Source organism: Urocampus carinirostris, chromosome 11 (genome assembly GCF_059441175.1).
Source record: "Urocampus carinirostris isolate Australia breed hairy pipefish chromosome 11, RoL_Ucar_1.0, whole genome shotgun sequence".
Taxonomy (NCBI): domain Eukaryota; kingdom Metazoa; phylum Chordata; class Actinopteri; order Syngnathiformes; family Syngnathidae; genus Urocampus; species Urocampus carinirostris.
The window spans coordinates 30,966,089-31,038,177 of NC_142359.1; the positions used below are offsets into that span (position 1 = coordinate 30,966,089).

General features: G+C 40.2%; 1 protein-coding gene across 1 annotated transcript; it reads right to left on the reverse strand.

Moving 5' to 3' along the window:
- Window positions 1-20,477: 20,477 nt before the first annotated feature.
- Window positions 20,478-26,200, reverse strand: LOC148357064 (serine/threonine-protein kinase pim-3-like). Its single transcript, XM_088347706.1, has 6 exons — window positions 25,522-26,200; window positions 25,326-25,435; window positions 25,209-25,259; window positions 23,992-24,355; window positions 22,715-22,891; window positions 20,478-22,098 (listed from the first exon to the last, which is right to left on the reverse strand). Exons 1-6 carry the CDS (start codon window positions 25,607-25,609, stop codon window positions 21,893-21,895), a joined length of 996 nt encoding a protein of 331 aa, XP_088203832.1. The 5' UTR covers window positions 25,610-26,200; the 3' UTR covers window positions 20,478-21,892.
- Window positions 26,201-72,089: the final 45,889 nt, after the last annotated feature.

Genomic DNA, 72,089 nt, shown 5'->3' on the forward strand with positions numbered 1-72,089 from the left:
GTTTTCTTCTAATTTCTTCCTCTCGACTGCTCTTATTGACTGACGCCATGATGTGACACTCAGCATAGTCTCCTTTAGTGTCCTTTAGCATGAATTGATCACAACTTGAATTGAAGCACAATGAGATAAAGTCAGTCAGTGAAGACGTCCGACAAAGACAAACACATAGAGAAATCTGTTTTTCCATGGACAAAAGGATGGCATACACTTTCCGGGAAAGTTACGTTATCCAACCTCTTCCGGGAAAAAGACGTCAAAGACGGCATGTTGACTTGAAATACGACTCCAGAATAGACATGGAAGAATGCAAAGGAATTGATCGAAATTATTAGGATTTTGATCCAGAATAGCTAAAGATGCGGATTAAAAAATCTGTAAACCGAATCCGGATTAACTGAGTTCTACTGTATACATAGAGCAATTGCGCAAGTTCCATTTGATCTCCGAGCCATATGTACAGTACTCATGGAAAGAGCCAAATATGCCTCGCGAGCCATAGGTTTCCGACCCCTGACCTAAAGTGTAGTTGGCTGAAAAATGACACCATCAATGAAAAAAGAAACAGCAGTGTGAGTACGAACTATGTTCCGACAATAGAACAAGTTAAACTTTAGTTAACGACACATAGTCAGCACATGGGTCGGTTCATGATTCGTTTCTAGGAATTTCACGCTTGACTGCATTCAAAAGGAAACATTCAAGCATGACCATATTGAATCTGCATATGAGTGACCTATACGCTTGAAGATGCTATCTGGTAGCCTCCAGCTTAAGGTGACCGGTGCTTGCGCTCTGGCCTACCACTCAACTCCATCTCTACATCCTCTTAGATGCTTCCGGCTACAAATCCTTCACATCATCTTAGCATTTACAGCATATGTCTGCAGAGATTTTCAGTTCAAAGAAAGGGGAAATAAAGGATACAGGCGAGGTTGGGTCAATCTAATGTTTCTCAACTTTTATCAAGATAAGTTGGTGCTTCCTCAATAGATTTAAACCTACTAAAGGTGGACTTTGTTCAAAACTGCTTCAAACTGATAACCCTCTAACCATGGAATCAGTGAATATGTCTATATGGAGGCAATAATCTGATTGGAAAAGGAATGAATCCTTTACATCAGTGGTCGTCCACCTTTTCTTCCACAGACCGGTTTAAGGTCTGACTATATTCTCGCGGCTCGGCCCTATAAAAACATGAGTCATGATGATAATAAGCCAAAATCCATTGTGTTATCACCAGACCACTTAGAATCTAGACCACTGATTCTCAACTGTTCTGACTTGAAGGCCCACCAATCCACTCTAATGACAAGCGATGACCCAACATAAAAAAATAAGAAACCAGCAGCGCTTTAGTGACAGACACTCGTACACCATTTTCGTATTTTGCAATCATTTCCTTCTTTGATGCCATTTCCACTTTTCCTTCCCCTTATCACAAACTTTCTTGGGACTGATTATTATAGGCAGAAAAGGGAAATAAAAGGTACAAAATAATATAAAATGTAGTCCCTCTCAAACACAGTTGGGAAAGCACCTATCGACTGAACAGGAAGAAGAGATTAAGCAGGGCATTATCGCCATCTACTGTTAAGGAGTGTAATTGACCCTCCATTTTTTTCGTCTTCTTAGCATTTTAATGCCAAGGCAAAGGCCCTCAACCCACTGAAAACACGTTTGGGTCCCAAACCAGCATTTGAGAAACACTGATCTAAACGACATGGGAAAAGGCATTGGATTTTATTTCATCATCACACTATAGTCACTAACAGTACCACTTTCTACAACTTTGTGTTGGCTGAACACTTTTCTAATAATGCCCCATTAAATGTTGTAAAATGTGGCACCAGGGGTAAAAACAGTGTGATAATATAGTAAAATTTGATGCTTATTCCGTGTCACCTACAATCCTAGTGGGCTATTGGTTGGGATTTGGCACTCTGACTACTGCGATTTGGGTTTGATTACCATTGCATCCAACGCTGAGCAAATGAAGTCAGTGATATTTGTTGATTAACCAATCATTGCTCAATTACAGTGATAAATTACCGTAAAACCTAGGTATAACGTGCACCCCAACCTCGAGATTTGTTACGGGATAAAAAAAAACATATACACACACAAATAAATTTGGCAAATCTATAAAATAAGGCACGGTATACTATGTTTTATATATTGTTGCAAAATCTATTTCAGCTTGGTCATCCTAGAAGGACGATTACCACTTGTGAGGCCTCAAGGTTTTTTATTTTTCTCATGAAATGCAACCCAAATGTTCCCAAATGTCCAAGAGTAATCAAACAATACACATGTGGCTATTTTAGCAAGTGAGACAGAGATTGGGTGTATCCTTTGTCTCTGTACTACAAGTCCCACAATGTTTTTGGGCATAAAGCTATCCCAAATGATAGAAACTGCGGCTGCCCATAAGCAATTGGATTACCGGAACACATGTTAATTCACTCAGAAGGACGAACAAAACTATTGGAATTAGAAAATTTGCACTCGGACTAAGACTCAGATTATTGTGTTTACATGGCTTACCATAATTGTAATACTGGCAATGTTCCATTTCCAATCAGATTATTGCCTGCACGTGAATGTATCGTATGTCATCGATGAGTTGGCCTGCTCAAGTTGCTGGAAACATACATGTCAATTTGGTCCTATGTATGGGGAACTCGGTATATCAAACTCCCCGGGGGGAGTAATATATTTGTCACTGACCAACAAAAAACACAATTTTTCCAATGGTTAATTGTAAGCTAATGGCCCTGACATTCTTTAAAAATACATGTTCCAAAAATGGACACAAATGTCTGTTTTCATAATATGTATAAGTTTCTCATACTTTCAGTTTGTTCAGTTAGGCTATGAGATTTACACAAAGTAAAACGGTTTGGAGGATTGCGGGAGTTTTGTCTGGATGGGCGTGTGAAATAACTTTACACAGAACCTTAGAAACATTGAAGAGAGGTTTCGTATGGATACATTTGGGTTGAAGAAATTTAAAAAGAACTTAGAAAAAAACTATTGTACATTGTAGAAACGCTTGTTTGGATTTATTTGTTGAGAGGAAACCTTTGAGATATTGAGTTTGGGGTAAAAGAAGATAGAAATTATATAAAGGAAAATTTGAATAAAGTCTTAATAAGATGGGTTTGGGTTGAAAGAAATTAGGCAGAACCTTTGAAACATTGCAGAAGTCCTTGTTTGAATGGTTTTGGTGAGAACAAATCGAGAATTATCAAGAACCTAGGAAACATTGAGTTTGGATTTTTAAAACAATCTAAAATGACCAATGAAACACTGAAGAAAGGCTCAATTGGATGAGTTTAGATTGAAAAAACTTCTGAGGAACCAGAAAGAACCTTTAAAACATTGACTTTGGGTTTTAAGAACTTAGGAATAATTTTAAAGGACTGACGAAACACTGATGAAAGGCCCTAATTGGATGAGTTTGGATTGGAAGACCATGGTCAAATTTTGAAACAGTGCAGAAACTTGTTTGGATAGTTTTGGGTTAGAATAAGTTTGGACTTATCAAGAACCTTTAATACATTGAGTTAGGGTTTTGAGAAATTGTGAAGATTATGAAAGAAAATTTGAAACACAAAAGAAAGGCTCAATTGGATAAGCTTCAGTTGAAAGAACTTACGAGGGAGATTTGAAACATTGGTCAAACATATGTTTGAATAATTTTGGTTGCGTACAAGCCTTTTCATTTTAAGAACTTGGAAGAAATTGGGAGAATTTTTGAAACACTAAAGTTGAATTAAGTTGGCAGTACTTGGAAAGAACATTTGTTTGGATGATTTTGGGTGAGAACAAGTTAGGAGTTATTAAGAACTTTTGAAACACTGAGTTATGGGTTTTAAGAACTTGTGAAAAACTTGAGATTAGATTGAAAGAACTTTGAGAGCACTTAGAAAGAACCTCTGAAATATTGCAAAATTCTTTGTTTGGATGATTTTGGTGGAAAAGAACTTGATGGCAACCACACCAAATCGGTCCGAATAAACCAAAAAAAGAGCTAGATTTTCACAAATCCCACTAATTTCGTCCACACAGGTGTTAACACGAAAATTGGCCTCTCCATGATGTCATCAGTGTGTTCAGCAACAGCTGGCTCTTAGCAAATGAAGCTTCAGCTTCTGTTGACCAGAGATGATGTCACTCGTTGAAATGGTCGGTCCACGTGCTAACAAATTAGCTTCCGTTAGAATTCCACAACGGTGAAAGACGCTCTCGCAGGCGGAGGTATGACCTTATCGAATTGTATTGCTTTTAAATGTCAAAACAAACAGCTGCCCTATCGCTCATCTCCCGACTCAAATTGACGAGATTAAGTGCATTGTTTACGCACAATGGAAAAGCCACGACGCCCATGCGCATATGACAACGGTCACCTGATAGTTGGAACCTTCCTGTCGACGTCACCGCCGATAATCCGCCAAGACGCAAACATAAATAAACACACAGCGAACAATAAAGTGGTTCATGCACTCGTGTGTCCCATGCGTACGCAGATAGCTGCACTGACTACAGGAAACCGAGCGTGCCGGGCTGCCTGTGTTGCCGTGCTGCTGTACTCAACGTTGCTGGAGTGGAAGTAATCTCAGCTCACTGAGTGCATTCTTTTAAGCTACTGAGCTAATGGCTTCCTTTTTCTTCCTTGTAAAACAAAACTACAGAGAAAAGAGGGTTAAAGGAGAAATCTAACATGTCCTTCCTTGGCAGCAGCAAGAGAAGAGTCCTTCGGGGACCTTTTGCCGTCTACCTGAGTTCCACGCTACCCACGTTTGGATCGCTGCCATTTGCTTGTGGTTTGGCAAGGAAAAATAATCTCAAAATCTAAGCACATTTGATTGATCCGCTGGCCTCTCGCATGGTCTATTTTAATGTTTCACTGGATATGACTTGTATTCAAAAGGAAAAGGTGAAATAAAGGTGAATTAAACACCATGCGTTGCACCGATCAACTGTGCTGTGGAGGAGAGGGTGAGCAGTACCAAGTTCCTAGTTGTGATTATCAGCGAAGATCTGTCATGGAACCCCAACATCCCCATTCCTGGCCAAAAAAGCCTATCAGCGCCTGTATTTTTTCTGCAAACTAAGGAAAGCAAGTGCCCCAATCCCCATCATGTTCAAATTCCACAGAAGCACCATCAAAAGCATCCTGACCAGCTGCATCACTTTGTGGTATAGTGCATTCACCATGTCCTGTCGAAAGGCCCCGCAGAGCATCGCAAGAACAGCAGAAAAGGTCATTGGTGCCCCCCCTCTGTCTTTCTCGGACCTACAACCCCCACCCAGGAAGCGACCGGGATTGGAGGTGACCCCACCTAAACATCTCACTGCCTCTTTAACCTGATGCCGCCAGGGAAACGACTGAAGTCTCTCAGAGCCAGAACAAGCAGGCTGAAGGACATCTTCTATCAGGCTGTCAGGACTCTGAGCTCTTTCCCTGCCCCCACCTCCTCAGCTTTCTGCCAAATCAATGCAAAACTACTCTCTTTAGATTTCGGCTATAGTTTGCACACTTTTAATTCATAATCTATATATTCTTATATGCATAAGTTTATATAATTTTAGGCATACTATTTGTTTCTTTAAAAAAAAACAAGGTACTGCAACTAGTTTTTCAAGCAGTGCACTGGTGTACATTAGCAATTTTACCTTTGCAAAAAAAAAAGTGTGCCATTGTTCTATATATTTGTTTTCTTCCAGTGATCAGCTGGGTACCTGCAACATTTATCCATGTAGTAGGTGGCAGCAGGCCCTTCTAACACTGTTAACGATAACACTGACATTTGAAATTCATTTGAGATATTTCCTCTATTGACAAGTTTTCCCCTCATTCTCATGGTTCACAAGATGCTTTTAACTACCTGGATTGTCCAAGCACCAATTCCTGTGGTGTCTCTTGGGAAAGTACAGGTTAGCAGTGCCCGTCCCTTTCCAGGCCGTTTTTCTTTTGGGTTAGAGTTTGCTCTCACATGAAGCAAATAGAACTTGGGGATGGAAGATGCGTCTGGCAAAATCTTTGAAATGTGATGTAGAAGGTTGAGTGATGGAGTGTTTGGCCAACAAGAATGCTCACATTTCGGGGTTTCATAGTGCTGGCCAATCAGAAGCATGTTTAATGGCACCAGCCAATAAAGGCAATGCAAAGTTTGCAATACGTGTGTGCACGACTTTGATAGGCTGCTGTAAGCTCCCAATTATTCAAAAATCCCTTGCACAAATGGCCACCAAAACAAACACCGCAGCTTGTAGCTTCAGTGGCTAGTCACATTGAAAACAAATTATTTACGGTAAAATTCCGGCGGCTGGCAGTTGGCTTGGATCTAGTACCAGAGTAATCACGCTGTTTTATGAAAGCAAAACATTGTGAGGGCTGCAGGCTTGTGTCTATGTGATTCCTACTTAGGGCTCGGAATGACAAAAAATCAATGGTGTAGGTAAATGGTGATAGTACCTATGACTCCCTTCGGTAGCCAAATGCCTTCTCATCTAACTAGTGACGCGCATGAATGGATGAAGGGATTCCCACTGTCCCTACTCACCATCTAGGCGAAACCACAGCCAAGGGTAAACTTTTGGCAGAATCAAGGGGGAAATGTCTAGTAAAGAAAAGTAACAAATTGCGCCCCGAGTTAGACCTAATTTCATTCTTACAATCACAAAGCCTGTACACATGCTGAGCCATGCGACTGATCATAAACTCTTACAACCCTTGCGCACATGACAAGGCTATAGTCAACCAAGTATTGTCACTACTACATAAAAACATTATTATACATAAAACCTTGGAATCTTTCTAACAAGTAGTGTTGGCTGATTAAATATTTCACTGTGGCAGCAGGTAATTTTCGCCTACATTTACCTATCGGGACGTAAACTGTGACATCATATTGGGCTGTAATCAGTTTGATAACTGTCAGCCCAACAATTATTGTGTACCCCTCCTTAGTTTAGTAACTCGTACAGTGTTTTCATAAATTCCCTTTGTAGATTGTTGTTAAACGAGCACACAAAACACAAGTTGTAAGTGCAATTACAGTTCAATGTGTCCCTGCTTAGCCTGACACTATTCTGGCGCTACGAATCAGAGTTCGCACACCTTTTTAAAGGCTAAATTCAAGCACTTTTAAAGGACTTTCAAAGCCAACTTTCCAATTTCTCCAGTACCACTGAAAGAAGAAATCCGACGTGAATCATGTATTTTGCAGAGCGACAAATACATCTGTGATTTACATATGCCATTTTTAATCTTGCTTGTGCATTTATTTATTTTAGCTCTTGAGTATATCGCAAATATTTTTGTGGATTTGACCAATATGTGTGTAAATATTTTTGAAATAAAGCTCTCCCCATATAGGTGTTGGGGGAAAAAATTACAGTAATGTGTAGTTTACTTCCCATTACAATATACGACTGGGAAACGTTATCTCGATTTTGCATGGCCCATTATAAATGTCCGTAATTGATGTGTAATCCTTGAACGGATACACATTTCATGTGTATTTCATGGGGACACTTCATGGGACAATAATGACATTTTTACCAGCTCGGTAGCCTAGATGGTAGGGCGCCCGCTCTGAGACTGGGAGGTCGCTGGTTCAAGCCTCGGCCGAGTCATACCTAAGACTTACAACATTGGTACTCATTAACTCCCTGCTTGGCGCTCAGCATTAAGGGTTGGAATTGGGGGGTTTGGTCATCTAATGACTAAAACGGCTGCGCCCTGTTTGGCTGCGGCTGCATCGGCTCGCTACAGTTTAACTGTACGGGTCAGGTGTATCGACATTTCGTTCTGTGTGCATGGTTACAAAGAATGACAATAAAAGTAAATTCTATTCTATTCTATTCTTCTTCTTCTATTCTTCTATACAAACGAATGCCAGGTGCCGTTAATCATGAGGGATAAGGAAGTGCAAGTAGACTGGTTGAGAAACATTGCAACAATTTCAAGAATTTACAAGCATTTCACCAACATTTCAATTACTTTTCAACCCTTGTAGACACGACATAAAAATGTACGCATTTTCAAGGATTTCAAGCACCTGTACGAACCCTGTGTTGTGAGTTTATTTTATTGTATTTCTTCTATAAATTTGGGCATGCGGCTTTTGATCTGGTGGGCTCTGTGGTCGGTAGCTGATTGTGCATTCAATACTTTAACATTGAATAGAATTGGGAGAAATATTTAGACGGTATCTCTCTAGTCCAGTGTTTAGGAACCTATGGCTCGTGAACCATGTATGGCCAGTACAACTGGCTTGGACATAAAATACAACTTGCACAATTATTTCAATTATTGTTATATACAAAGCTGGTTGTAGCACGTGCGAAGCCCAAACAACAACGATGACCAAAAGGGTCCAGACGCTGCCCTACTTACGAACAAGATGATTGTTGCTTGCTTCAATGCTATATTTTGTGTGTTTAAGGTTTATGTAAGTATGTTTAAGGCTTGTATACGTAACCTGAATTGTATTGTACAAAAAAATAAACATTTCATAAAATAATATGCTCTATAACAGGGGTGGCGAACACGTGGCTCTAGAGCCGCATGCGGCTGTTGGCCAATAAGAATGCGGCTCTTTGCCTCATCATATTTTCTGTATACTGTGGCTCTTTGCCTTGTTTCATGTTTATTATTTTGTGTGTATTGAGGGTGGACACTTTCCTTGAAATCAACACAAGAACAATACTTGTATTGTAAGGGGAGGAGTGTGTCATGGGAAATAATATGTTTTTAATTGTGTGTGTTTGTGTGAGTCTGTCTGTTATGGCAGGTCAGGGCATGGTGTGGCTCTTCGACTCTCGCAGTTAAAAATTTTGTCTCTTTGTGTAAAACTTGTTCGCTACCCCTTCTCTATAATGCTTAACAAAGTTGAGTTTAACTTACTTTTGGAAGATGAGCTTCAACAGTTAGGCAACTTCCTCCTCCGTAGTAAAAAGTGGCCGAAAAAAGCATTCCAACCATTTTCTCAACCGCATCAAGATTTCCTATTCCACTTTTGTTTCAAAAGAAACGGCTTGCCTCTTCATTACACTTTAAAACAACCATATTAAATGGTTGCATGAGATGTTGAACAATAAAAATGTCAAAGTTCTCTGCGCGCTGGAGATAGTATAGCCATAGTATAGACAGTATAGAATGTTTACACACGAACCAGGAAGAAGAAGTGGATTTTTTTTCTTCCGGGTGGATGCTGGGTGACCTCCACGCACTGGTAGCTGCGGAAAGAAGCCCTACCCTCTACTCGGAAAAAGGTGCATTTTTGACATCCTGAAAAAATGTTCTACCGACTTTTTATTGTAAGTCAAATGGTCGTAAGTAGGGGAGTGTCTACAGTTTACAGTCAAGGTTTCAAACCAACGGACATCATTTTGGTTGTAAACTGTTAAAGGGTCCTTTATATGGAAGCTCATTAAACAATATATGTTCATTGTTGAGGCACCTTATGATGAAAACCCACGGACCACACTGTAAATACCCAAAAAATCAAGCAAAGCAAAGGGCAATATGATTGGGTGAGCAGTAGGAATGGGCGGAGCTATACACACAGTGCACGCACTCCTTCTCCTCCTCGCCCAGCGCTGTCTGCATTAAAGGTAAATACATTGGTATACTCGTTTGCAGTATTTTGTGACATTTTTGCCAAATAACTTTGCTGGCACCTTGTTTTGAAACCATTATTTAGGGACAAAAATCACCATTTTAAGTGGTATATTGATATTCATATGGGACACAGGCTTTGACATTATTATTATTATTTCATCAAATGTCACACAGTGAAATAAAATGTGATGATGAATCAGTATTTGTCTGTAGAGCAGGTTTGGTGGTTTTGTTGAATTTTTCCTTAAAATATATCCATTTTTCTTTTATGGCTCTTCGGGTCAAAAAGGTTCCCGACCCCCTGCTGTAGTCCCCCGTGTCTTCAATTGCCACTCCAGTTCAATTATTAGCACGTGCTTCCCGATCTTCACAACGGCAAAGTAGGCCGGGAGCAGCGACCTCCTAGCGCAGCGACCTCCTAGCGCAGCGACCCCGTTTGCACTCGCGTGTTACGGTGCCGCGTGTGACCTACTTGTGTCGGAGTTTCGGCACTGCAGGTTGCGCTCGCCTCTTTTCCAGAATCAGAGCTTGCTCGCTCGCACCGCAGGGATTCTCAAAAAAGCTAGCTCTGAGAGAAAACATGTGGGGGGAAAAAACCCCCGCCAGACCTCAAGTCCTGCGGTTACTGTATGTTCTGGCTTTGCGACCCATGTTGTGCCTTTAGCGAACAATGGCGGCTTAGTGTTATCGTCAACAATATCAATGAGAAGGTTTTTCTCATCTGGGAACTGGATGTCCTGGTTGCAACATAATCGCCGTGACGACTATGCCCTTCGCCGTGGATACAGAGACACAGATAAACACTAGAAGAAGGGGGGGCAGTCCCAGGTAGCTACAGGGAGTGATGGGCGAGTTCCTGAAAAAGGGTCATTAGTTACAGGGATTAGTTACTTCATTTAAAAAGTAATTCTTTTAACCTTCAGATTTCACATTCACAGATCCCTTAAGTACCAGGGTGGTCGCGGCACCACTACCTGCGGTGTATCTTGGGCAAGAAAAGCCTGGTGGCGAAAATCCCTCTCTGTTTTTTGGGAGGGTAGGGGTTTTCACTACCACATGAAACAGATACTACAGGTCCCATAGTTACCAGTATGAGGCAAAACCTCCTGATATGACCCTCCACCATCATCATCTGGTCGCCGTTGTTTTTTGGTGTACAGTTTCATCCCGCTCTTTAGACATGTTCCGGATCTCGGCATAGAAGGGCTGCGGGGCGTGACAGTACTAATACTAGATACTATTAGATACTATTATTTACACTTGATGAACTGTTCTTTTGCCTGTCGTTCTTTGGGTTTGTTTGGAGAGGGTTTTTTCTTTCTATTTTTGGTCTAGAAAAACTGTTAAAAACTCAATAGAAATTGTGAATTTAAAAAAAGAGTGCTGATCACTGGAGAAAACCTATTTTCTTTCAAAATTTAAAATATCACATTCAACGATATGCTTTGCATCCCTTTATCTTTTGCTCCGCATTCAGGTTTTTCAGCTTACTCTGATGTTTTATCTTGTAGTGCCATTTTTCATTGAATTCCTTAATCACGGCCAACTTATCTGTTTTCAAATCAACTTTTTTCTCGGCCATTGTGAGGGTTAGCATCCGCGTGATCCACAGCAACAGAAAAATCACCCTGCTTTTCACCATTTAGCCTTCCGTTACATAGTGATAGATAGAAGTTGGTCCCCGGGCAATACGTCTCTGCTTCCTGACATTGAAGACTCACAATTAATGCAAGTCAAGTCAAGTCACATTTATTCTTAGAGCCCTTAATCACAAAAATGTCTCAAAGGACTGGACAGGATTACAACTACACCATCGCCTGATGTTAAACCAACAAGTGGGCAAGGAAAAACTTAAAACCTTGAGAAGGGACCTCACACGTGGTAATCCCCCTTCCAGGATGACCAGGGTGGAATAGATATAGCACTGGGTCACAGTACACAAATATAGTAAACATAAAACATAAAACAGAACACTAGGTAACATGTTGGAATTTGTCTGGAAAGTGCATGCACTTGTTGGCCTTGTTTTTCCACTGGCCGACGTGTTGTCTGTGAATGGATAGTTTTGAAAGTGGCTGCGCTCGTCAGGCTACAGCTAACTAGATTGACGCGGGAACATTTCTCGGAAGTCTTGTGGCGGCAGCAGAAGCGCTGCATTGTGGGATCAGGTAGTTTAAGAGTTATCAGCGTTTATTAGAGTCTGGCCATTATAGTAGATGTAGATAAAAGGATTTCACAGACCGGATATAATCGTACGCAGGGGCCGGATGTGGCCTGCGGGCTGTGAGTTCGACACTTGGGCGTTAGTCAATTCAAGTCATGTTTATCTGTATAGCCCTCAATAACAAGGAGTTTCAAAGGGCTGCACAGACCACAGACTATTGCAAACTACAGACTATTATCACACCATCCCCTGATCTAAAACCTACATGAGGGAAAGAAAAAACTCGAAAACCTCAACATGATGATAATGAAGAAATCTCGAGAAGGGACCGCACGTGAGGTGATCCCCCTTCCAGGAACAACCGTAACCTACACAAAGGTTTACAGTATATTACCGTATTTGAGCAACGACTGATCAATCAATAATCATCGCTGACTCAAATCGCAACACATTGTATGCAAGGGTCGTAGCGGGGAGAGCACACACACTTACCCACTAGTCCACCAGTAACACAGATTACATTCAAAAAGGCATTACATTTGATGTCATTATCACACAACTTCTACTCACAGCGCCAGAGACGAATTTGCATAAAGCATTTGTTTTGCAGGTGACTGTGAGTTTTTTTTAAACCTTTATTAATGAGCCCTCAGTGTTTTGACTGGAGTGAAACAACACAATTGATGTATTTATGTATTACATTGATACACCTGAGGGTGTGAAACCTTCTCACATTTCTTTCAGTTCAAAGACATTGTGGTCAGGCGAAACTGTGGCTGGGTGCAATGCTGTCATCAGATCACAATGTTCCAGCAATTTTTTTTTTAGCTTATTTGTTTTTTTTCTTGGCATGACAAAAGTCCTACGGCTGTTGACGGGCTATATTGCTGCGTCATTCCTCGAGAGCTCAGTAAGCACTCGTGTGGAAATATTGGCTTCTTTCGGTCACATTGTGACACTTTGAAGTAAGACATTTAGTGCTACAATGTGCTAAAGCTGTTACCGAAGACAGCGCTGAAACCAGCAAAACACAAGATAGCATAAGTACTGATAATGAGTTGAGGAGGAGAACTGTGAAATACATAAGAACATAAAAATATATTAGTGCAGAAAAAAACCTTTGGGATACAGTGTGTAACATTCGACCACTAGATGTCTCTGTACGGTGTTGTGCAACCGAAAACTAGTGTTAAATGCACAAGGAAGAAAACTACGGAGACTCAAAGTGACCAAAACACAAAGTTATTTTCTCTAATTTTTTGCCCAGGCCTTTACAAACAACGAACAAAAAGGAAAAATAAAAAAGGACGGAAAGGGGAAAAATGGAAAAGAAAGAATGATATCAAAAGAACTAAGAAAAAGGACAAACAGAAAAAGAGAAAACAAAGAAGAAAAAGGAAAAGGGGGAAAAGGAAGGAAAAATGCTTAAAAAATTAAATGAGAAAAAAGGACAGAAAAAAGGGAGAAAAGACAAAAGAAAGAGGAAAAAGGAAGAACAAGGGATAAAAATAAATAATGGAGAGAAAAACAAGTAATTATGAAAAAGAAAGGAGAAGAGGGGGGAAATAACAAAATAATACATTAAATGAGCAAAAAAAACTTACAGTCGAACTTTTTTTACTACGTTCTAGTTTTGTGTGAAAAAATGAATAATTAAATCTATGTGCAATGAAAGAAAATTTTAAAAAGTGTGTAGCCTTGGCAGCAAGATGGCGGCCAATAATATCAGCTCCTGGCTGACTAACAAGTGTAAAAGTAACATTTTTTAGAAAATCCCTTGATACAATATTTATCGGAGCTCTTTTCCAAGTACAGAAGACCCCCGCGATAATAAGATGTATTTTTGGCCCCTCTCTACAGCATTTCCCACTATACGACAACAATAACAAACTATTATGTGGCTAAAACCTTATAAAATTCATATATTGTGGTGTTAGTGCATATGATGAGTTACATCTTCGAGATGCCTGGCTCCTATTGGTTGATGTTAAATGAAATGATGAAGATGGTCTGCTATTGGTTTACCCCATTGCATCCCACAATGCCTTCCTGTCGCTTCATTCAGTTTAGAATCTTGCGTGCTTTGTAAAGATTTTGCGCCTCGGAAATACAATACTTTGTTTTTTGTACTGTATTCAATCAGCAAGGTTTGTAATGCATGTATCATACACACAAGTAGCACTTACTATAGACTATCCATCCATTTCCTGCACCGCTTATCCTCAGTAGGGTTGCGGGGGTGCTGGAGCCCATCCCAACTATCTCCAGGTAGTGGGCAGGGGACACCCTCAACTGGTTTCCAGCCAGTCGCAGGAGACACAGAAAGAGACAATTTGCTCGCTCATTCACACCCAGGGACGATTTGGAGCAGCCAATTAACCTGACATGCATGTTTTTGGAATGTGTGAGGAAATCGGAGTGCGCGGAGGAAACCCACGCAGGCATGGCGAGAACATGCAAACTCCACACAGGAAGGTTTGACTATAGACTATTTATATTTAATTTAACGGTTTATGGGGTAGCGGGTGTTCAGAAGGCATTAGCGAATTACCATATGGTTCTATCCCCCAGTCTATGGCCATTAACAATTTCCGATCCCCACCTCATAACAAATTATTGTTGTATTCTTGAGGTCTACTTCATGAAAAGTTTCGAACTAATGCAGTCTGTGTGATTTTGCATCAATATCGAAAAACTTGGAACAGAACGGGGTTTGGCGCTACAGTTGCTAGTTACTTCATTTAAAAAGTAATTGATTTACCCCCTAGATTCTTGACACCAAAAAATAGCATGTTACTCTTAAAGTAACTATCCGGTTATATACTGGCATAGAAGTCGACCCCTACACCTGCTTTATATCCATCAATCCATCCATTATCTGCACCGCTTATCCTCAGTAGAGTCGCGGTGGTGCTGGATCCTATCCCAGCTGTCTTCGGGCAGTGGGCAGGGAACACCCTGAACTGGTTGCCAGCCAGTCACCTGCTTTATAATACTCAAAACATAAAACTACTAGAAGATCTCCATTATTGGGTACAGTCCAAGATATTTTCCTTTTTCCCCAGGCATGGTCCATCCAACCATTTCCTGGCGCACTTATATTCACTAGGGTCGCGGGGGTGCTGGAGCCCATCCCAGCTTTGTTGGGTCAGCGGGCAGAGGACAGCCTCAACCGGTCGTACGGCACACAGAGACCTAAAACCATTGGTATAATCACTCATACCTAGAGACAATTTGGCGTCACTAATCAACCTGAAATGCATGTTATTGGAATGTGGGGTAAACCGGAGTGCCTGTAGAAAACCCACGCAGGCACGGCGTGAACATGCAATCTCTGCACAGGGAGGCTTGTAGCTGGATTTAAACCCAGGACCTCCGTACTGAGGGGCTGATGCGCTAATCACTCAGCCGTTGTGAAAATAGAAAGACCAAAATTCATTGACTTGTAGTGTAAATTCTGTGCTTACATTTGCGCCATTCATCCAGTAGGATTGTTGCTCCTGTATAAGCCACTCCCCCCTCCCGACCATGGCCTACCATTCGCTACTGGAGACACACAACCAAATATGGAGTCATAAAATGACCCCCTGATTTGAGTTCAGATTCCCAGGATTCCATTGATCACATATATTTCTATACTCTCGCGTAGAAGGCGTCATTGGCTCTCACGCATTCCTGAGCCGAGCCTCAAGTGCCTCAAGTGTTGCATACCTGTGGCCAAGGCAGGCCTTAATATTCGTCGCCGCAACAGACGTGACTCTTTCAAACCGGGAGGTTTTTCCCAAACTTATATTTTAAGAACAAACTGTCACGTTGCAACCATAAGAGGAAGCAAAACACAAGGAGAGTGTACAGAAAAATAATAAGGTTGAATTTTCTACACTTTATCCACTCTGAAACAGATTTCTGATTTTCTAATAACTCCCTTCAACTGTAAAATCTGTTAACCCTGTATGAACCCAGGCTATCTATCTATCTATCTATCTATCTATCTATCTATCTATCTATCTATCTATCTATCTATCTATCTATCTATCTATCTATCTATCTATCTATCTATCTATCTAGCATTGTCTCACACAGACTGTGGTTAGAAACCACGCTCCAATGGTACCATTGATAAATACCGCACTGTTGGCATTAGGATACATTTGTTCAATGGTCCATGCTGAACTTACACATAGTGACCCATAAAGGAGCTTGCCAAGTTGTCAAATTCTTGAAATCCACAAAGACGTGATATATGTTTTTCAGTTGTTGTTGTAACTTCTCGCATAGGATGCGCGGATTAAAATCTGTTCTGTGGTGCTCCTTCTCTCCCTGAGACCTGCCTCTTCTTCGGCTAGGATGTTTCCAGGCTGTGGTTTCAATCTGTTCAGTAAGACCTTTAGCATAACTTTACTTGCATGACTGAAGAGACTGATGCTCAATGTAAAATATGTAAAAGTTTATACAGTCTTGTTTAACTTAGATTGTGTTACAAAAAACATGCTTTAATTCATGGTCACAAATCACCTCTCATCCTATGGAGTCTTCACATATAAGATATGAAATTTCGGATGTTCTTAGGGGTCGATTCTGCAAATCAAGTTTATTAGTCTGGCTCGGGCTGAGTCCAGCTCTAATACACGCGGACGTGGGTCAGGCTGGATTTTTTAGGCCTGATCTTCCTTTACTACAAGGTAACTTTGATGCAGCTAATTGTGATGATTCAACAGGATCATATAAAACCTGCTACTACAAGACATTCTGTTGTGCTTTCAAACAAAGCAGGTCAACATTTTATTTACGCATGTGCGTGTGCCCACGCTCACCCGTGGTGTTTACGGTGCAGATGCATGGCGTTCCTCAGAACAAAGAGTTCCTTCAGGGTGAGCAGCAGGTTCCCAGCCAGGTACTCCTCTGTTGGCAAGCGTGCCTTTTTTTTTCTTTTAATGAACACCAGGACCAGACCGAGAGGCGGCGAGTCCCCGGAGGAGAGCGGGAGGCCTCCTAGGTGAGCGGCAAACTCCCGACGGAGCTGCAACATCAACACAACGCATGTTTAGAAATGAAGCTCATCAAAACAGTAACAACAACAGAATTAGTAAGCGAAAATGCACACCACAAGCAAACATTATATAAACCAGAGGTAACCAACCTTTTTGAAACCAAAGCTACTTTTTGTTACCCATTGGCACGTAAAGCTCCGAGTTTGATATGTGATTCTAAAATAACAACTTATAATTCTATTACCAGGTACGAATTATTTGAAGTAGGGTTACAATAGTATCAGACAACCACTAGGACCTGGGTCAGCAACCTTTTCGGTGAGGGGTGCCACTTTCAAATTTCCTTGTAAATCAGTGTGCCACACCAAGGTTAATGACTCGCACAACATTTTTTTGTATCCAACTGAGCTGCCATTTTTACACTAGTCCAAATATACAACATGGATGGACATTGAAATCGTATAACTGACCTATTTATCTAGCACTATTCTTGTTCATCAATAAAATAAAATAAAAGGATTGTGAGCAACGCGTGGAAAGGCCTGTAGACATCCATGACTTCAACTTTTGACCACAAGAATCAACCATTCTTCATCAACAATGAACTATAATCAAAAAACAAGTGATATGGACACCTACCATCCTATTCACCAATGAAATCTTATCGCAGAAAAAATCAAATTGAAACACACACGCACACACACGCTTTCTGACAGCCCCTACTCTTGACGTTAAACACTTCTGGCAGACATGGGCATGTGTTTTATTCTTGTTTTTGATTGTCTATTTGTTAGGCAAGCCACCAAACAAAACCTCCGAGCTCGAAAAGAACGCTTTTTTAATATATTCGCATTAAGTAAAATATTTTACATGCTTTGCTATGCCGTGAGCAATGGCGATTTTAGCAGTGACAATGGTTTTCAGGGTCTGTGTTTGTTTGCCGTACCTGGACACAGCGTGTTTTAATGTCTCCGCCTTGTCAGACTCGTCCTTGAATTAATGTTCATGATTTGTTACGTATCGACGTTTTACCCTTGATATGCAAGGGGCAATGCTCTCGAGGCATAATGCACAAACAGCACGGTCATTTTTTTTTGCACAAAGCCCCAGTCATTTGCCCACGCTGGCTGAAAAGAACGACATTTTTTCGCAGGAGGAGCCGCCATGATTCATTCGTTTATCGCACGCTTGAGTTTCGTTCCCTGGGTTAAAACACAGATCTCTCTTCCTCTCCTCGGCGCCGCACAGACACACACTCACAAACAGAGCAGAGGAGCAGGGGCGCGACCATAAAGCCTCTAAACAACAGGGCGCGCAACTGAAAATGTCTAAATTTCAGGTAAATGCGCTTTAAAAAAACCTCATTTTATTTTGCCGTGCGCTTGCATGCCACTGGTTAACCCCTCGCGGGCCACTGCTGGCACGCGTGTCATAGGTTGCCGACCCCTGCACTAGAATGTCTAAAAGTTTTCTACGTGTGCACTCCCTGTTTTGCCTCAAAATGACATCGCCATCTAGAGGCCTGGCATCCAAAGTTTGAGAATGTTTGTATCTTGAAATTTGCACCGACATGACCATTACCACGTGAAGTAAGGTGACGCTGCTAACATCAAACACACAGCATCAGCAGCACGAGCTTACTTCTACAATGAGTGTCTTTGACGTGACTCGTACCTACTTAACATAAAATGTCGGACGGCGGTATCTTTTTAAACAGTACTCCATGTGGGTGACGCCAGTAAAGAGTGGACAACAACAAAAAAGCTATAATATTCAATCCCTTCGGCAAAAGCTTATAAAAGTCTGAATACTTACCAATTCACCATAGCTGGTTGGGTTACCAGTACGCTGACAGGTAGAGATACCTCATACTGGCAAAGGTAAGACACTAACGGTAGCTGTGTATGCTAATATGTTTTATCCCGGGTGCCATCAAATCTCAAATTGACTGTAACCGAAAGTTTCTCAAACTGTTTAGCATTTATGATCTTTTAGAATAGGCCAATGCATTTATCCACAGCAGACATCAAAAACACAGTATCAGCAGCACTAGCATACTTCTACAATGAGTGTCTTTGACGTGACTCGTACCTACTTAACATAAAATTGACTGAAAATAGATAAAACGTGCCTTGTAGAAAATTATCTCTGCTAACCCTGGAGTAATTTGAGGGCTTCCAGTCCCTCCGATTGATTTTAGCTGACCATCGCCAGCTTCTGTCTTCATCAAAAGGGATGAAACGCCCACTTGGGCTTAGAACCTTGCCAGTTTGCACAGCAAGAAATCACCATGGTAAAAAGTGGTGGTTGTACTTTTCTCGCGTGGTTACTGATATTTCTTTCAACTCAACTGCTTATTCGAATGCCGTCCTCTCAGGTGCCTTTGCCGTCCGTCATGGCGCTTTTACTTCTGGGGAATGCAATGGATGTCATGTGCAAAGGGTCAATAAACTGACATGAAATCTGTCGATAACACACACTGTCTCTTCCAAAAAGAAACATAAGATTAAAAAAAAGAATGGTATGCCCTTTACTTTGTTTAGGTTTCATTTTTGTAATGTGTAAGAAATCTGTTAATGTCTCATGAACCCTTTGCTCAATTTCGACTTGGAGCCAAGGCAAACTCAAGTATTGTAATGGCCGCGTGTCCTTAAAGCACGGGTCACACGGACAGACACAATCCCACACATGCATCAAAGAGACAATGAAGCTAGTGTCAAGTGTAGTATCACTGGCAGCAGTGGTGCGATCTCGCATCTTTTCCTCTTCCCGATGCTGGCCATGCAGACCGAGTGGGTGGACACCCACAGGTCCATCTGCGCCCACCGGGGGACCAAAGGACGTCTTCTGGCATCTTCCTCTTGTGTCTGGCGACTTGACACAGAAGAGAATCTTTTGCCCGGACTGCTTTGCATACTTTTCATGCGGCATCAGCAAAATCGAGTTATCTGAATGAGTTTCTACGTCATTTTGATGTACATGTATACCATGGGTTGCAAACATGCTGCTTGCGGGATATTTTGTGGCCCCAATCTTAACTGATAATTGAAGAAAGTGATCATTTTGACGTCTTGGTCGTTTTATGGGTTGTTTCCCAGTTACTTTGGCATTTCATTGATTGCTTGTCTTTTTTATTTTCATACTTTTGAGTTATTTGTACAAAAACACCACTTTTCAGTACTTCTTTATATGATTTAGTTGAGTCAGTACTTTTTCACATTTTCCACTATCTTTTTGATCCTTTCCAATACTTTTTAGCACATTTTGATTTATTTTTAATGATTTTCTGTACATTTCAAATTTTCAGTTTTTTTTTTTGATACCTGTGTCTTTGCTCATTTTCCGGGCATTTCGTTTGGTAGTTTTTCTGGTGCCGTTATTTTTACATTGAGTTCCATTTTAAGTACTCAGAAGAGTATTAATGCCATTCATTACTAATCTTATTACATATTTGGCCATCACCATAGTTTTTTTACTTCTAGCTGGCTCAAGTAGTCATGAAACCAGGAGAGGTGAACAGTAGATATGGCGGTGTCTTACCCGAGCCCATCCTCAACAACTCGGCAATGCTGAGGATGTGGGTCTGGCCTCTACGACACGTCGCTTATTTAAGGCCACTCCCGCATATGTTTAACTCCTAAATGATTCAAATAGTCAGGAAACAATCAAACAATCACACAAATTATTTCTGTACATAAAAGTGGAACTTTAATTGAAAATTTAGTATATAAAAAAAAAAAATCCATCCTTTGGAGCCTCAAGTGGCAACAGTGAGCCCGAAGGTGTCGAGGCTAATGTGAAAACTGCAATTGTTTTGCTTTGCAAACAACTCAAACTTCCAACTTGAAATAACAGAAAGCAGATGGATTCAATCTCAAAAGGAGTTAAATAACATTCAAATCTTTTTCAAATTTAAGTAAACTTGTTATATTCCGCTTTAACATCGACAACTGTCAGTGCATCCTCCAAATCTACAGAGAAAAAAAACAGTCGATATGTAAAAATAAATTAGGAATGCAAACTAAAGGCCAAGTAGGATATGCAAAAACCGTTTTTGTGTGGGGGGGGGGGGGGGTTGAAGCATAAACAATAAATAAAATAAATAGCCACAGAATGTGGAATGTCTACGTTTTCTTTACAAATAAATTAAATGCAAATAAGGGGGAAAAATATACACGCATAAATGCGGGGAGAACACACTGTACAATATTTGGGGGAGGGGTAAAAACATAAGTGGATGAATATTGCATTGTTTGTGCATTCCGCACCCCAAAGGAGCCCCCGAAGGAGGACAAAGGGTGGGGGGATGGGAAGAAGTGTCAAGCAGGGAGACAAAAAGTGAGAGGCGACACACCTCGCAACAGGCGTGGCTGAAAACAGCGGGAGAATAAAAGAGAAGGCCGAGCGGGGTGGAGAAGGGTGTGTTGACGCGTTGTAGACATTCAGAAAAAGACAGGATCCAGTTTCAGAAAAACACCTGTTCAGGCTATAGAGTGATGAGCAGCTTTGAAGAGTGATACACAGTTGCGCGTGTGTTTCAAGTAATCCGTTCTCTCCTCTCGAATGCTCTCGCAGCCTCTCAGCTGGGGGCTACTTGGCTTGTTGGTGACGTAGGTCTCCCGTCACTGAGGTTGATTATAAAAAAAAGGTTGAGATGAAAAGCCCCCAGAAACAGCAGCGTTCCAAAAACAAGGCACTCCAAAATGAAAACATTTTTAAAACATTGAATAATAATAATTAAAAAAAAAAAGTTCTCTCCGAAGCTCTATGAGAGCAGCCACATCTTAATAGGAAGGCTTTGCCATGTGCATATACCAGCCTACTAACGAAAACAAGTTCTTAAGTGAAGGTCAGACGAGGAAAAACAGTTCTGGTAAGACCAGCCCGACAGCAAAAAATGCTCCCCCTTTAGGAAACAACTAAACAGAACCAATGGAACACAAGCAAGGGGAGAACTGAAGAGAAGCAACGGCAAACAGTTGTAAAGCCGAACGTTCGTGGCCGCGGAGCAGCAGGATGCAGAGCTAGAGTCAGTTAACTCCTTGCGGCCCAGCTTCTTCTTCTGATCCCCCCGCAAGTCATTAGAGTCCTTGGGACCGCTCCTCACAGGCTTCCCTTGCTGGAGGTTGTGCTCGATGACGAATCGGTGGCGATGGTCCGCAAGCGGATGTCGCCACCGGCCGGCTCCTCGCCGTTAGAGGAGGGAACCTCGGCTGTCGTTCTCATCCATGGGTGGTCGCAGATTTGCTCCAACGTGGGCCGGTCCGAGGGTCGAAGAGCCAGGCACCATTTGATCAACGACTGGCATTCTGGACAATCAAGAAATAACGTAAGGATGGGCAAATTACAGCCAGGGGGCCACATATATCACATGTCTTAATCTGTCCCGCCAAACGAAAATGGTAAAAATATTATATGTGTACAAAAATAATAATACTGTATTTGTTTGTTTAACCGATTGATTAGTAACAAAACATTATACACAACGGATTCGAACCCGGGTCGCAACGTTACAATGACAATAAACTTGTCACTAACAATGGTTAGAATAAAACAGAAAAATATAATGTACTTTATTGTCATTGCAACACGTGGAATACACAACAAAATGAACATTTGTATCTGGTAGATTATATATAACTCAATACAACTTCTGCAGGTAAAAGCAAACTTGAAAAATTGGAAAAGCAAATGCACTCCCGTCACTATGGGAAAGCCGTAGAAGCCTTCCCCTCCTAAACCCCACCCTTGCGTTAGGAAGATAAATTTCACTAAAATGTCCCTGTTTTACAGTAAATTATGGCAGGCCATGTATAGCAAGTGGCTTGGCCCATAAAACACTGTTGTCAATAAATCTTGTCACGGCATTAGCACGTAAAACAGCTAGGGGGCGCCCGAGTCTATCTTTATGTGGCTGCCACTCACCGGCTGACACCCTCCTCCTGAAATAGACTCTTCCCCGGAGGATCTCCTCGTCCTGCTCGAAGGGGATATCTCCGCACACCATGTCGTACAGCAGAACGCCGAGCGACCACACTGTGGCCGAACGTCCGTGGTACCGGTGGAAACGGATCCACTCCGGTGGGCTATACACTCGGGTACCTAAAACAAAAATAAACGGGGGGCAGTGAGTAGAGAGAGTGCAAAGAGGAGGAGAAAAAAAAGGAAAAAGCAGGCTCCCAGTGCAACCATAACAAACTGACTAACCCCCCTGCACCACAACAGAGGCGGAAACGTGATCCCATCTTGTGACGCCGCGGCTCGGGTTTCACAACAAACACGTTACGTGGCACTCCATAACAACACTGACTCACGCCGTTCGATTCCCGCACGGATGCGCTTGAGTCATTTATTCTGTCGTCACAAACGGCCCACCAATTAAAAATTCTAAATTGTGATGAGAAAAGCCCCCCAAATTCACTGCTGCGTCACGGAACCAGGGAACGCCTCCGCGACTAAAACTAGCGCCGAGTGCAAGGGCAACCGCATCAAATAAATCAGGGGTGTCAAACTCATTTGAGCCACAAAATAGAAAAAATATTCTCACAGGGGCCGGGCTAATAAATTAACGGCATAAAAATATGCCCCAGCTGCTGCTCACCCTTTTCCTTAACTCTAGATTGAATCTCTTATCAACTGTGCATTTGTTAAAAAAATAGGCTGAACAACAATTAAATTGGCTTCCACTGCAGTTTATTTGACTCGGGGGAACTCTTGCAGACTGGAAAGTGACAAAGATAGCATAAAAACACAAATTTAAATGATTGGTTTAATAATTTAAGTCTTTCTGCTATTAATTTTTAAATGAAAATATTTAAATGAAATATATATATATATATATCAGAGGGAAGCTTTTTTTAAAGTTCTGCAAAGACACCCAGGTGTTATTTTTTATGTTTCGTATTCCTTTTAACAGAGCATTTGTGATTTTAATTTTAAGTAAAGTATCAGAAGGGTGGGTAGTCTTCATGTTCTGAATTTTGATAAATGGTAGTCAGCAAACACAGCTAGAGTGGGTGCTTTGCGAGTGGTGCCTATCTTTGGCGACGTCCAGTGGACATATTTAAAACTGCAGGTTGATGTTTGACTAATTTTTCACTTGTGATTCTCTCAGCATTGTCTGGAAGGCCACATAAAACGATGTAAGCATGCCACATTTGTCCCGAGAGCCATGAGTTTGACAGGTGTAAAATAAAACTCACCGTCAAAGTCAGTATACACGGTGTCCTTCAGCACAGCCCCCGATCCAAAGTCGATGAGCTTGAGTTCCCCGGTGCGCAAGTCCACAAGAAGGTTTTCATCCTTGATGTCCCGGTGCACCACCCCGCAACTATAGCAGTGGAGCACCGCATCCAGCACTTGCCGGAAAAAGGCGCGTGCCGTGTCCTCGTCCAGGGCGCCCTTCTCAGTGATGTAGTCGAAAAGATCCTTGACCAGCTCCGGCCTCTCCATCACCAGAAGCCAACCGTCGGCGCGCTCGTAATAGTCCAGCAATTTGATCACGCCGCGGAAAGACGAGCTGACCTTCTTGAGGAGGAGGATCTCGAGGGGGACCATGCTTCCGTTCTGAAGGGGGGGACGCGGGATGAGTGCGGGAATAACAAGCAGAGCCCTTATCGACAACATCAAAACCAATGTTGGGAACATCGCGTTACAAAGGAACCCAATTACTTTTCTCTGCAACGACTACAGTGACGTTTTAGTTATACGTATTTGCAACTCAAACGTTGTTACACCGTACTCATTAAAGTAAGTTTAAGAATTTCAATACAATCTAATCTGTACCTGTTTCCCCCCGCTTAGTACGGAATAATTAACCCTAAGTCCGCTAGCATCAACCGCTAATAATGTCGCCAAACTGGAATAAAACTTAGTAGTTACGGTGGCACTGTTTCAAGCAGAGAACTTCTCCCTATACTGATGTTCTCCCTACCCTATATACTCACATAAAAGGTGCATTTACAACTATAAAATAACAAACTGCAATCAGGGGTGTGGCATATACAGGAACAAGATAATGCGAAATAAATGGGGCACAGAATTGATGGTAAATGCGTCCTGTTTTTGTGTGCAATATATCATCCCTGGAGGAAAAAGAAAACATTTTACAGTACTCAGCAATGGAGGAAATCTTTGACTGGTTTAAAAAGCCCTTAGACAAAATGGATTTGGAGTGTCTCGGCTATGTGTTCGTTTGCAAGCTCCCAAGATTACACATGAAATATCAAGCTTAATGGGTTGCTGTACACGTTTTCTTCTTTTTCTTTTATTATGTGAATATTTCAAGCAGTTTTTAGGTGGTCGGCTTCAATGAGTGTATCTTCGCGCAATTACTTTTTAAATGAAGTAACTAGCAACGGCAACTGATCCAATTTCTTTCCCAGTAACGCGCCCAACACTGATCAAAACAAACACTTACAATCGAACCCCACTCGGTCACTCGCTCCTTAGCGACGTGTTTTATCGCCACCTGGAGGGAAATTCACATCAAAATTTAGAACGGCTTCAGTTAAAATTTGCCAATTTCTCCACTTACCGGTGCCCCGTCAGAGTGCCTGCTCCCGGCGTAGACGGTGCCGAAGCCACCGCTCCCCAGCACGGAGCCCACTTGGTACACCTTCTCGAACGGCTCCTTCTCCATTTTAACTGTTTCGAAAAGGACATTGGAAAATGTAGTAGTTCCACACATCGCTCAGCTGATTAGCCGTGATCCCCTTTTCAACGGCACCTACCCGGTTGAAGCTGGATTTTCACGGGGAGGTGGTCCATGCTCGAAGGGTTGCAAATGTGCGAAAAGGAACCGAACTTTGACAGCAACATAGTACAAAAAGAAGGTCGAAAAGGAGAAAAATGGAAGAAAATCCAGTGGCGAAAGACTTTTTTTGGGCAAAGAAATTGAGGCGCCGTCTAAATACTGGCGTGGGTTATAATCCAGTCCAGCCGGGCGCCAGCAAAATTCGTGTCACGACCACAAAGTCGCGAGCCGGTGCGCGAAAACCGACATGAACGAGATTCGATGTCGACTGAAAACAGTCGAGGTACCGCCGGCAAAAAATGAAAACTTTCTTCCGTAGTCGTCCGACTTCTTAAGAACCGCAAGCGAATCGAGGAAGGTTAAATAAAAAATAAAGTCCACCGCGATATGTTGTGATCCCGAAGAGTCGCCGCTGTCTGAGTTTCTCCGCGCTCTCCCGGAGCCAATATTTTGACGCGCGGTGGGACGTTACGTATCCCTCCGCGCCCAATACAAGGGTGGCCTCTCGACAGTAAAACACCGATTTCCATTAAAAACGTCCGAAAACACACTCAAAAAATAATATTGGTTTTTAACGCGCTTTATGTCAAAATAATCATCTTAAAATTTGTTGAAATTAGGGTACTACTTTCTCATAGTACGAGACGCGCAAGAATCTCTTGTCTGGGAGATTTGCAGTGGGTATACTATAGACTCCAAGGTGGCAACCAATCCAATGTCGTATATAAATACTGCTTTGAGCGTGGACCAATCAGGTCAAAGTTGTCGTACTAAAGCAGGCATTTAAGTGCACGTGGCGGCAATTTTGGGACGCTCCCCCTTTATTTTCCTTTTTTGTGTGGGCTTAACCCCCCCCTTCTTTCAGCTCTGCAGAAAGAGACATGCAGTCTGCTTGGAAAAGAAAAGCTCAATTTGTGGACAACCCATAGAAAATTAGTCATGAATATGTCGCTACTGTTCTTTGTTCAGACGGGTGTGTATCCATCCCAAAAGAGTAGCAAAAAACAGACAGTAATTGTTAGCAACATAGTTACTAAAAATGAGGCGTGTAAATTTGCTTGTTAAATCATACAAATACAAAGAAAAAAAAAACAATCAACTTTCGCAGCACTTTATCTCTGAAGTATGAGAAATACATTAGACTGCCGGGATACGAGATTCATCCATTTTGAGACGGGTCAAAAAAGGTTTATTTGTATAGCCTTTAATCACATAAAGACCATTACATCATCCCCTGATCTGAAACAAATATGAGGGAAAGGGAAAGCTCAAAAACCTCAGAGTGTGGTTGGTCTTTTGTCTAATGCATACGAAAACCACTACCACAGAGCACGGTGGAGTAGGACGTTGCTTGACAAACATGGCGGCGACCTTAGGTAGGTATTCCTCTATGCAAAAGAAATACACATTTATTTTCTAATGATTTCTTGAAATACAAATTAACATTGATATGATAGCTCAGGTATTTTTGCCTGGTATTCCTTTTTTTTACTAAATGAAAGTTTTTTTGTACCACTAGGAGACACTAAATATTACACACTCTCCCTTTAACATAAGGACAAACAGGCTCAGAGACATTTCTCTTTGAAGTTGGCGTGAATTGTTCGAGTTGTCCTTAAAAAGTTAAAAGTTGGATATTTTCTATATTTAGTATGTGTTAACAATGCCCAACTGAGTTCAAAGAGACTTTCTGAAAAAATTACCACACCTATCTGCTTTTATCTTACTTTTAGCATTGCTGTCCTTGTACGTGCAACGCATTAGGAAGCAGGGAGGGGGAGGGTGTGTGTGTGGAGAGGGACTATATAATTATAATTGCAGTTTTTTGTTAGTGTAGCATGAGAAGTGTAAACGTAAGAAAAGTTTAAAATATAGTCCAAGCACCAACTTAACACCCCCCCAAAAGATGAAAAAGAACAGTTTTTTCCAGCGTGTCTAAGATTCTTGAGGAATGAGCAGAATGAGGCTGTGATCATGACTTTAAGCCAGGAGATGGTGGAAGAGAGTAAAAACGTTCAAATTCCAGACCGCACCTTTAAAGTCTTTATTACATGTTTAGAATAGAATAGAATAGAATATGCCTTTATTGTCATTGTTACAACATGGGATATGCTGTGACAGCAAAATTGGACGACTCCAGGTCCGCATTCACAGTGAGGATAAGGAAACAAAGAGATAAAGGAACAAAGAACTAACTGTCTTTGTTGTAAGTACCCCTGGAGTGCCATGTCTAATCTGCATACAATGTTTCACCATGTTGTTACCAATGACAATAATGACAATTCAATTCAAAGAAAAAAAGGACATCTTATTTACCTTTGGTGCGACGTGACTTGAGCTGGTCGAGTGGAGTAGCGGGTGGATGCAAAAGAAAAGGAGATAGCAAATTAAGATTCAAACTGATTTTAAACCTTTCACTTGCGAGGGTTTTCAAGCCTTTAGATCACATCCTGTTTTTTTAATGATTGTCTCGATTGTCTCGATCGTCAGTTACAGCCGTGCAACTTATTGAGGGTAACGATGCGTATGCCTTGTTTGTATTTCTTGATAATTGCAAGGTTTGTTTCCATTGATTTCCCAATTTTGCTTTCCTCTTTAGCATCACTGCAAGCCTTGGGACCCATATCTGATAAATACAGTACAAAAAACTACAGTACTGTATCGCCAACTTTCAAAGTCTTTACAAAGCACACAAGATCCTGAACTGAGTAAAGAAAAAGAAAGGCATTGTGGGATGTAGTTCACCCACTAGCGTATTGGCTCTTACATGATGCAGTGACGCAATCTAATAGCAGACCCGCCTGTTATATGATGTCTACCAATAACAGAAAGGCATCTTAGAGATGTCTCTTCTCATATGCACAAACACAACAGAGTTTGCATTCGATTCAAATTTGGGCATGCAAATTCATTTGGTGTTGATTTCTTAAAGCGAGGAAAATGCTGTAAAGAGGGGTGAAAAAAACATCTCATTCCACACAGTAAAGTGAAAACGTCCTATGGCGAGGTCACCATATCCAAGGGGTCTACTGTTCATTAAAGAAAAACACTGGAATACAGATGCTGCCCTATTTACGAATGATTGTTAGTAAGTTGAATTCATTCGTAAGTTGCTACACTGCTGTATTTTTTTAATAAATGTATGTTTAGGGTTTATATAAGTATGTTTAAAGCTAAAGTAAGTAAGTAAGTAACTTGTGATGTTTTGTTATTTTATATATATATATATATATATATATATATATATATATATATATATATATATATATATATATATATATATATATATATATATATATATATATATATATATATATATGGGCAGTACGGCGGCGCAGTGGTTAGCGCATGTGCGGCACAGTTCATGTCATGGGAACCTCCTGCGTGGGTTCAAATCCAGCTCCAGACTTCCTGTGCGGAGTTTGTATGTTCTCCCCGTGCTTGCGTGGGTTTCCTCCGGGCACTCCGGTTTCTTCCCACATTCCAAAAACATGCATTTCAGGTAAATTGGCCGGTCCAAATTGTCCCTAGGTGTGAATGAGCGAATGAGTTGTCTGTCCCCGTGTGCCCTGCGATTGGCTGGCAACCAGTTCAGGGTGTCCCCTGCCCACTGCCCGATGATTGCTGGGATGGGCTCCAGCACCCCCGCGACCCTACTGAGGATAAGCGGTGCAGCTAATGAGATGAGATGAGATGATATATATATATATTATATATATATATATATATATATATATATATTTATACCGGAGCCATATCCCCCTTGTGGGAGGTGGCTAGAGTCAAGAACATTCACATTTCTGACTCTTTCTGGGAGATTGATACAGAGGAGGGGATTCCCAGCCCCCTTGCTCAACCCAACTGATATGTTGGGAGTCACTAGGTGACCAAAACCCCCAATTCCAACCCTTAATGCCGAGCGCCAAGCAGGGACGCAATGGGTACCAATGTTGAAAGTCTTAGGTATGAGGCGGCCGAGGCTTGAACCAGCAATTTCCCAGTCTCGGGGCGGGCGCCCTACCCCCAAGGCCAACAAGCTGATGTTTTGTAGTCATAAATAAATATTTAATAAAATAATATGCTTTATAAAGATAAAAAAAGTTAAGTTTAACATGCTTTTGAGGATGAGCTTCAAGAGTTAGGAGACGTCCTTCTCTGTGGTAAAAAGTGGCCGAAAAAGCGATCCCACCATTTTCTCAACCGCATCAAGCTTTCTTATTCCACTTTCATTTCAAAAGAAACAGCTCGCCTCTTCTTCACACTTTACACCAACCATATTGAATGGATGCACGAGATGTTAAACAATAAAAATGTGATAGTTCTCAGCGCGCTGGAGATACACTACACTATGGAGACACTATAGCATGATTTAAAATGAGCTATGGAGAGGAAGACGGATTTCTTCTTCGGGGTGGATGCTGGGTGAGCTCTCACAGCGCCACATGCGGCGAAAAGAAGCACTGCAGTACTGTCCTGTACCCGGAAATAGGTGCACACTATACAAAATTTAACTTACAGCAATGTCCGGATACTTTTCGACGTCCTGAAATGTTTTCCGTATCTACCGTTTTACGTAACTCGAATGGTCGTAAGTAGGGGAACGTCCGTATTCAATTGTTCAACAATGCGATTGACACTGTCAACAATTTGAGAACAAAATAGGTTAGCAAGACGAAAACAGCCTTTGCAAACTTAGCCGTCCGATTCCAGTGCTGAAACTTTCCACGTTTAGTGTCACACATGGCAACATGACCTTGGCTCGCTGTGGACTTTCCACTGTTTATCTCCTCCATTCTCCGATAACCTGTGTGGGGATGTGTGTATTTTTGCCCACTAAACAAACAAGAAGCGTTTGAAAAGTTCCACGCAACGTTATCAAGCGCAGAGTTATGTAAATGTGCACTACAAACATGAAAACAGCGCCGAGGCTGGAACGCCTTTGATGTTAAAAGTCTTCAGTAAATATATTGATTTGTAAAAATTCAAAGCTGGATGAGTGACACTCAAAAAGCATTTAGGTCCAAAATAAGCAAAACTGGGTCAAAAATGGACCTATTGGTTAGGTGGACCTGTTTGATTCAACCTTTTGGGTTGCCTGGGAACCAGCAAACTGATATAGGTATATTTTGTACAATACAGGACAGTTTTATAGGTTATTATGAACAAAATTTTGGGGGGTTAAAACAAAAGTGAAACATTTTTGGAGGTTGTTTTTTAACAATCAAAGATCCATTTTATTTTGGTTTTTAAAACATTTGACACAATGTTTGGGGCTTTAAGAGAAAAACATCCATATTTGTTTTTTCAGCTTCGTTTACAAAATATTAACATATTTTCTTAATCATTTTTTTGGGGGGGTGGGGTCATTTTTTATAATTCAAACCAACTTTATAGGTTGGTTTTAGGTGGTTAAAATAAGTTTTCTTGTTTTGTGTGTATTATTTAGCGCCTAAATAAACAAAAACGTAATTCTTAAAAAAACTACATGGATTTAAATAATAAGCAAAAATACTTGAACTATAATATAAATGTCTCATCTCATCAGCTGCACCGCTTATCCTCAGTAGGGTCGCGGGGATGCTGGAGCCCATCCCAGCAATCATCGGGCAGTGGGCAGGGGACACCCTGGACTGGTTGCCAGCCAATCGCAGGGCACACAGGGACAGACAACTCACTCTCTCAGTCACACCTAGGGACAATTTGGACCGGCCAATTCACCTGAAATACATGTCTTTGGAAGCTGACACAATTATCCGCCTTGCTTCTACAGCTACCCAAAAACCATAAAAAGGCTAGACAAAAAATGAGAAGTAAAATGGAACATTTGTCACACTTTGAGTCTCTGTAGTTTGTATTCTTCCTTGTGCTATATAGCACTGGTTTTCGGTTGCACTACACAATACAGCGATATATATAGTAGTCAAATCATACACACTGTTATCTTAAGACAGAGCTTCAAAATTATTTCCTGTCCCGCACCACCTCTGAGGAAGAAATCCTCTCGCGCCCTCGCCAACACCGAACATCCCAAACTTCCTCGTCTTAGATTGCATGTTTCGGGAGAAAACATTGGTTTGTCTCTTCACCCTGTCTTTCTTACAAGTCTCCTCATCCGTGTTATGTATTTTTTCACTAGAGCGTCCACTCTACTTTGTGGCAACACTTCATGCTAGTACTCTGTGCTTAATGCACTGCGTGGTGGAAAATGTAAACAAAACACATTACTTAGAGAGTGCCACTGCTCCTCTAGTGTAGTGGAGGTGCAATTGCACTTGATTCAGGGGACGTTAAAAAAGAAAAAAAGTTCCCTGTTGTCAAACGCGTCCGTGCCCCCTCCGATGGAGCCCTGTGACCCCCCTATGGGCCCACTATTTGAGAATCCTTGCTTTAAGACCAAAAAAAAGGTGTTTTGGAGTTTTATATAGAACTAAGTGAACCAAATTTTCTGTAATTAAACATCTGAATTTTATTTAGGGGTTTGTATATGACAAAAACTTTTGTTTTGTTTTGCATAAGAAGGAAATATTTTAACATACTGTAGTTACCTTATTTGGATGTTGCACATACAAAACAACATGGGAAGCTTGGTCACCTAATATCAAGTAGTGGATCTGTCTACCTTTTACCTAATTTGGGTTATTTTTGACCCAACTATCAGGTGGGCACTGATTGTGTGCATTCCATTTACACTATTTTCCACCAAGTATTTTTTAATAAATAAACCGGCACTTCACTCTAAAAACATTTAGACCAAAAATGGGACCAATCCAAACCCATTTTTTTGCTTGTTTTACAACCAAATTGTTTGGTTGGTCTCAAAGAAAAAAAATCACCCAAACTAACTAATTATGGATGTTGATTTAAACAAGATACTTAGCCCCCTTACCCCCCATTCTGTTGCACAAAATAACCTCAAACATTACATATTCTTTGTGTTTTTTCCCCCCTGCAAAACAACACAGGGTGGAATGAACCCAAGTATTGGGTTGGTCCATGTAAGACACTATCTGGGGTATTATTATTACTTATTATTAGTATTATTAAACAACTCTTGGATGATGAAGCTGAAGGGAAAGTACTTTTTTTTTACGGTCCGGTAATCCGGTTAAGGGATGCGTCAATATTTTAACCAAAAAGTTAAGAGAGATTGCAGTTGTTTATGTCCAGGAACATACAGTAAGTGCACACATTCCTGCTCTGACTCACAGGCCGAAAAATTCTTTCCGACGTAGAATTTGACTTCAAGGATTGCGGCGAAGTATGTTTTGACGACCTTGTGGATCAGGTCTGGTATTTCGACCCCCGCTGACTCAGTTTCAAGTTCTCCCCACCCTGATTGTTCACAAAGACACAAGCAGCTCATGAAGCTATATGCCGTTGCTATTAAGAGTAAGATTCTCGTGGCTGGAAGGTAATACCTTGACAGGATGTTCCAAGTTGGGCAATGTGCAAACGGGGACGAGGGTGGACTGAGGCTAAGTGCTTGTAATAAGACCTGCGATTGATGAGATGTTCTTCATGGTGTTAAAAGTCTGCACATGCAATCTTATGACTGAATAAAAAAGGCAGTCTTTATTGTATTGAAACGTAAATAATTTGCTTGAAAATTAAAGAAACACATCAGCAACACACACAAAGAAACACCTTTCTGACTATTTTTTCAAGGGACAGTGGGATTATTTGACCACTAGATGTCGCTGTAATGTGTCGTGCAACCGTAAAGTAGTGCTAAAATGCACAAGGAAGAATACAAACTACGGTGACTCAAAGTGACCAAACCGCACTAATTTTCTTGCCCAGCCTTTTTGATTTTCCAGGTACCCGTAGCAGCAAGATGGCGGACAATTATGTTGGTTTCTCTAGGTAAGGTTCTTTTAGTTACGTAGAACATATGCATATATCTTGGTCTGCGAGTATTTTCAAAAATGCATTTTTACAGTATGTCATGTATTTTTGCTTATCATCCAACTCAATATTGCTTATTTTTTTACATGAATTGAGGTTTTTTTTTACCACTACGAGGTGGTTAATAATACACACTTCCTCTTTGAGAGGCTTGGTTTTTGGAGTACGTTTTATGTTCTTCTTAATGGAATATTTTTTCAGTTTTTAAAATGCTTTTGTTTTCAGTTTTTCTGAATATATGTTTCTAGTTTTTCAGACTCATTTCTCTTTCATTTATATTTAAAGAATACATTTTTCTGACTTATTGGAAAATATTCTGAAGGACTGAAAAAAAAGTCTAATCTAAATCTATCTCATCGAAACCACTTCAAACATCCTGATTTGCGTGTGTGTGCGTGTATGTGTTTGAATGTGATATGTCACGTATAGGCTCCGAAACGGCAGAGCTATTTTTCATTAACACGAACACGGTTGTACTTTAGGCTTCAGCTACTGTGCTAAGCTAGGTTGCTTGTCGACGGAACCTCAATAAATACCAACAAAATCGATAAACAGCTACTTTTGTGTACAAGTGGCTCTGGAGCTTCATGCGGCTATTTGGCGCTCCGTGGTGCTTTTCCAACAACCTTGCCCAAGTAGAATGCCCAGCAACACTGATTCAGGCAATGCCGGGCCATTAGATTTGTATTTAATAAAACAGAGCATAAAAACTACTAAAAAACACAACAAAGACAAAATCCCTCTCAAAAATAGTGCGACTAATAGGAATATGTTCATATTTTTCGAATCAATGCAATACGTTCCCATGTTATTGATAACAAGCAAAAAAAAAGAATAGTCTTTGCTTGACCTTACAAGCCCCCGACATGACTTTCATAGCAGCTCCTAAATATACTACCAAGTACTAAATAATGCATTTGATAGACAGTATGCATCTCCCCCTCCTTTGATCCAGAATGTTTGGAGTGCATTATGTTGGGATCAGTCAACTCTATGAAGTATTCATGATTGTGTTTTTTTTTCCTCAGCCCCCTGCCAGACGGACAAGCGTGCTTTTTGCTGAGGTTAGATATGAATGTGTGCTCTGCAGTCATTCACAGCTCTCATGGGAAATCATCATGTTTTTTTTTATGTGGCTAGTGATGAGCTGTCACTGTCCGACCCCTTCTGCGTCTTTCTACACATGCCCGAAATGCCGCCCACGTGCTGTAATTGCCGCTTTTGTAAAACGATGACGACCCAGTTGAAGGGGCCCCGACGAGCGTTTCCATGCCTAATTTAACGGCGTTCAGTGGGGACGCCTAAAAGCAGGCGCGGCAAAGGCCGCATCAGAGTCCCGGAGTCACCTGCGGTTTATTTTTAGCCGCCACTGTGACAGTTAGCAGCGGCCGCATCATTTTAGTAAGCCAAGGATGGAAATTGATCCGGCTCGGGTTTTGCCTGCGCTTCTCATGCGAGGTTCTAGAGTCGAGAACAAGTCGTATAATCAGACGGCGCGTCTTTACAGGCTGTCATCGTGTTTTCGTCGTGATTTCTTCGCGATGTGTTTGCCCCCATTATCATGTGTTAGCCATGTTGCAGCCAGGTCTGGATTAGTAGGCCTGTCTCAAAATGATGCAACAATGTCCGCCTGGTCAGTCTGCTAATCTGCCGGACATATTGCATAACATCTCATTAGCGCTTTTAACACCTTCCCCAGCGCCTTCTCTATATGCAGATTTAAAAGGGAAACCACAGTCCCATAATCCCTTGGTTATTGTGGTTAATGGGGACCAGAACCCAGCAAAAAGGGAAAATCCGCAAAGTAGCGTCACACCTTCATAAAAGCCCCCAAGGGTCGAACTTACCTCAAGATGAGGTTATCACCGACTGGGAGTCTTTATTGTCATTTTAAAAAAGTGCGATGAAATTAAAGGGTTTCATCTTTCAGTTCAAGAAAGCAATTTAGAGAGATAGACTGGCTAACTGCATCCTAGCATCAGGGCTATTTGGACTGAGCCAGGTCTCTGGGATGATTAAAGTGTAAGTGTCCCGAATGTAGCGGTTTCCCATGAGTTGAAGCTCCAGGTCCTCTGTTTCATTGGTAATAGATCTGGCGTTGGGGTGATACAGGCTCGACATGGTCGGCTTAAGAGATTTGTTACGTTTCCTAGCAGCAGTAGGCCGAACCTTGGCTGTTTGACTGACAGCATAAACCAGCCTATCACAGTTACTCACACAGAGAGTCACGCCTACCCAACACACAAAGCCCTCCGTAACCTGAACATGAAACAAATACATGTGAAAATTAGATAACTGCACAATAAACATAAAATGAGAAGAATATAATGTAGAACACAAAGAATAAAGGAAATAATAAAAATATTAATTTACATTTTTGCCTCATGTTTCTTGACAAACTGATCCAAAGACGTCTGCTTTTAGCGTCTTTTGACTATCCGTCGGAAGTGTGTGAGGCAGACGTAGCGATAGCCCGACTTGTCAACACTTTTCCCAGGTGATCCCTTCTACAAATTCCGAGACTTCATTGAATTTTGCCAAAATGACTTTAATTTGGGCTATTTGAATGATGGCTACGTCCTTCTCTCACCTATCTTGCCTGAATCCCTCTTCCTCGTCATCTCTAAACTGTGACGGTGACACAGAGAGCATGCTGGCAATACGCATGAATACTATGTTGCCAGGCAGATTTTAAGCGGTAGCCAGTTTGTTTATGTTCTGGAAACTCTGGGAGCGGTTTATAGTAGCGTGTACTGTACTGTGTTTTTGACTTGGTATTCTGAAACACCTTTTTAACCAGAGGCAATATTTCCCGTTTAGGTACTTTGTAACCTGAAACTTTCGTATGTAGAGACAGTCATAGGTAGAAATACCACTGTTTTTCACAATTCCACTCGTTGGCATGGATATGGAAATAATGGTGTGTCGTGGCATTGAGCCGTCTCTTCACGGATAACACACTCGACAGAGATTGTGGGAAATATAGTGTTTGGTCAGGTTTAAGATCAGGTAATTGTGTCATTGTAATCCTGTGCAGTCTTTTGAGACATTTTTGTGATTAAGGGCTATATAAATAAATTTGACTTGACTTGAGGACTCTTTTGAGCAATTTATTTTTAGATGCTCAGAAATGTGAGCTCTCGTAGGCCACATAAAATGATGTGGCGAGCCACGTTTGGCCATGAGTTTGACACAAGTGCTCTAGTGACTTACCGTATTTTCCGCACTATAAGGCGCACCTAAAAGTCCTAATTTTTTTCAAAAGCTGACCATGCGCCTTATATTACAGTGCGCCTTATAAATGGCTCAATATTAAATTCACAAGGTCTCGCAACTTACACAACAGCCGCCGACTCGATTTTCCCCTGAACGTGGAGTAGTCCGCGGTGTATGCTGGGATTTATATACCGGCGTTTCATTGGCTAACCAATGTGTCAATCATCATTTGAACCGATCGCTATTGGCTAAAGTTATTCGGAGCCTCGGATTGGCTAGAGGGCCAAAACAAACCCTGCAATTGGGCGAAAAAGATGTGTCAATCATCCGTTAAATCGATCGCTATTGGCTGAAGTTATTCGGAGCCTTGGATACGCTAAAGGGTCAAAACAAACCCTGCAATTGGCCGAAAAAGATGTGTCAATCATCCGTTAAATCGATCGCTATTGGCTGAAGTTATTCGGAGCCTCGGATACGCTAGAGGGCCAAAACAAACCCTGCAATTGGCCGAAAAAGATGTGTCAATCATCCGTTACATCGATCGATATTGGCTGAAGTTATTCGGAGCCTCGGATACGCTAGAGGGCCAAAACAAACCCTGCAATTGGCCGAAAAAGATGACTGAATAGCAAGCTTGCTAAACAACGCCATAAAGAAACATGTTTTATTAGTCTGTATCTGTAGATATTTTACTCTCCTGGATTTACTACACTCACGGTTGTAAGAAGACCATGATTGCGTATCATTATTGAACGTGAGAACTTAGGTGAGTTATGCGGCTTTATATTTTCCCGGTATCTTGTTTTAGAACGATCTTGATGTTGCTGTGATGAGTTGAGTGAATTAAACTCAATTCCAAGTGTTTATTGTCATAGGCACAGTAAAGTTGCGAGCGAAAAAGAAAATAGAAACTAAGGAATGGTTGCCATTTCTTGAATTCCAAGACTTTAACCTTCCGAATGATATTTGAAATGACGCCTTCAAGTGACATCGTACGGACACCGCATCCGCACGTGTCTACGACACGTATTTGCTTCTTTGCAAGCTTTGGGAATGTTAAGGGGGTAATCAGTTTGACTGAATCATCTGACTGTTTTGTCGACGTTCCCATTGTAGCGCCTTATAATCCGGTGCGCCTTATCTATGGAAGATATAGGACCAAAAATTATTTTTTGGGGGGGGCGCCCTATAACCCGGTGCGCCCTATAGCGCGGAAAATACGGTACTTTTACCCGTGGCATGCAGTGTGTTAAGACAAGACACATTTACCTTTATTTAAAAAGTATGAGGTCGACATCAATCATTAGCTAGAGCATATAAAGTACAGCAGCGGTGCAGGACCACCAGGTTCAGCAACAGCTTTGTCCCCCTGGCCATTAGACTGTTAAATGGTCAATCACACACATAGTTAGCCTACACAGCTGCTAATCTGTACATCTGTTTGTTGTTTTTTTTCTGCACTACTGGCAGCTCTCTTATACCTAGTAGAGGTAAGATCGGGCCAAAAAAAAGCACCCGAGCCCGACGCAGGCCCAAGGGGTATTAAACCCGACGCGGACCGAGCCCGACTAATTAACTGGATTTGCTGGCCCGGCCCGAAAGGGGCCCGAAATTACATATTTTATTTATAAGGAGGGGTGATTTATGATAACAAATTAAACTCTGCCTTTTGTTACAACATCTAGGCCTAAGTTAAATAAAACTGTATAAACATTTACATCTTTTATATTTCTGTGTCTGCACTGCAGATGTTACATTAAGCGACAATCTGTCATTGACGTTTTTTTTTTTTTGAGGTAGCGAAAACATTTAAGGGCGTCCGTCATTTTGACGACTTGATCATTGGGCCATAATCCACAGCAGCAGTAGTAGTACGTCCTTAAGATTTTAGCGCAGCCCTTTTCCGACTCCTATGCAAATCCCCCCCCCCCCCCCCCCCCGATCGTATTCTATATAAAACGCTTATTAAAACAATAAAGCGAGCTAATTATAATAATTGGGAGATCCTAGTCTATATAACGCGTTTATTTAAACAATAAAGCGTGATTTTATTCTGCAAATTGCGTTTTTTAACGCGGATGAAAATGTCACTAACGTCAATGTACGCTTCCGACAAAAGCGATTGTATTCTATATAAAACGCTTATTAAAACAATAAAGCGAGCTAATTATAACAATTGGGAGATCCTAGTCTATATAACGCGTTTATTTAAACAATAAAGCGCGATCGTATTCTACAAATTGCGTTTTTTAACGCGGATGAAAATGTCACTAACGTCAATGTACGCTTCCGACAAAAGCGATCGTATTCTATATAATACGCTTTAAAACAAAATAAAGCGAGCTAATTATAATAATTGGGAGATTCTAGTCTATATAACGCGTTTATTTAAACAATAAAGCGCGATCGTATTTTACAAAATGCGTTTGTTAATGCGGATGGAAAAGTCACCAACGTCACTGTACGCTATGATTTCCGCAATCACAAATAATTGTACACAAATAATATTTATTTGATTTACTATAATATCCGTATGTAATGTCTTTTTTATTGTGAATGAAACCCTGGTTGCATTGGATCCCGCGGTGTAAACAAATTGTTGTTTTTTTCATTTAAAATCGGAGGGGGGGGGGGAATTTTCCTCGTCAGTTCTCCTATCTTGAGTTTATCCTTAACTTCTTGTTGGTCCGACTCCGACTCCATATCGGGGATACCAGGCCAAAATCACGCAAATTTGCGGAGGGGAAGATTATTAAGAGGACAGCATTCACGTCACGTCACGTGCACAGAGCATGCTCTGGCTCCGTTAAAAGCAATTACAGCTCCTTCTCCGTTTTATCCAAATTATTTATTTTATAACAAGTATTCCTTGGTCTAGTATCCATACATAGTTTAAGTATATATCTTTAATGAACATATATTTATAATTATTAATTAATTAAAAAAAAAAAAAAAAAAAAGCAGGACCGAACCCGACCCGACCCGACCGTATGACTGACATTTCAGGCCCGACCCGGCCCGAAATTGCCTCGGGTTCGGGTTCGGGTTCGGGCTCGGGCCATAAATCTTAGGTCTAATACCTAGCCACTCCTTTGCACATCCGTTCTCCTAGGCACTATCGTACTCAAGTGTTATTGTTATTGTATAGTGAATTGTTTACCTGACTGCCCATTTTGCACATCTGGTTAGCTGCTCCTCTTGCACTCTTTGCACTACTACTACTACTGTATAATACTATACGGAGCTATAATTATTTAGTATATTATTAGTACTTCAATACTCCAACTCAATACAACATTTTATTTATATCTGTACATTAAAGGATACTGTGCGGGTCAGATGTATCGACATTTCGTTCTGTATACACGTGTACAAGAATGACAAAAAAGTATATCTGAATCTGAATCTGAATATAAGTGTCTTAAGTCTAGTCTTAGGTGTCTTAAACACTTCCACTGAGGTTGCAGATCTCATCTCATCAGGCCAGAGCATTTCACAGCACGAGTTCCCAAATGGCGAATGCCCTCTAGCCTGTGGATTTCTTCTTGGCTCTTGGAATCATATGAAAACCATAATTTTCTGAGCAGAGGCTCTGAGCAGGAACATAGGCAAATAATTCAGAAAAATAAGAGTGGGCAAGTCCATGCAAACGTTTGTATGAACAGAACACTAAAGTCACACCTTAAACTGACAGGGAGCCAGCGCAAGTCAGCTAAAATTGGATTCATCCTGAAGGTGAACATGCGTCTGTCGGCTTGATGATCACCGAAACTCTGCGAGGTTTGCTTTACAGTCGACATCTATTGCTTTCCAAATGGAATTTCCCCTCTCATCCCTATTAAGAGATTTTTATTTACCAGTCAGTAATCACTTTGTAAGTCTATTGCTCCAACTGTTAGAAGAAGAGCCCCCCCACCACCACAGGCAGCTGTGCCAGTGCTTAATCCTGAGCAGCAAAGCGTCCGTATATAATTTACACATACTGTATACATAGAAGTTGGAGCTAAGTGCTCCACTTCCCTTCACTGACTTGATCCTTTTAACTGCCCATCCCTGTCTTAAGAGGATACAGAGACCAAAGCTTTAAATCCACCCCACCCGTGCTGTGACCCTGGAACGAGTGACTAGAGAAGGACCGGTTGTAATCTGAGGTTTAAAAATAGACATCTCGATGAACTTCATCAGTGTTCGCAATTACTTTTCTCGGTAAAGAGCAATATAACCCGTGATTAATAAAAAAAATTGTTACTCAAATGCGGTTCCAACCTTACAACATTTATTGAAAACAGTTTACGATTTTCAATGCCAACTATTCAGTACCTGTTCTCTCCTCGATTAGGACAGATTGATTAAACCTTAGTCCGCCAGCACCACGTCGTCAACCTGGAGTTAGCATGTTTATATGGCCCAGTTACAATGGCACCAGCTCATGCACAGAGTGAAATAATATCTCCTACTGATATTCTCCCTACCTATACTCTCTTCTAAGCTGTATTAACGACTATAAAATCAAATACTAAAATCAGGTGGTCATCCTAAATGCACAAGTTTGGTTGTGTATCACCATTAGCGAATGAAAAGGAGGTGTAGGAAGGGGGTCTGGTTTATACAGGAACAAAAAAAACCTACGGAAAACCAATGGGGTAAACATTAAGTGAAGAATTTACGTTAGAAGTGTTCTAATTTTAGCCTTTTTATTTGGAAACTTATTTTTGCAATTAACCATGCCCGGTACAAAAAAAAGAAAAATATCTAGGACCGAACTCAGCAAAAGAAGGAGGAAATCTTTAAGTTGTTTGAAGCCTATAGACAAAATGGATATGGAGTGTCTCAGCGAAGTGTTTGTTTGCAATCTGTCAAGACTAAACAAAATAAGAAATATGAAGGCTTCACTGCTGCCACAGATAGGTGTACATGTGTACATTTTGAAATCTTCTTAGTGTTTTTAAGCAGTTATAGGTGGTCAGCTTCAATGCAAGTATATATGGTAATTTGTAACTAGTAATGTGCTACTTTTGCGTGTGCTACTTGATTTATATAAATGTTTACAAAAATTTCGATAATTTATTTTTGTTATTTTAATGTTTTTAGCTGAACTATTGCACTGCAAAATATAATAACAATGTAAACATTATATATACAGACGCTCCCCTACTTACGACCATTAAACTTACGTAAAACGGTAGATACAAAAATGTTGAATATCCGGACATTGATGTAATAAGATTTTGTATTTTGTGCAGCTTTTTCCGAGTACAGGACATTACTGTAGTACTTCTTTCCGCTGCTTCCGGTGTGTGGCGCTGCGAGAGGTCACCCAGCATCCGCCCGGAAGAAAAAAAAAATCTGCTTCCTCTTCCTAATTCGTGTGTAAACATTCTATACTGTCTAGTATGTCTTTACAATCTTCAGCGCGTTAAGAACTTTGACATTTTTATTGTTTAATATCACGTGCATCCATTTAATATAGTTGGTGTAAAGTATAAAGAAATTAAAGTGGAATAAGAAAGCTTGATGCGGTTGAGAAAATAGTCGGAACACTTTTCTTCGGCTCCTCCCTAACACGGAGGAGGACCTCTCGAAACTCATCTTCCAAAAGTAAGTTACTTATTTATCTTTATAGAGCATTTTATGTTATGAAATGTTTATCTTTTAGTACAAAACAATAAAGGTAAATTATAAAAGCCTTAAACATACTTATATAAACCTTAAACATACAAAATATGGCACTGAAGCAACTTACGAACAAATTCAACTTACGAACGATCCTCAGAACCTCTCGCAGAATCTCGTTCATATAATGTATAATGTACTGAAAGCATTTTACTGTATTTTACAATTAAATCAAATCAATATTATTTGTAGCGCACAAAAATAATTGCAACTGAAAATGCTGTATACAAACATTTAATGTACAGTGTATCAAGTGATGCAATGCTACTTAAAATTCATATAGGCTCTAGTATCAGTATTGTCACATGTGGGAGGACACTTTACTCCAACAACATCCATCAGATAATAAAGGTGCTGTATCTAATAATAATAATAATAATAATTTCCTTTGTATTGTCATTCTTTGTAACAATGTACACAGAACGAAATGTCGATACACCTGACCCGTTGTAGCGGGTCGATGCAGCCGCAGCCAGAGGGCGCCGCCATTATACCAATTAGGTATGTCTCGGTCGAGGCGCGAACCAGCGACCTCCCAGTCTCAAAGCGGGCACACTACCATCTAGGCTACTGAGCTGGTATCTGAGTAAGATCGAGAGACTTGGTAAACCTGGAAACGAGTACTATCCATGCCATGTTGGGAAGCAAACCCCTCCTCAAAATACAGCCTGGAGAGGGATGGGTGACACCAGGTTGTACTTCCCCGGAACTCACCACAGGAAGTGGTGCCCCAACAACCTTGGCGTTTGAGTGATCTGTGCACCGCGAACCGTGAATCTGGGGGTATTACCTTTAAATTAAGTTACGAGTAACTAATTCCTTTTTTTCATTAACGCGCCCAACCCTGAATTTCAGTCTTTTTTTCAAACAACAAGTGGAGGCTGCCACATCCTGCCATTCTCCATCACTCACGTCGTTCCTTTGACCGGCGCTCCGAGCGATGTGATTGGCTCTTTGCTTTTGACGGGCATACTGCTGACTGTGTGTCTATGCGAGGCCGAGCACCGACACAAGCTGCCTGGTCAGCAGACTTAGGGAAACACACACACAAACGCACTTTAATTTTACAAAGGGTCAGAAAAAATTGCGCCACAATGTGCAAAGGCCTTAGAGAAACAAATTAAGGCTCATGCTTCATCATTAATTCACCGGTGCAGCTAATAACCACATGTCACAGTCGAGCTTGAAACCTCAACGCCGAAGGCATTGATTGCAGTTTACACCCACTTCTTTAGACTATGATGACCCCGCCACAATTAAACGAACGCCCCCTGTTGTTTTGATCCTTCACACTAAGTTCTAACAATGGACCATACCAGTGGTCGCCAACAGTAGGGCCGCGAGCCAGGAGTGTCTCTTTTCATTAGTACATCTTGCTTCGAGATAAAATTTACAATTTAAAGGCCTTGAGGAGAGTCCAATAACGCAGGAGCACTGTAGCGCTTTCCTCCTTATAAAGTTGGTCAGAAGAAATGTCATTAGGATTTTTTCCGTGTTTTTAGCCAATGGGATACATCAGAACACCTATGCGAGTGTGATATCCACCTTTTTATCATTTTCTAGATATTTTTTCAAATGTGTAGTTTGCTCAAGTTATGAAAAAAATGATGAATGATCAACTGCACGCTTGTACACTTTTAAAACGAGTGTTTGTAGATTTCAAAGATATTTTTCATCTTTAAAATAAATTGGAACACAGATATTGACCTCTCGATTCTTAAGGTTAGAACTGTGGCCACGTCACAAAGCTAAAGGTCAATCCATACGTATCCTTCTTGTTTGCAGTATTTTGTAACATCTTTACAAAATCACTTTGCTCGCACCTTGTTTTCAAACTATTATTCATGACAGAAATGACAATCAAAATGAGCCTCAACAATCTGCGGCAGGAAGACAAATTTGAAGAGATATTTGTTGATATAAGTCACAGACTCAAATATTATCATTATTTCATTTATTCTATCAAATAAAAAAAACAGCTAAATAAATCCCCAAAACTTTAGTATTATGGAACAAAATTTACTTTTTTAAAAACGGAAAGCTCATATAATAGTTAGAGCATAGTAAAAACAACTGATGTGTGGGCTGTGCAACCTTTCCAATATTAGCCAATTCATCTAAATTTGAATAACAACCGGTGACTAGTGTTGCTGACCTTAAAGAGAAAAAATATCAAGATAAAAGGCAAAAGGATGTATTTACAAAAAAGTGCTTTAAGCCTAAATTATAATAATAGTGCAATGTTTGTGAAAGGAAGATAAAGGTGCACCATAACAATAGAGCAATAAAAAGAAGTGCAGTACCATGCAGCGGCAACAAAAACCTCAAAAGTATAGATTTTCAAAATGTCGTGCAATAACATACCAACAAAAAAATGAAAACAAAAAAAAAAGTCGCAAGATATGTTTCACCAGTTTTGTGCGCTCATTTAGGTTGGTAATGGCCCTAGGGAAGATGCTGGCTCTGAGCATGTTTGTCCTTTTATGAGGTACCAGCAGCGCTTATAAGCATTCACAATTCAAAGAAATGTCTTTTTTTATTTTGATGGCTCTGCCAGCGCATCGCAAGCCAGGATTGTCCTCTAGGCCAGACAGAGAGGAGCCGATGATCTTCTGGGCCGTGTTGATTACTCTGTGTGCTTTTCCTGTCCGCTGCTGTGCTCACAGCATACCACACGTAAGCCTGAATGCTCTCTACAATGGCTTTGTAAAAGGACACCAGGAAAGATAGGCATTTTGATTTAAATTTTGTAAGAATCTGCGGAAGGTATTTCTAATTGTACCAATTTTTTTTTGTGTTTTTATCATTTGACACATGATTGAATAAACATCATGCTAAATTTAAGAAAAACCTAATGATTATTTGAGTATTTGACTAATGGTTTCAATAGTCTGTGACTAGACGACTATTAAATTAGCGGTTAGTCGCAGCCCTCTTTAGTGGGCTGTGTAATTTTTTTCACTATTTACAGTGCACTGATTGCTGAGTAGCAGGTGGTCCTTTCGATTTGCGACTGAATTCTAAGCTTTAGTTGTAAATGTGCATGGCGTTTTCCATGCCATTCTTCATTTGGGTCGTTGGGGCTAATAATGCTGATTAGCCGATTGACCTTCCGCTTTGAGGAGACACACTCTTCTCTGTCTTGTTCCAACAAAACCCCGCAAAGCTTGAGATAATGAGAATACACGGCATGGCGTCAAAGCCAGTGATGAAATGTCTCCTAACGAAGGGCCGGCTAATTGCGCGTCGATGGGCGTTGAACACTCAGCTCTTTGAAAACACCAAGGCTGAGCGCTAATTGGCGTCCTTTCCGCGGTGTAATCAAAACAAGACTTGGCGCTTATGTAATAATTAGATGCAAAATATCAACTTATTCCCTGGGCTCCAGACCCGTCAATACGAGCCATGGTAGATTAACTCATTCAATGCCATAACACATGAATAGGTTTTCGGAAGAATTTTCCCTGAGTGCCAAAATGTAAAAATCATTTTTTTTTTGTTTATTTGAAAAGGAAAAACGTTATAAAGGGATTGGTGCTGCAATGGGAACGATTTCAGTATGAAAAATCACCGTCAGATGGCAGGAGTGTCTTTGATCAAATTTTTGTCCACACATTGAGGAATCCCTCACCTCTCACCTCTTCCTGTATCTAGCGATAGAAGTGTGTACGCGGCACTGTATGGCGAGTATAGGCATAGTTAGGCAGTGTGGTCAGAGTAGGGAAAACATGGATAGGTACAGACAGTTAACGCTTCAAGCTTTTTTCTTTCTAAAAAGAAGTCCCTTTGTCATTGTTTGGTTGGAGAGGGATAATGTTTCGTGCTCATCCTAAGAAACGGGACTAAAATTGTGTGATCATGCCACTGATAACTTTGGGCGCTGAAAAGTTCTTACAAAGTTCATGCATCATTAATTCATAAGTTTATTGTTCTTGCAATAGCACATTATTTTGCAAGCAAACTGCCCTTGAGTTTATTAAAAGCATTGTTTAGATATTGGGGGTATCGCAAATACAAAACAAAAAATCAGCACATTGAAAGTTCTGCTTGAAATGCCTCCTTTCACAGAAAGCTGTTTTTCTGTATGCCTTCAAAATGGCAAATATTTGAGAGAAAACGTCTGCATTATGTATGTAATTATGTTGCATTATGTAATCAGCATACCAAGAAATGTAATTGTATTCTGTTACAGTTACAAAAAAAACGTAATCAAATAATGGGTATATTTTAAGGATTACAAATTTTATTCAACAGCAATTTTATGATGCACACTACGAGGACAATATTGAAGTGTGCGTTATTTTTAACACTTTTTACTATTTTCCTCGTTTGCAGTGACTTTGTTTACATTAACCATGCCAAACCCCGCCACTCTCTCTGCTGTCTCATTGATTACACAGATACACAGCGAACTCAAGAAGCCCCCTCTCCACCCGCAGAGCAGCCCAAGGTGCCTGACTGCAAAACATGACTATATGACCAAAAACGTGGCAAAACTAACAGAAGCTGCCATGTAATCCAAATTTAAATAACAAGACAACACCAACAAACAACATGAAACAAATTAAATTAAGTGAAATGAAATAATTAATGCAATTTAGGGCTTGGATTCAGGTGCCCTCTTCCTCAAGCATCCTTTCATTCACTTTATGCACTCATTGACATGTGCCTTACATTTACATGCATTGATGAATTTTGTCTAGTGTAATTTCAATTACTGACACTAGAGACTCAGAGAGAGATGACAAGAGGTCCTAGAATGTGTTGGAAATTTGGAAAGGGAACACTTTGTGTGTTTTAACAATATTGGGCTCTTAATGATTTTGTACTATGTGAACGAGTTTTATTTTTGATCAATACAATATACAACTTGGTTAAATTGTAAGCACTTTGTTGGCAGATGGAAAGCAATTGTGTTTCCGTAGTGCTGTGGTTAGCATATTCACCTAACACGCAAAAGGTGTCCGTTTCGAGACCTTATGAAAACATTTGTCGGCTCGCAGAGGGATGGGGCCACCGGGCTGTACTTGCCCAAGACGCGTCAAAAGAAACGGTGCCCCTATAACCCTTGTGGTTAAGGGATCCAACTCAAACCCAACAAACAACTACCTAATCCTGGTTTCCTCTATTTCTTTTTCAAAGTTACACTGATAATTTATCAAAAACAAGATTTAGAAAAATTATTCATATTTAGTGTGTTTTGTATTTTGTTAGCATATTTGATATTGAAGTAATCAGAAAGTAGTTGAAAATAATCAAGTTACATAACTGCAATATTGTGGAATTTGGATTACATTACCAAATACATTTTCAACAGGTTATTAGTAACTGTATCGGATTCCATCTTTTAAAGTAACCCCCTGAATCCCGAACGTTTGGCATTGAATGAGTTAACTATGACGTCAACAACCGAGGCTTAATTATTCCACAGGACCAAAATGTTGTCGGATGACGAATGAACGATTCCGAAAAACCGGTCGCCACGCCTGTTGCTACCATTGTGACGCGTTTCAAAGACAAAGTGCCGCCTGATAACGCTTCTCACGCAAATCAGGGCCTCAAACCGCGGATCGCGGACCGGTCACTACGCCCGTTGCTTCAATTGTGGCGCGTTTAAAAGACGAAATGCCGCCTGATAACATTTCTCACGCAAATCGGGGCCTCAAACCTCGGATTGCACTGCAAATGCAGAACCCAAGCTAATTACTGTCAGGAATGCACAAAGCCGAGAGGAAGATGAAGTACCACGTTGACATGGCAACCACCAAGGTGTTAATTATTTTCTTCCATGAAGGAAAGGAATCCCTGCTTCAAAGCGAAGAACCACCTGCAAGTCATACCCCCGCCTTCAATTTCTTTTTCTGTTTTTTTTTTATCACCTGTTTCAGTCGCTTGTGTTTACGCAACCTCAATTTCTACTTCGTATCTTCTCGCCTCACTCTTCAATCCTTGGGTCGTCTTGACTTTGATTGGATGATATTCGGTCAAATTGTTTTCAAGGTGCAACGTATGAATAAACGGTAAAGACCTACTGGCAAAGGTTTGCTTTAGAACGTTGCTGTTAAAGGGGAAGTTTGATAAAAATCTACAAAAGGCTGAAGATTTCTTATTAATTCACATACCTGTCAATTCATACATTTTCCCAGCATTTCATACTTTAATTTTAACTTGTCATACTGTCAAATATGTTATATGCACAACATACAGCGTAGACAAAATTATATTTTCTTCCCTGTGTGCAAATATGCAATTAATAAAGCAACATACAAATAACAAATAGCAGCAACTAACCAACCAACCAACCAACCAACCAACCAACCAACCAACCAACCAACCAACCAAACAAACAACCAATCAACCAACCAACCAACCAAACAAACAATCAACCAACCATGCATGAACAAATATGCATATGAAAATATTCGGGTTTCAAATACAAAATGTGAAAAGTATATACGGAATCTAAATAGAGCAGCTTTGCATTCATTTGGCAGAAGGCAGAAGGTTGGGGCAGGGAGAGTTCAGAGTCCAGACAGCCTGATTGAAGAAGCTGTCCTTGAGCCTGCTGGTTCTGGCTCAGAGAGACTGCAGTATTTTTCCTGATGGCAGAAGGTTGAAGAGGTTGTGAGATAGGTGGGTGGGGTAACTTGCAATCCTGGTAGCTTTACATGTGCGGTAGGAGTTGTAGATATTCAGGAAGGGTGTACAGGGGACATTAATGACCTTTTCAGCTGTTCTAACTATGCGCTGCAGTGTCTTTTGACAGGTAATGGTGGAGGTGCCATACAATATATGTTTTTTGAGAATTTCAAATTGTGTACTCCATATGAAAATTGCTGTAGGAATAAAAAAATATATACATATTTTTGTTTGTCTTGCCAATTTCAGCTCTAATCCAGTTTTCTGCCGAAACATCTTACACTGTCGCTATATCCTATTGAAGGCTGGTCTTCTTTATAATTAAGTAAAACCAGCAACACTGACACTCTAAAACTGAATTATTGCAAACATAACTTTTACTGATGATTTAAACAAGGGTTGGCATGTGTACATACACTGCGTGATTACTTTAGTCAACCAACACTCTGTTAAAAAGCTGCCACTAAAACATGTCAATAAACAGTACTTTAGATTAACTAAAAGCAATAATTGTGAGACAAAAACTTGCATATTTTCTAGGAAATCACTTTCAGCATAGAAATCCTGCACTGCTACGTATAATAAGCGAAACGTAATTATTTGTTGTTGTATTTGGTGAATAAATCAAACATGTTTACAAAAATTATATTAGTCTTTTTTACTACATAGTCTGTCTTTCTGCGAGTAATTGGATGTTGCGTTGTGTTTGTAATTGTCGCTTAATAAGGGGAGTTACAAACATTAATAAGTGGCTGAGGTTGACATGTAGGGATGCACACCATTGAAATTTAAATGCGTTTAGAGCATAGTCGTGGCTCGCAGGCTTAATCTCCTGAGTTGAGAACTTATCTGCAATGCAAAACTACGGTGCAACTCTCCTCCGAATGTTTTCCACTTTCCATGCTATCCCCTGTGGTAGAAGAGCTCCGCCTTTTAAAGGGCCAGCGTCAAAATCAAGTGGCTGTTTTAAACAAACCAGCCGGTGTGTTATTGGCAATGGACCCCAAAGGTAAAATGAGAAAAATAACTACACACAAATGAAACTAAACTGTATTGATGTGATTTTATTTCTTTTACCTTTTCAAAAGGTGGCTTCTGTTTTAGTTTTTATATAAATGCATGTTTTTTTAAACTTTTCCCCTAATAAGCGGCATATTTGCTGTTGTTTTTTCGAATCCTCATAAAAGAAATGACATCAACATTTTGATTTATGTATTGCATTTCTTTAATTTAATCAAGCAATGAAACATACTGTAATTCATTAGTACTGTGAAGAAGTTGAGGGAGTATCCTTTAACAAAGTGATGAGGCGCTGTGTTGTGTTTGTAAAGTTTCTTATTAATTACTAAGGAGAATCACAATCATTAATAAGGGGAGCAATTTGCTGAGGTTCACAGGTATAGCTTTATACTTAACTATTGAAATTTAAATGTGTTTAAAAGGTAGGGACTAAATGACCTTCCGAAAGGCAGAAGAACTGGTTTGGCCTACACGACACCTACTTTACTGTCATGCTCTGACGCACACTACTCAGTGAACTTGGGGGAATGCAATTACAAAAGTGAGGGAGGGGCCACAGAATAAAAACATCTATCACGTTGCCACCCTTTGGCTTTAAAAACGTACACTATCGTTCAAAATGTTGTGGTCGCTTAGAAATGTCCCTATTTTTTTCAGGAAAAGCACAGTTTATTTCCAATAAAGATAACATGAAACCACTTACAAACACACCCCATACATTGTCAACATGTTAAATCACCATTTTAGCAGCAAATGTTTGCTTTATAATGCAATATCTACGTAGGTGTAGAGGCCCATTTTCAGGAACCGGCAATCCAGTGTTCTTTTAGTATATTTTGTTTGCTAATTGAGTTAGAAGGCTAATGGATGATTAGAAAACCCTTGTGCTATGATGTTAGCACAGCTGAAAATAGTTTAGCAGTTTAGTTTGGCCTTCCTTTGAGTTAGTCGAGTACCTGGCGCATCACATATTTGTGAGTGTGATTTAACTTTCAAAATGGCCAGAAAAATGAGATTTAGAACTTTATTGTCATTGATATCAAGGCTGTTAAACATTGTATGCAACAAGATTACACATGGCACTCTAGGGCAAAACATGTAATGTAGAGACTTTAAAGAGAAAATAGATACAAGATCTTAAGGATGAATAGGCCTCCCATATAACAAACAGAGAGCCTAGAAAAAACAGGTCTAAGTTTTTCTAAAAATGTCATGCTATGCAATGAAGAATAGTTCATTGTATCAAGAATGCAATGACAAGAAGTGCAATAACATTTAGAAGCAGCAAATAAAAAACAACAATATAATTCACAAGGTATATAGTTGTTGATATATATATATATATATATATATATATATATATATATATATATATATATATATATATATATATATATATATATATATATATATATATATATAGCCTATTTGTCCTAGTTTTGAAGGAATTTCAGCGCCTACCAGAGAAAACAGGTCAAAGAGGTGGTGGCTAGGATGGGAAAGAGAACTTTTGTATGAAACTGAACAGTCTATTTATATTCCATGAAATGAAGGCTACTCAACGGGAGGTATTGCAAAGAAACTGAAGACATCCTACAACGGTGTGTACTGTTTCCTTCAGAAAAAAGCACAGACAGGTTCTAACCAGAGTAGAAAAAGAAGCGGGTAAATAACAAGAACATTAGAGTCTCTAGTTTGAGAAGAAGATGCCCTAGAGGTGCTGAAGTAGCAGCTTGATTAAATAGTGCCGCAAAACACCAGTGTCAACATCTACAGTGGAGAGGCGACTCACAGAGATGCTGGCCTTCAAGGCGGAATGTCATAGAAAAAGCCATATATGAGACTGTCCAACAAAAGTAGGAAATTATGGGCAAAAGAACAAGTACATTGTATCGGAATAATGAATTGTAGTGTTTACCAGAAGATCCTGAGGGAGACCGTCTGGCGTTTGTGCCCTCAAACTCAAGCGCTCTTAAACCATGCAGCAGGACACGGATCCAAAAGGCACCAGCAAGTCCCCTTCTAAATGGCTCAAAAACGCAAAAGGAAGGTTCTGGAGTGACCAAGTCCAAGTTCGGATTTAAATCCAATTGAGATTCTGTGGTGCGGCCGTAAATGGCAGATTTAAAACAATTTTGCAAAGAAGAGTGGTCCAGAATCCTTCACAGCTTTCCAAAAAAGACTTATTACCAATTCTCACAAACGTTTGATTTCTTATATCGCCGCCAAATATGGCCCAACTAACTTTGAGAAGCAATTACTTTTTCACACAGGGCGGGATTGGTTTAGATTTTTTGGTGCCTTGATAAACGAAATTAACATTTTATATTTCCTTGGGTTGTCTGTTATATTAAAATTGTTTTGATGATATGAAACCTTTGTGAGTGATGAATTATGCAAAAAAACATAGAAATCAGGAAGAGGCAAATACTTTTTCACGGCACTGTTAATAACAATGGATCCGATTTCCCAACTAAACTTACTTGATTTGTTCATAAATGGTTACCATATGTAGAAGCATTTTATTGTATTGTTTTGCATTTCAGATTTTATTTACTGTATTTCCAGTTTATGGGGCCCATTGGATAAAAAGGTCTAATTTCTGGAACATTTTTGGTTCTAAGGTGCAACTTATAGTCCGGAAAATAAGGTTATTTAAAAAAAAATTCAAACAAACAGTTTGTCACGAAAAATGTCAATAATATAATATGTGCCTCGATTAAAAAAAAGATTGAGAAACACTGTTCTGGTCAATGAAACTCGACGTAACGCTGTTCATAATTCCAATAGATTTTCCTTTCACCACTCAATAACAAGCAGATTGTTTTCACTCTGCTTGTCACGTTTCATTTGAGTGATGTGCAAAACACGTCAGCTGTGGCCGCTTCCAACTCCATTCTTCCTGCACTTTAATTGGTTCGTCAACAGGACCCCCTGTCTTTGTTTGTGGAGGACTCCACAACACACAAACGGAAATTCACACAAACCCACTAGAACCAGTAGGGGTGTGTGACCGTGCAGACTCTATACCAGTGGTCTGTAATCACTGGATTGCGGCTATTTAGTACTGGGCTGCACAAAAAGAAAAAGGTTGCCTTGTTTTTTATTTAAACTGTATGTATTTGTGTTCAAAGCCCTTTTTTTATATATCAGAGAAATATAATTCTGGGTGCCGGTTAATAATGAGGTTTTATAGTGGTAAATTACAGTATCCAAGCAATGATTGATTGGTCGATAAATATCGCTGAACAAAATTGCTCAACGTTGGATGCAATTTGAATTTAACCTGGTTTGCGCCAGTGAGAACGCCTCATTTTACCCATTAGACCACTAGGGATGTGATTGTCAAGGGCAAAGCTAATTTTCAGCAATAAAGACAGTGCTAATTTTGAAGACTGTAGAAGACAATGTTGGTCTTGGAGACGACGCAAGCTTTCGACAGATCAAACGACTCGGGTTTTCGGCTTGAAAAAGGCCGATGAAAATTTGGGGTTTAAGAGCAATAATGATAAATATTTTTTTATACACAGAGAAAGACACTAAGAGTAGAACATGACATTACCTTACAGTGTAGAAAAAGGACAATGCGACTCAGCACAAAGTCCAGTCTAGTTTTCTTCATAAAGGAAAACAACTTCAGTTTTCATGCTTCGAGCACAACAAGGCAAAATTTCAGTTGCTCATTATACAAAATACTGAAATAATACATGTGATGTAGCTTTGAGCTTAAAAGCCATCAATGTGTCCTACCAAGCCCGCCATTTTCCAGTTTGATCTCATCATCACACAATTTTTACTCACACACCAAGTTGTTAAATACGTGGGACCATGATTAAAAAATCATTGATAAACAACATAAACTATGAAGACAGTAACAAAAAATGTTGATTCAATGTCCTTCAAAGTGCAATTTGTCATCAGATACACTAAAGAGTTGTATCCCCCGTCGTGCTTTTTTGTGCTTATTTATATCTTTTAGTACAGCACTGTGACTGAAAATGAGATCAAACCGAATGCCTTTTCCTATGTCATCTAGATCCCTAGAGGTCTAATGATTACACAGTGGAATTTAGATTATTGCCATGATCATTATTATTGTTATAATCAATAATGTTATAATCAGGCCGGGCCACGAGTATATTGTCCGACATTAAACCGGTCCATGGTACAGAAATGTTAGGGGATCACTGCCCTAGGTTTCTGGGACTCTCCCCCCTTGTCCCCAGCAGATTAGGAAACTACTAGTAAGGTTATCGCAAACTTTCCTTCCAACACGGAAAACACCTTGACATGCACGGGTTGTGTTTGTCTTTCAGACGTAGCTTGCTGGCGGGTAAACATTGGCGCTCTTAAACATTTATCTGAGCAATTTTCCATTTCGCAGGCCCGGCCCACCTTGAACCGACCACGGCTTGCAACAATAACACAAACACTCCCTCACATTTGACTTTTCCATTTATTTACTTTTTGTTGCACTCAAACAGTATTTCCCAAAGTCTTTTGAGCCCTCAAAAAATCTCAAGGCACACCACTCGTCAAAAATATTAAAATGAATTCCTGGTACCCGCTTCATGGCTTTTTTCTCATATTGCCTAAATTAACAGTTTAATGGTTTGGTGATCACCGTGGCTCAGGAGGTAACAAAGGTTCTCAATTTCCGTTATTTTGCTTTAATTTGGGATTTTAAATTTAGTTTCCTTAATTTACAATATTTCTTTTTTCAATAATCGCAACCAAACATTACAAAAATACCAGGTAAATATTTGCGAGACTAACTTCAACAGTTAGGCGACTTCCTCATCCGTGGTATAAAAACGATCCAACCATTTTCTCAACCACATCAAGCTTTCTTATTCCACTTTTACTTCAGAAGAAACACCTCGCCTCTTCTTTACACTTTACACCAACCATATTGAATGGATGCATGAGATACTAAACGATACAAATATCAAAGTATTTAGCGCACTGGAGATACAATATAGAATGTTCACCCATGAACAAGGAAGAGGAAGATGATTTATTCTTCGGATGGATGCTGGGGGACCTCTCTGAGCACCACACGCCGGTAGCGGCGGAAAGAAGCACTACAGTAATGTCCTCTACTCAGAAAAAGGTGCACACATTACAAAATCTTACTAAAAGCAATGTCTGAATATTTTTCGACATCCCGAAAAAAATGTTCCTATCTACCGTTTTTCATAAGTCAAATGGTCGTAAGTAGGGGAGCGTCTGTATTTCTATTCTCATTTTTTACTCAAGCTTTTGCATGGTTGAAGTATGCTCAAACATCGGCAAATTCCATTTTAATTAATTTTCCCTAACACAATGCACCTGAAATGCAACCTTAAATTAATTTTATTATATTTCATTTATTTCTTATATAAGTGTAAATTTGAAAAAAAAAACATTAACGTCTTTTTTGGGGGATGCCTACCAAAAGTACTTTGGTATTGGTAGTTCATTATGGTATCTGTGACTTACGCCCTATTTCTGGTATCGGATTGATAAAAGAGTATAAAAAATGGCAACATTTACACATACCGAATTTTCGGGTCTATAAGGTGGACTGTCCAAAACAGAATTCTGTCAGAAATTTTTCATACATGAGGCACATGAAATTAAAGCTATTGTAAGAGCTATGGTTGAAAACGTTTTGCATAAAACTTAATTATTGTTAAAACTTGTATCACCTCAAAAAATGATTAATTCCTTTTAAACAGCTACTGTATGTAGTAACAATTCATTTTAATTATGCTTTTGCAGTTTTATCAACTGTATTTCTCGTCTATAAGACGCACCAGATTATTGTGTGTTTGTGGATTTTAAATTGAGTTCAGCACAAAAAAACAACAACTACAGTTTAACTAAAAGAAACGACAAAATATTTGCATACAAACGGCTTTAACAATACCTAAACATGCGCCCTAAAGGAGTAGTTTGAAGCAGAAGCTTTTAACTGACTTCAATTTACTTCTTTAAGAAGACATGTTTAGATTATAAGGCAAACTTTCCATTTTATGGCAAGTTTTGTGTTTTATGGTGCCTTAATTACGGGACATGTATTTGAAACAATACACATCTGGTTATTTTTTTTCAAGTCCGCTAACCGGCTTACCGGCAATATCAGCAGTATATTACCGGATGCGGATTATCACTGTGGAATGGGGCGGCCCGGGCGAGGGTCACCAGGCTCTAAAGCTCTACAGGCGACCTGATTGATGAAAGCGGCCGTAACAAGGTTTCGGGGAAAAGTAATAGAAAATCTTTGCTGACCTGTCGCCGTTTTTGACATAAGCTGCGGCTTTGTTCTCACCGACCCAATCAAAACATCACATGTGCGAAAGTCTGATAAATGGCAAGCTGCCACGCCAAAGTTCAACTTCCATTCAGATTACACAAAACTCAAATGAATGTCTCCCTTCACAAAGAGAAACATGAAGTAGCACTGTTAGCAAAGGATAGCTAAGAAATGCTGTCTTGTCTTTTTTAGCCGAAGATTAAGACATTGACACCTTAAAAGGTGTTCATTGTTTTGACATTTTTTAAGCACTAAGGTAGGGATCGGGAAACTATGGCTCCCGAGCCAGATATGGCTCTTTTCATGAGTACATATGGCTCGGAAATAAAATCGTACTGCTGCAAATCTCATCTGCAGAGTCACAATTGTGATAGGTGCATTGTCGAGTCTGGTGTGCGCATAGCCGACCAGTGTATAAAAAGCATACCCACTCCCCACCAAATTTTACAAGTGTCATAAAAATGCCGTTTTGGATGTACGTTGTAAAGGCATCCTTTTTACGGAAGCTCATTTAGGTTCAATGTTGAGACACTTTATGATGAAGACCCAGAGAACAAACCCCAAAACGGCAGCTAAGAACACAGAGCGATTTGATTGGGTGAGCGGTAGGGGTGGGCGGAGCTATGCACACAGCCATCTGCACGGAAGGTAAAAACAGCAGTATCTTTGTTGGCAGTATTTTGTGACATTTTCACAAAATAACTCGGCTTGCACCTTGTTTTGAAACGATTATTTATGGAAAAAAAAGGTCAAAATGAATTAAATAATTGCGGGGAGGATACAAGTTTAAAGTGGTGTATTTGTTCATATGGGACATAGGCTTTATTCTTCATTCATTCATTATTTTTTATTTAAAGGCATAATTCTTATGTGGTGTATTTGTTCAATATGGGACATAGGCTTTATTCTTTATTTATTTATTCATTTCTTGTTTCTTATTTCAAAAATGTTATCGAATCATCTTACGTCATGAATGGAAATAAAACCCGCTGAAAAATTACATTTTGTCTGGAGAGCTGGTTTGGTGGTTTATATATATGTATAGTATCTTTCTCAAAAAAAAAATATATATATATATGCAAATTTCACTATCATGGCTCTTCGGGGAAAAAAAAGTTCCTGACCCCTGCATTAAGGCAATAATCCTAATGCAATAAATCTAATTTCAATCAGCCCAGCGCAGAAGATCATCTGCTTCTCTCTGCCCAGTCTAGAGGACATTGCAGGCTTGCGATACCGCAGCATAGCCAACAACATTATTAAGGACTTTTCCCACTCTAGCCATTTTCAAGCCAATTTTAAGCAAAAGAAAGTATAACACTTGAATGACTTCTTAAATGTTTTTGAGGTATTGCGTGATTTACAGAATAACAGAATAACAATTTCAATCTTTGATTCATATTTCGAATTAGTATCTCTTTTTTGTTGAGTTTTTGCTTCGTACACATACCCGATAAGCCAATTTTAAGTAGAAGGAAGGGGTGACCGTAAAATTATTTCTTAAATTTGTCTCCTTTTTACTTGAGGTTCTGCATGGCGTAATATAGAAAAAATAGAACATTTTAATCAAAGGAAAGTTTTGATTTGTTTTTTGTCTCTTTTTGGTGTGGTACACATAACAAATAAGTCAACTGGTTCTAAAAAATACACTACAAGGCACAGAGAAACCACGTGAGGAAAATAGGACATCACTCATTCTGCAGGATTATAGAACACAACCACGAGGATTGAATCAGGACAAATTTCCGATACAATATTAATAGTTGAGGAAACTTATTTTGGGGGGCCCCTAAAATGCATTTCGGAAGTACATTGGACATGCCTTTAATTAGAGGCCATGCCAAGCCAGTCCTGAGAGGATTTTAGAGCATACCATTACACTGCGGGACTTTGCCTCAGGTCCAAACGGGCATCAAAGCAAAAAACACCACATGTTCTTAGGATGTCCAAAAAACGCACGAGTGTCCTCTCACTCTACATCCCTGCACCTTTACGTTAGTGCCTTTTTACGAGCCTGTAGCAGGGGGAGTCCTCCTGCCAGAACCCATTTTACCCCTCCTCCCGCCTTATGATCAAAGCTTTAGCAGCACCCCGCCACGAGGCCTGTAGGAGCTTTTTGATTTCTCCGTCCATTCTGCACTCCATAAAAATTCCCGATACTCTCGTAACCCGAGAAAGCACCCTGGAAGCCCCAGACATGATTGAGGTTGTAAAAAAGATGATGTAATTGCTGCATAAACCGTATAAAGTGGCTTTTTCTCCAAGTGTGAGGCCAAAACCGATCGATAACCTGGTCTGAAATTCACTAGCAGAGGTTTAAACTAGAATGGCTGTGGGCAATTAGAGGATCACCCGCTTTGAGACGCGAGACTATAATCTTGAAATGACAACCCAACAGCCCAAATAAGGAGGAGGCAGTGTAGTGTTGGGTTGGATTGTGTTATTTTTCATCATTTTCACCTCGAGAGTGACCTGCCTGATTGCCTGTAAAAGACTCTGATCCAGCCAAAGTTGTTCTGGCCTCAAAGAGTAGAATGTCTTTCCCGGAAAACTTCTGAGTCAGCGAAACAAAAATGCGGTCAGCTTTTTTGGTCAGTCTTCAAATCTGAGTAGATGTAAGATTGGGCCTAAAAAAAATCCAGCCCGACCTGGGCCCGCAGATATCAAAGCTGGGACCAGCCTGAGCTCGACCATCCATCCATCCATTGTCTGCACCGCTTATCCTCAGTAGGGTCGCGGGGGTGCTGGTGCCCATCTCAGCCATCTTCGGGCAGTGGACACCCTGAACTGGTCGCCAGCCAGTCGCAGGGCACACAAGGACAGACAATTCGCTCACTCATTCACACCGAGGGACAATTTGGACCGGCCAATTAACCTGACATGCATGTTTTTGGAATGTGGGAGGAAACCGAAGTGCCCGGAGGAAACCCACGCTAGCACGAAGAGAACATGCAGACTCCGCACAGGAAGGTTGATAGCTGGATTTGAACCCATGACCTCAGAACTGTGCCTCACATTCGCTAACCACTGTTCCGCCGTGCTGCTTTGAGCTCGACCAATTAACCTGATTTGAGGGACCAAGCCCGGAGCAAATCCTAATTTTTAATATTTTTTGTGAGGACTCAGGAGGAAGTGGATACTCCCCCTAAAAAAAATATACAAAGAACAACGGCTGGTGGATGATAAATTTTTTTAAAAATCAGCGAGAGAGTACATAATGGTTGACATCTTAGACCCGGCACGAATGTTTTGGTACCTCTACGTTTGGGGTAATCCACCTGACTGCCAGTAAAAGTTGGTGTAAAAGTTGGTATTCAATGTCGTTCTGGCCTGGGAGAGTGGAATGTCTTTCATGTTCAACAAATCAAAAAGTGCTGAGTCAGCTTTATGGGCATTATTCACATCAACGGTAGCCTACCTAAAAAAAACGAAAAAGTGGGTTTGCAAAATTATTCAGTCCATTTACTTTCGGTGCAGCAAACTCTCCAGGAGTTCAATAAGGATCTCTGAATGATTCAATGTTTATCTAAATGACTAACGATGATAAATAGAATCCACCTGTGTGTAATCAAGTCTCTGTATCAATGCACCTGCACTGCGATAGTTTCAGAGGTCTATTTAAAGCGAAAGAGCATCATGAAGAACGAAGAACACACCAGGCAGGTCCGAAATACTGTTGTGGATAAGTTTAAAGCTAGATTTAGATACAAACAGATTTTCCAAAGAGCTCTGTGCAAGAAATAATATATACTGTGTATATATATATATATATATATATATATATATATATATATATATATATATATATATATATATATATATATATATATATATATATTAATAATAATGTATGAAATTGTAGGAGTATCAGACCACTTCAAATCTACCAAGATTTACATTAATAATAATGTTGATAATGTTGATAATGTTATTAATATTGTATAAATTGTAATTCTGAAACCAACTTGAAGCAAATTTACAGTCAAAGAGGTATTTGTAGCCAACACATACACAGCATTGTTTACCAGATATGAAATGGGGACCGCAAATGAAGACATTACTAACGATGTTCTCAGTCCAGACAGTTATTTTAATAGCTTGCAGCCACAGGCTTCCTCGGTGCTCTTGAAAAGACCTGTTTTGTCTCAAAATTGCAAAAAGGGAAAAAAAAAACTGTTTCTTCAAATTGTGATTTGTGCATCCGTACACACACAACAGTCAGGCATGTTGTCTTTGTAAATTGCGAATCTGAAAACGCAACTCAAGGTACAAATCTTCTCTCGCTCTATTCACACTCTTGTTGCCACTCCTGCTGCTTTGGGTCAACAATGTGCGCGCATATTGTGCCGATCCGGTGATGACGTAAGCTGGCAAGGGCTGTGGAGATTTTACTATTATTCGATAAACTTTTATATCCGGATACAGCGCTTGGACATTGGTAAGATATCTTGTGTCTTAAGAACACCTTGCCTCATGTCCTGGTGAATCAAAGTTGACACGCTACTGAAAACAAGATGTCCTATTATCAGGATCGCTCTGTTCAAAGTCTATTTTTTTTAATCTGGAAAAAAAAGTGCCACTGCCACAAAACCCAGCAGCAGACGCTTTTCAACAACTCAATTACTGGACTTCATTTTTACCCTCTTCAGAGAAATTGACCCAAAAAAATGATTTGGATGAATAGGAACGGGCAGGACGAGTTAGATGTCACACCAGAAAAGATAATTAAAATCTTTAGAGTTTTTTTTTCATATCACTGTTTTTGTATGGCTTCTTTTTTTCGCTACTCTTCAATTAATGTTTAATAAACCAGGATGACTTCACCTGGAAAGGATGTAATTTGTTCTGCTTATGTAACAAAACCACTTTTTGATTCTGAGTCTTTGATCTTATCACTGATAATTATGCAAAAAAAAATTGCCTTTCTTGGATATGGCAGCATTTTTATATTAACGTATAAGCGCCGATGATTAACTGCTTTTGTAACTTGGGAGATTTAATTATAAAAAAGGGCTCAGGGGAGGGCTTTTAGAACAGGTTGGTATTTCTTATGTGATGTTTGGACTCTCCCCTGCTCTCCTTGTTAGCTTAAAATCCATTAATATTTCTTTATGTTCAGTTGCTACTGAATTATAAACTTATTAATAATTGCAGTGGGACGAAAATGCCTTGGTCACAATTTGATTATATAATGATTCAATGTAATTGATGCTTGTGATTTAATTTTCTTTCCTGAAAAACAAGCAACTTAAATCATACACTTCTGGCACAATAAACTATGAATGATGTTCAAACAATCAGTCCGTGTCAGTCAATGGATGTAAGATTTATGGGCCTTAGTTCTTGTTGCGCGCTTTCTTTCCCCATTTTCCACTTGCGGTTGCTTTCCTGCATTTTTACATACTGGATATGACGTCCCAAAAATCCATTCCGGGGGAAGTCAAGTCAAGTCAAGTTATGTTTATTTGTACAGCCCTTAATCACAAGGAGTCTCAAAGGGCTGCACAGACCACAGATTATTACAAACTACAGACTGTTATTAAACCATCCCCTGATCTAAAACCTACATGAGGGCAAGGAAAAACTCAAAAACCTCAACATGAGGAAAATGAATACACCTTGAGAAGGGACTGCATATGAGGTAACCCCCCCTTCCAGGATGATGTTGCAATAACAAATAATGCACAGATATTGTCAACATAAAATATAGGTTATTCATATGCTATAGAATAGAAGTGTTTTTTAAGCCTGGACTTAAACAGTTCCAATGAGGTTGCTGATCGAAAATCAGGGGGAAGAGCATTCCACAGCACCGGGGCCCGAATGGAGAACGCTCTCGAACCTGCGGATCTCTTCTTGGCTCTTAGGATCACTAGTAGACCAGCAGTTTCAGAGCAAAGGCTCCGGACCGGAACATAGGGGAAATTTTGATTTTCAAAATCGCCAAAAGTAAAATCACAATATATACGTGAATCGAAATTGGGGAGTGCTCTCGAGGCACACTAGTTAAAAATCACTACTCCATAGTCTATCATTTATATTCAGCCTCGATTGTGTTCATGCACTCGTAAACTTGAATGTCAAACAACCAACGTCATGAATTTTGTTTTGTTGATTCGAAACAAACGAGGCATCCCGTCCTTGCTCTAACCAGAGAGAACAGACGGTACGATATGCTGACTTTATTTTTGTGCACGCATGTACTATATGTGTGAAGCATGTGTTTAACCTCATGCTCCTTCTCCATCCATCACGTAAACATCTGACACAACGTGGCACAACCTTGCTTCATAAAAACGTCATTTTAAACACCCCTGGCTTCTTGTCTGTTCCCAGGGGTGGTGGGGTGGGAGTTGCAAACGTCTCGGGGTTTGCAGAGGTCGCAACGCAAGGTGGTCCGTCGGTATCGCTGAGCTCCTCAAACACGTGATTATAGCATGGCCTTCATGCATTTATTGAACGTGAGCCAACTTATGCGTGACCTCTCCCATTCGCTAGCTTGCGCGTCATAACCCCCCGTCATCAGCACGTGTCTTCGGTCACCCTGCGGACTGCTTTCCCATGTGATGGGGCCAAGCACAATGACAACGATCTTATGAGTGTCAGCACTCCATTCATAATCATAATCAACTGGAATGGATTGTCTTTGCAAATCTGTTTCAAACTGGAACACATAACCTGACATTATTATTTTTTAGATGAATGGACATCAGGCAGCACGGCGGGACGGTGGTTAACGCGTGTGCGGCACAGTTCTGAGGTCATGGGTTCCCATCCAGCTACCAACCTTCCTGTGCGGAGTTTGCATGTTCTCCCCGTGATTGCGTGGGTTTCCTCCGGGCACTCCGGTTTCCCCGCACATTCCAAAAACATGCATGTCAGGTTAATTGGCCGGTCCAAATCGTCCCTATTTGTGAATGAGCGAGCGAATTGTCTGTCCCTGTGTGCCCTGCGACTGGCTGGCAACCAGTTCAGGGTGTCCCCTGCCCACTGCCCGGATATGGCTGGGATGGGCTCCAGCACCCCCGTGACCTTACTGAGGATAAGTGGTGCAGATAATGGATCGATGGATGGATGAAAGGACATCAGAAATTTGAAAGCAGTGGTCCCCACATTTTGGTCCGGCCACTTAAACGATACCTAAAAAGAAAAGACTAAAAAGAAAGTCTGAATTTAGGTTTGTAGTTGTAACAGGACTTGAATCTATTACACAGTAGTAAAGGCACCAAACTCTTACCACTGGACTAACAGTGATATAGCTCATCTCATCTCATCTCATTAGCCGTACCGCTTATCCTCATTAGGGTCGCGGGGGGACTGGAGCCCATCCCAGCCATCTCCGGGCAGTGGGCAGGGGACACCCTGAATTGGTTGCCAGCCAATCGCAGGGCACACAGGGACAGACAACTCATTCGCTCATTCACACCTAGGGACAATTTGGACCGGCCAATTCACCTGAAATGCATGTTTTTAGAACGTGGGAGGAAACTGGAGTGCCCGGAGGAAACCCACGCAAGTCTGGAGCTGGATTTGAACCCACGACAGGTTCCCATGACATGAACTGTGCCGCACAAGCGCTAACCACTGCGCCGCTGACATATGAAAAGGCATTGGGATTTATCCCATTATCACACTAGCTTTGGTCGAAGTTAGAGACAACAGTTCATTTTGTTGTGCATTTCACATGCTACAATTATTTTTTTTATTCACAATGATTAGATTACAATAAAAGAATATAATTAATTGTCCTTGTCACATGTGAAGCACACAATGACATTAACATTAATCTCAGGTATCATGATTAAAAAAAGTGTGATATTGAGGTAAAATTAATTGCCTATATGACCGTTTTTCTTCAACCTCGTGTCACACACCAAAAATCGTTGCATACTTGTTTTTACCGTACATTACTTCTTGCAGTTTATTTCAGAGTAGTTTACTGAATGGCACACTTTTTTTTTTAATATTAAACATAGGCTTCTGATGGTGATCAGCCTCTTTTATTTCATGTTCATGTAATGGGGATTTTTATATCAAGGACATTTGTCTTTTGTGCCTGTTGAAAATGAAATATGTACTGACGGAGCTTTAAGAAACTATTGCTTTATCTAACCGATCGTATTTGAAAATATTTATTTGTTTCAATTAGGTTCACTACAATGTCTGCTTCATTCTAAAAATGTTCAACATTTGATCAGTCGGGCTTGTAGCCTAATTTTCTTATTTAGGCTTGCCATCTGTTTGCCTTTGACACCCCATCTACTAGGACCATTAAATATCTTATCATTTAGTGGTTACTGCAATTTAGAATTCGAGGATAACTTGGCCTGTCAAATTCTTTAGTTTTCCGTTGAAGTATTTGAATTTTCCTACGGAACCCATTGGGCTTACAGTGTTGTGTCGAAAAATGACTCCTCAAGCAAACACTACTAAAATTACTTTGTCTCGAATTTTGGGGGGGATATAATAGAACGGTAAAGCACGGACATATTGCACCTAGGATACCTTTGTCAAGGTTGCCCATTGCCCCCAATTGGCCCCGCCTGTTTGGCGCCAGCTGCGGCTGGTTGACTGATTGGCTTCGCTCCTATTTAAGCTCAGTGCTCTCACTCACCCTTTTTCAGTCCTTCAACGAATCTGTACACCCGCATGACGTGTGTTTTGACTCTGTCCGGTATCCTGTTTGAGTATTCCGTCCGGTATCAATCCCGTCTATCTTGTCCTGTTTGATATTGGACTCCAGTCTCCAGTGTCTGTTATCGATCTGGTCTGTCTCGTCCTGTCCGGTATCAACGCTCTCTGTCCGGTATCTGCTCGTGTATCTGGTATCGATCTTGTCTGCCTCTGGCCTGCTGTTGTACCACGCCGGACTTCTGCCTTACTTCTTCCGCCCAGCGATCGCCGAATCACTGGTGTTTGTGTTAACGTGCATGACTGCCCCATTCCCGTAAAATAAAGCTTGTGTGAGAAACGATACACATCTGGGTCCTCCTCCTGTTCTGGTTCTAACAACTTTGTAGAAATCCTTTTGGAGCAAGCAGCCCATCTTCTGAAAGTTTGTCTCCCGTTTTATATAATGAGAATTTAAAAGTTCGTTTTAACGTAATAGGCGTTATGGTAGAGGAAATAACAGTTTTTATTACATGTGATATTCCAAAGATTGCTTTTTTAAATCGCTGGGAAACCATAATAAAAGCAGTTCATTTACTTGTGCATCATTTGGTAAAAAATATGGTGTCATTTAAGTAAATAATAAAGTAAATACTTCCAACTTCCTCAAAAGGTATTTCTACAAGGTATACAAGCTGCAAATGCTCAGTGCTATACTGTTCCATTAAAAAAAAAATAGATGTGAAATCGTTTTGGTGACGTTTAAGCATTTCATGCAGAGAGGGGCCATTTTCGGCACAACACCGGCGTCTCGCACCCACGCTGGTTCAACATGCAACATTGATGATTCCCTAAAAAGCTTCAGCTATGACCTACCTTCTATGGCCTGCTGTCTCTATGTATAGAACACAGACCTCCATGTCCCGATATAAACCCATAACCTCTTTTCACACCTACTACTGTATCAAGCTCTTGCGATTGAGGTGTGAACAGCCATGCGGTGCAGAACTACGCGACTTCAATGATGGTATGCACCAGCTATGCATTCACCCTCAGGGAATGGAACTCAGGCGCTTAAGCACAAAATGTACTTGAAGTTGATGGAATTGGGCGAAAGGTAAGTCGTAGAAACACTACTTTTACTTCTTCCATTTAACAAGGCACTCCAAGTGCTTAACATTGCACCACTCATTCAACTACCTAAACAATTATGAAAGGTGTGAAACATCACAAATAATAAAAATACCATTCAACTTCCTTAACAACGCATAGTTGCTCAAAAATATGCTTGATCAAAATTCAAAAAATATTTTTAAGTATCAGCTTTACCAGCGCTGTACAGACGATCTTTGACATTGCCCACTGCAAAAAAATCAATAAAGTCTTGGCTTTCTGGCAGATTTATTTTTTGGTGCACATTTTAAGCGTTATTGTTTGTACTTTACTGCACCTTTTCGTATCTTATTGTAAAAAATAAATAAATAAGAAAAACACTGTATTTTAACTTGTGTTTCTGATCAGATAATAATTTATATAAGCTGAATGGAAGTTGGGACTTCTTTACTCACAGCCATTTTTCTCTTACATCATAATAGCAGCCTGTGTCAGTGTGTTCATGATGCACGTGCATTTCATGCATTTCTTGGGTGCACTCAAACTTCCTTACTTATCTTAGTTGGCGTTTGGACTGAATTTGAAGCAGGCCTTTTTTAATTTTAGCATTTTCATGTCACACTCTCATCTCATCTCATTAGCTGAACCGCTTATCCTCAGTAGGGTCGCGGGGGTGCTGGAGCCCATCCCAGCAATGATTGGGCAGTGGGGAGGGGACACCCTGAACTGGTTGCCAGCCAATCGCAGGGCACACAGGGACAGACAACTCGCACGCTCATTCACACCTAGGGACACTTTGGACCGGCCAATCCACCTGAAATGCATGTCTTTGGAATATGGGAGGAAACCGGAGTGCCCGGAGGAAAGCCACGCAAGCACGGGGAGGTTCCCAAGACCTTAGAACTGTGCCGCACACGCGCTAACCACTGCGCCGCCGTCATGTCACTAACAAATGAAAATAGGGAATAAAACACAGATTGAAGTCTTTGGCACTCCCCCTGAACCTCTTTTCGTTCTACCTAACGTGTTCAGCCCCGAACAGGTTCCAACTTAAATTGTATTAATTTTATTTTATTTAACTTTTCATAAGGTGTCTGTTTTATTTTTATGACTGCATGCTGCATTTCATTGAGCTCTTTATGTTGTCTAGATAAGCGGCACATATTCCATTTTGTTGTTTATTTGAATCCTAAAAAAGAGAAATGACATTAAATATTGGATACTTTTATTACATTTCTTGTATTTTATTAAAGCAATAAAACATAGCATAATTTGTTAAATATTTTAATAAATCATACAGCAAAGTAGTCATGTGGTGCATCATTCTCCACAGGATGCGTTGCATCTTACTGAGTCATGAAGATAGTAGGCTAATATAGCTTATATAGATACACACAGTGTGTTGCATTCATTATAAGTGTCCTACAAGGCTTTTACTTTTTGCGTCTACAGGCAATTTTTTTCTTTTGGTCCAACATGACTCTTTCAACATTTTGGGTTGCTGGCCCTTGCGCTAGGCCATTAGGATTGTGGATGACATAGTAGAAAGCAACAGATTTTATCTAATCATCACACTATTTTTACTCACCATGCAGAATTGTACAAGATTGTAATAAAGCACTTTGGCAAAAAGTTTAGCCCAAAATATGTGGTGATTAGATAAAATAGAATGCCTTTTCATATGTTATCTAGTTCAATAGTCGTCTTGTGGTCACACAGTGGATTTGTACTACTATTTGTTATAGTTATTGATATTATTACTGATGTTATTATTGGGCCAGGCCGCAAGAGTATAGTCAGACATTTTTCCGGTCTGTAGTACAGTACAGAAAAGATTGTCAACCACTGTGATAATAGAACTTATTATTATTATTATTATTTCTGTAAGCAGTGTTGGTCACCAAACACAGAGATCCAGAATCATTACTCTATTTTAAGGTACATTTAAAAAATAAATAAATCAAGTGACTTCTACTAGTAGTACCCCCAAGTGAGATACAATGGTCAAATATACAAAAGAACACGACATGATGATGGAGGAGCTTGTTTGTTATGCGAGCGCTTTTTCCACGCGACCCCTTGTCGTCGTATCCACTACAACTTGTGTTGAATGTCAACATGAGGCCGACGTCTAACATTGTGTGATTTGGCAACAAACCTGCAGAGACGGCGCAAAGGTTGCGTCAAGTGATGCCGATACCGTACCCAAACCACCTGTCGCCACTGTAGGCAATGTTCTCAAGGCATCAAATTCAATTTTGCCATATTTTTCGCAAAGACTTTCTCTCAATGAACAGATTTTTCTAAATATGTTACCTTATTTTTTCCAAAACTTAAGTATTAGTGCAACTAACGACAGATTTAATGGGCAACTACAAACCAACTATCGAAACGAAGTGAAATAATCAAATAATTATTCAGTTTTTCTTAAATTTAGCATGAAGAAAATGATGATTGTGTAACCATTTTTCTTTAATAAGTAGGTTACTGTGTTTAAAATGTAATACGACGCTAAAAGTGGATGGAATCTACATAGCTATTTCGTGTTTGTTTGAGCTCTAAGTTGAAAAATATAGCAAAATAATACTATGTCCAGGTTTTCCACGTTATCTCCGGTTCTGTGATCTGGTTTTCATCAGTAATCTCTCACAATGGCTGACAGGTTGCATTTCCATTTTATCTCCATCCATATTGAAGGATTAACAAGGCAATGCAGGAAGTTTCCAAAAGTGTTAATATGGTGTATAAACAACTACATCTTGTAATAATTCCAAAAGATTTAACGTTTATGCACTATTTTTTGTGAACTTGTTGGCACATGGTCTAGATTCATTGTAATGTAGTTTTGCAACCTTTACCATCCAGAGAAGGAAACTAAAGCTTCAATTACATGTCTATTGTGGTCACGGTTCTTCTTTGGTGGTTTAGTTTGGTGTCCTATCGATTGTACTTTAATAATAAACACGAGAATAAAGCATACAATGCAATTTATATCTTTTTATTGAATAAATTGTGTCATCGTACAAAAGTTAAATAAAAATGCTTTATCTAAAGCCATTTAGGCGAAGTTCCTGGTCAGTACAGACATAAATACATACATAAACCTCTGTCCATTGATTAGGCACAGGCAAATACATGATAAATTAAAATCAAATAAAAAAATGTTATCCCTGTAAATCAAGAACAGGCTCATTTGTGTTAGTAGAACAGTATATAAAACAAATATTATATGCATTTTGTGAAGTACATTCTGTTTTTTACTACAAAGTTTAGATCAATAGGACTTAACAATTTTCAACAGTTTGAAATTAAGGGGTTTTAAAAACTGATGTTTCTTGTTTTTGACGTTTTCAATCAATTTTGGACTGCATGCTTTCAATTTCTTATACGTTTCTCAGGCCCTGTATGGCCTAACACTCAATCTCTCTTTTATAGCGAAATATAAGCGTATAAAATGTACAGTGCTTGTCATAAACACTGCATTAGCTTGAACATTACTTGAATCTTACCAAGGCGAGTCAGACTGTTTCATTCAACTGTCCACCATGCTTGTTAAATGTTCGTGCGTGTCTGAGCTACTTCCATGATCCGCAAGCTTACAAAGAGTATTTTTATTGGCCGTATCCAGGATAAAATGCTCCAAAACTTTAGAAGTTTTAGTACGCGCACTTGATGTTGATGCTATTATTTCTGTATCTTTATGGTAACTCTCTAAACAGAGACGCTATTGCGCATGAGAGAATCTCAGCAGAGATAATATTCATGAAAGAATGCCTCACTCTGTTGAAAAAACGTGTTGGGTGACAATGGATTCCATTGTAGTTCTATTATCATTTTTGTTGACATCGTCGACTAATCATTGCAGCCCTTAACTCTAGCCTGACCAGATTTATAAAACGCATGACTTTGACTGGCAAAGGTGAGCATGTTAGCGTGATTTGTGATGTGATCATTTGATTTCTGAAAAGGAGTCGCCTGACAATCATAAAACAAAAGGTGACCCTGAAGTGAGACGAAACCGTTTACCACAAGGTCAAAGATAAATCATTTCCTCCAAGATTACTTTTACTCCTGTTTTTAGTGTGTAATTATTATTTATGGCACTATGATAGGCCTTGCTGTGGGTTACATGAACAAGATTTATATGAGAGATAATATCGCAGCATGGCTCATTGCACTCTGCTAGTTACGAGGATCTAATTGAGCAAAGTTAGAGACGCTTTTATTTATGACATTTGATTTTTTTTAATAATTGCCGGCTGCAGCTTGAGCTGTGGTTGTGTGTGCTCAAAGTGGATCCTCCAAAATAAATAACGCAAACACATGTTGGGTGGCCGAGTTGGTCCAAGGAGTGTTCGATTCCTGGGGATATCCCTATCAAGTATATGCCTTAGCTGGGTAAACATACAGTAGTGACTCACCTTTGCCAATAATGACACACTACTACCTGTTTGACTGATGTGTACAGTGAGTCATAGGCGGAATTACATTAGCATTGTGTCAACTTTATGAAAAAACATTTGACTGTGGGTTGGAATAACCGTAAAGTCCTCACCCAAGGCACACCCACACTAGCACAAATATGATTGCAATGAGGATTTTCCATATAGATCCAATGCGTCAGCCTTGGGGTATGTTTGATGAATTTGCGAGTCTGAGCCAGTACAGTAATTGAGTGAGCAAAAGAAATCTGGATCTCCTCCAAGCTCCCCCCCAGGTTGTGCTGAATTTGTGCAATGAACAGGCAAAAGTCGTTGTTTGGGACTTGAACTTTTCACCTCCTCAGCATTATTTTTGCGCTTTATTGTCCCAAAAAGGACACTTGTCGGGGAAAAAAGTGCTTGTGCAAGCGACGTTGGAAACAACCCCTCACCCATTTCTCCCCCACTGTTAGCTGTATTCAATCTGCACACATAACTCATTAAGGTGGCGAAACTTCACATGTAAGCTTGCCTCTCATCTTATGCCAAATGTACCACATTACACATGCTTGTAAAAGCCAAAAGTGCTGTAAAGCAACCCACACCTTTGTGTTTACTATACATGCAACTTGTTTCTACTTGTGTATACTATATATTTCCATACTAGGGGGTGCCCAAACTACGCTCATGCGATTGTTTTTCAGTGACAGGTATGTACAGGAGAAAAAGAAGAGGAAACACTTTACACATGGTCATGCGATTGTTTTTCAGTGACAGGTGTGTACAGGAGAAAAGGAAGAGGAAAAACTTTACACATGGCCCACATTCCTTTATGTAGTATGGGTAAAAGGTGGGCAATACGGTATTAAATCGTGAAGGACTGTGTGTACTGTAGTGCTTCCGCCGAAGAAGAATTCCGACTTCTTCTGCCTGTCACAGTCCCAGTTCGTGTGTAAACACACTGTACTGTATCTCCAGCGCGTTAAGAAACGATCATTTCATTTTAGGCGGCATGCCAATTGACTTAACATTTTTTTCGGGATGTTGTAAAAAAGACGGTTATTGGTCTAGGTTAGATTTTGTATTGTGTGCACTTTATTCAGAGTACAGGACAGTACTGTAGTGCTTCTTTCCGCCGCTACCAGCATGTGGCGCTGTGAGAGGTCACCCAGCATCCAACCCGAAGAAGAAATCCACTTCCTCTTCCTAGTTCATGTGTAAACATTCTATACTGTATCCCTAGTGTTCTAAGAACTATGGCATTTTTATCGTTTGATATCTCGTGCATCCATTCAATATGGTTGGTGTAACGTGTAAATAAGAGGCGAGCTGTTTCATTTGAATAAAAAGTGGAATAAGGAAGCTTGATGCGGTTGAGAAAGAAAATTCCGGCCACTTTTTACCACGGAGGAGGAAGATGCCTAACTATTGAAGCCCATCTTCCAAAAGTACCGTAAATTCCGGACCATAAGCCGCTACTTTTTTCCCAAACTTTCAACCCTGCGGCTTATTCAGTGATGCGGCCAATTTATGTAATTTTTCTAACGGCCGCCAGCTGCGCTCGAGTACAAAAGGTAAGATTTAGACCGGTGGAATATATGCGCTGAGGAAGACTGCAACTTCTTGGCTTGTGCATAAATTAAATTAGCG

What these genes read in the sequence shown, in the direction of transcription:
- LOC148357064 (XM_088347706.1), bottom strand. Translation starts at nt 25,609, where the DNA reads ATGTTGCTGTCAAAGTTCGGTTCCTTTTCGCACATTTGCAACCCTTCG. An exon ending in GGCACTCTGACGGGGCACCG is followed by an intron (nt 25,260 to 25,325) that starts GTAAGTGGAGAA and finishes ATTTCCCTCCAG; the next exon opens with GTGGCGATAAAACACGTCGC. An exon ending in CGTGTATACTGACTTTGACG is followed by an intron (nt 22,892 to 23,991) that starts GTGAGTTTTATT and finishes TTTTTGTTTTAG; the next exon opens with GTACCCGAGTGTATAGCCCA.